Here is a 72,089-nt window from a genome sequence, read left to right on the forward strand (position 1 = left end):
TGGGAAATAATAGCCTTATACAGACTTGAGAGAGTTGAAATTCATTGTCGCCTTGCCTCCAGTTCTTTAACCTCTCATCTGTTTTCAGCTTAATATAATATTGTTGATTTATCTGTGATATATTTGGAGCTGCGGGCATTTCTCTGCTCCATACTCTGAAATGAATAGATGGTCTTGGAGGGTATGGACGGGTGTTTCATTATTCTAGTTGGCTTGCCTGTGAATTGTGGCGAGAACATGGCGGTCACTCCATCAAAAGGAATTATGTTCAGTTTCCAACAAAGGCATTTGTCATACGGGACAGGAGGTATTAGAGCAATGAAAGACTCTTAACTCCTGTTAAAATCAGCACCTTTGACTTCTTGCGACAGGAGCCGAGGGAAAACAGCCACTTGGTCTCCTGCGTTCCTGGTGGCATTTCCAACGCAGATCCTCATAACTTGATGCTGAAAGTTGATTAATAGTACATTTAGCGCAACTCACAGCCTTCTTCTCGGTAATAAATTAGGGTCATTAATCAATAAAGAGCACAGCAATTCCAGGAGACAGGGGACACGCTGGTTCCTAATAGAAAAAGAGAGGAGTGACGCTCAGGCCTTTCCCACCATTGACCACCCTGGCTGAGGTGTTCATTGTGCACCTGCCTAAATCCAATTAAATGACATAATTAATGAACATCTTTCTCAACAATAATGGGCTTTGCCTCTCCGCCAGACTATTGATTTTTTTAGTGACAAACCAGTTAGGATAGCCTGTCACTGTCAAGTTGAAGATTAACTAGGTTCACGGCTTCAAAGTTCGACTGAAACTAATATTTCGGGTATTTTTTTAGGGCTGTCAAAGTTAACGTGATAATAAAGTGTTAACGCAAATTAATTTTAACGCCACTCATTTTTTTAACCCCTTAACACAAATTGCGATTTTTCGGTTGTAGCGGTCTCAGTTTTAAACCTAGAGTGAATATACTGGTATCATATGAAACTAAAAGGAATCCATCGGTACCAATGCATGTCATACTAGCTTGTCGGGAAGGAGGCTGAATAACTCTCCACAATTACGCTAAATTTTGGCGAGGAAAAACTGTCATAGTCATTTTTAAAGGGGTCCATTGACCTCTGACCTCAAGATATGTGAATGTATATGGGTTCCATGAGTCTCTCCTTTACAGACATGCCCACTTTATGATAATCACATGCAGTTTTGGGGCAAGTCATAGTCAAGTCAGCACACTGACACACTGACAGCTGTTGTTGCCGGTTGGGCTGCAGTTTGCCATGTTATGATATGAGCATATTTTGTTATGCTAAATGCAGTACCTGTGAGGGTTTCTGGACAATATTTGTTATTGTTTTGTGTTGTTTATTGATTTCCAATAATAAATATATACATACATTTGCATAAAGCAAGCATTTTTGCTCACTCCCATGTTGATAAGAGTATTAAATACTTGACAAATCTCCCTTTAAGGTACATTTTGAGCACATAAAAAAATGTGTGAATAATTTGCGATTAATCTGGGAATTCCTCATAAGAAAAGAACAGATTTTGAGGCTCAGCAGTCAGATGGTACCAAATGGTCGCGAACGACACAAACCAGTCCAACAATGGACCCAAAAGGGACTCAATTAATTTGTCCTTTGCTAATTGAAAGACAGCATACATTCGTTCTCCATAACATCCAGTAAAATTGTGAGTAAAACTACACAATCAATTAACGATAATAAGCAAAGTCGTACGCTAGCAGAAACCAGTTACGTGCTTGAGTAGTGGATGAATGACTCTCAGGTTCGCCCAGCTACCTGAAAAAGCGCCTTCCCCATCCGACGCCGTTCAGAGCTGTCACATTGCCTCTGCTTCATTCAGCTTGATTAATGATGAGCTGTGGGGCACAGCTAGAAGGTCTAGTCTCAATTATGAAAAAGGCAGTAACTAGTCCATTGTGCTGATGCCTTTATTCCACTGACAACGCTGAAAAATAGCAATATTTCTAATCAGAGTTGAATCATTTATCACCCATTTATTGGCGTTCTTTGACTCCCTGCCTCATCCATCCAGCCCTGACCTATCCTTTAACGCCACGGAGCTGCATGCTGCACCCTATTCATCCTTTATTCCTGTGTTGAAACTGTTTTCCTAGGCGCTGCTTTCTAAGCAGAAATAAAATACTATGTTGTGACAGTCTCCTAAATGGCTATTTGCATCTCTAAAGCATTTGCCAGTGTCAATTTTGTATTGTAAATAAATTTGCCTGGAAAGAAAAGAAGCAACTTTCCCTATTTCACCATTAAATTCACAACGCCTAGAGTTTATAGGGGAAGATAAGTGAGTTTAATATGCACTGGAGGGTAAAGAAAATATTCTATTACTGCATGTAGTATGGAAATTACCCCATAAAGAAACTAATATGGCAATTTGGGGGGCAATTTTTAATATGATTTTTATGATGCACAGTTCTACTTATGGTAATGAAGTTGTCATTGTACTTGTTCACTGCTGCTAACGCAGAGCCCATCTTTCAATTTGTAGGAATTAGAGTAAACTGTTACGAATGAACTTCATTAATGCTGGAATGAGAAAAAACATGTTATTGCATTTCTGGACCACTGGCTCTGGGATTGTGTGTTTTATATTGTTTTGATCTAATTTTGGAGTTTGAGAGAAAACACTCTCTTAGGTATATAGGACCGCTCTGAAATACAAACAAACAGCAGGGGATCGTTATCTATTCCGAAATGGATACCACACCAAAGTCTCATTGAGAAGAGGGATGGTGCGCTTTACGACTGGTACTGAACCAACAGTTTATCTATTCTAATTCTAGTATATTTAGTGTCACATGGGCATCAATTGGGTATAACAAGGTGTCGCGATCATAATTTCTTATGGGTCTAACTTTAATGTGGTAGTTTCTTATCATTATAAAGGAAAGCAAAGCTGAAATCTGAAATGAAAAGCACATCAAAGGATCCATTCAGGACCAGTGTTCCCTCTGGTGATCTGTGTTTTCTATTCTTTTATTGATCAAATGATAATATCTGGTCTGTCATCAGTAATTGCTCCACTTGTCCTCAGAAATTCAGTCGATGTCCATGAAAGCTTTCCTGGAAAATAATTTTAGATGCAGGGACCTTGTCTGCCCAGATGTTCTATCATATTGATTGGTTTAGCTGCTGAGTTGTACATAGGGAGGCACTTTTTCAGTCCCAAAAAACATTGTTTTCCTATCTTTGTAAAACAAAATGTAACAACTAATTCGTAGATATAAATTGTTATTTTAATCGTACACCAATAACTTGGTAAAGCATCTTCAAAATTAACAGGAATTACAGTTCAAGTATAAACCTTTTTAGTCCAACATTAAATTGGTCAAAACTTAAAAAGGAATTAAAGTTCCAGTCTATATAAACATTGAATTGAATTGAATAGATCGGCCCCATTGTCACCAATATCCGATCCAACTATTTAAGTCAGTATCGCCCCGATAGCTGATATCTGTGTCCAGCTCAGTCGCACTGCAGCCCGAAATCAATTTGTAATCCATATAACTGGGTATACAAAAACACCAGACTTTCGCCCAGGACACCGGCGTTCATGTCCCACAAGTCAAAGTTGATTTATTTGTCACGTAACTTCCGTACTTAAGTTACGCCACTTCGGTGTTATTTAAATTTTTAATTTAGGTTTCCTAAACCTAACCAAGTCGATCTATTCCTAAACCTAACTAAGTAGCTTTATTTTGAAAAGACTAAGTCACGTTTTGCTGGACAAACGCACGTAAAAATATGTTGTTGAAAGTCGTGCGTCACGAAAAAAAAAAGGGGGGAATTTGTGTCTATGCACACAAATCATATTGATTAAATTTAGTAGTAGTATATGTAACTTGGTGTAAAATGAGGTCATTAAGAGGTAAATGCATAATGTCAATATTTACACCACAGTTTGATTAGTATGTCAAGGTCATTATGTAATCACTCTACCCCCTCCAGATACCTCTGGACCTGCTGGACAAACATAAAATCCATACATTAAAAATGCATTATTCTTCAGGAGTTTATTTTAATATATTAATTTTGGATATTGATAACAGCCTCAGAGTGAATACCTTCAATGTTCCTAAATACAAATCAGAGAAAACTCAGTTATCCTCCTCCAGTCTGGCGAGTGGAAAAATCAATGTCCGGTGTCAATACCAGGTGGAGTAATTACCTGTTGAGTCTTCATTCATTTCAAAGTGAACACTGAGCTTGGCTCAATGAGTACAATCCCTTAATCTCATTCCGTCCGCTGATTAGGAAACCCGGAAACGTTCAAATGTGACTGGACAGATGTTGGGAATCACGTTTGATTCTTTTAATTGCTTTGTATTATTGAGGCCCGTTTCTCTCTCTTCTCCTTTCATTTGATTTAACAAACGGATAATTCTGAAATGGTCTAGTCGAAGATTCTGGCAGACGGTGGTGCACTTCATTGTTTTCCTTGAAAAATAGCAACAACTAAAGAGTGTTGGTGTGAGGTTGAGCGAGCAGCAATCAGGCACAAAAGGGCATCTGAAGCTATTTAGCCGTCTGAGTGTTTTTATTTTTACAGCAGCATATTTACAGTGAGTCTGGCCAGAGAGGGAAAGAAAAAATATGTGTTTTGCTTCTAGTTACCTCACTTGGATGTTTGACCTTCACTGTGCAGAATGATGTATGTGCAGAGTTTGAAACGGGAAGGCTGTTTTCACATTTATCTGCTGTAGAGGCATGCTTGTGCGCACAAGCATGTTTTTATGACATTACAACTATATTGGAAGCCAATCGTAGGACTATATGTCATTTTAAGGGTTTTTTAACGAGGTAATTGGCTACTTTGGCAACTTTTTTGTGGGAAAAATCTAATCGAATGCAAACAATTTTTTCAAAGCAGGGTCATTTTATACATCTTAACATGTCTGGAGGGGGATCTTTAATAAAGGAAAAGAAACAAGGGAAAACAAAACAACTTTGTACATGGCTGTTGTACTCCCCCAATTTAGCATCACACTACAATAACTAAATAAATAAATTATCGAACTCATAATGGACAGTTGTCTTTTTTTATTCCTTGCAGTGTCTCTTACTTTGGAGGGCGCAGGGTAACTGTTTCCTCCTAACTCTCTTTCTTGACTTCTCTGTCTTTATCTGACACTTGTGAAATAAGGGTATTCCAACTTGTCTGCGAATGCTGTGACATCTGCTATTACGCATTTCAGAGGTTGTCTTTGCCGATTTATTTGCAGGTTTGGAAAATGAATTTAACATCACGGGATTAGAAAGCCTGGGATTTATTATATCCATCACCATAGCACTGAGTGACACTAAGCTGTCTTTCAAGCATCCAAATGATACTCTCAAATTTAATGAGATCTTAAGCCCTGCCAACATATAATTAAAAACGTTGACACAGAGAAATAAGAATGCAAAAATGTCTCACAGGACTCTGCAGTGAACTTCAAGCCACGGTGCTTAGCAAGTACTATTCATTAAATACATAAATGGTGGAAGTGCAGTATGAGGCTGTCTGTTAGTCACTGCTGTCGTGCAACTGTTTAGAGATGTCTTTATTTCTCTTCTGTTCTCATCAGTAGAAATGCCTTTTATTTCACCCCCCGCCTCCTCTCTGTTGTCAGAGTCAACTGCTGTTGTTAATAGATCCCTGTGCTGTGATTTCATCATTAATTGGCAGTCTGTCACTGTGTAAACTCAACAAGGCCTTATTCTGAAGGGCAGTAACTGACTGAAGTGTTAGATACAGGATGGCAACCAATTTGTTATTTGGTCCTACGGCGCGATCGACTGCTGCTTTGAGTTTTCATTTTTCTTTCCAGGACTGAATTAGATTTCAAAACTTACATGAGAAAATTATTATAAACAGTCCCTTAAATTTGATCTTTTGAACCACACAATCTGCTGGCCTTTAGTGTTAAAGCGAGCAAGTCAATTGTTACCACAATGTACAAATAACTGCTTATTGTTTATGTGATGTGTCCCTTTTAAAAAATACAATTTGTTTATTAATTTAAAGGTGCTCTGTGGAGTTTTCTTGTAAACAAGCAAAAGTTATGATTACATTCCACGTTTCTCACCAATATGCATTGTGAGGTCAAACTAATTTGCTGAATGTATTTCCATCCTGATAAAACACCCCAAAGCCGACTTTTCTAATATTTTCAGCCCTGTCTCCTAAAATTTATGTTCTCATACAACGAAACTGCATCTTGAATTACATTTCAGGGGGAACGTATTTTGTTGCGGGTTACGTTTATTTTTGACGTATCACAAATATGTTTCTAATGACAGTGCGTGGAAGTTCGTCCGCGCAACAACAACCTTCACTTATTTTAATTTACGTAGCCATTTTAAGCCAAACATGATATTTTTTACTAAACCTAACAAGGTTATTTTGTTGCATTTTTTGTTTTACTTTGTTTCAATTTACAACGTTAACCACATGTTTAAAACAGTTCAAAACTGCGACCGAAATCCGGGAGAAAATACATTTCCCTCGAAACATAATTGAGATTGCAGTCTAGTTGTATGGGAAAGTAATTTAGTGGGAAACAATGTTAGTCCTGCATTGTTTACATCCATGTTAAGTTGCTAACAGACTTCTTCCTTGCATTTGTTGGAACATTGTTTCGCGTCTTTGCGCATTAGCGCCACCAACTGTTGATCAGCAGAATAGCATTAAACTGACAGCTGGTCATGCCTGTGTGTCACGCCATCTGCATGCTCGCACACATGTGTGATGCAAACAAAATGGGAAAAAAACATTGCTCCATAGTGCTACTAGTGGTCAAACACTCCACAGGGTACCTTTAAGGAAAAAAGTTCCCACCATCAAACCTAAGAAGTTGTTATCACTCACTTGTTTTGATACAATAATACTAGACAAATATTATTTTAAAAAGTAGATATTAGTTATTGGAAGTTATTTATGCTTTCTGATGCTGTTAAAACTTTGTTTACAGCTGTACTGTTTGCAAATTACAGTCAAACAAGCCTATATTTTCAATTATGACCAGATAACAAACTCAGAAAATGCTCATTTCCATTAATAAGACAAACTCAGCTCACATTGATATGGTCAAGAAAAGATAATGGATGAATCTTCTAACTTGCACCAGTAGAATGACATATAAATGCAAGTTATTGAGCACATTTCACAGGCTGTTATTGTTGAAATCTGAGGTTTTTTTTTAAAACACACAACACTAATATGATCTCTAAGCTAGTTTTTCTCCAACATCCTCACCATATATCCTTCAAACAGTTTATTCTCCTGCTTCTGTCAGAATATCTCAAGCAGTGTCCTGGTCCTTGTTTCCCGGTTCAGGACTCCAGCTCGTGGATTTTAATAGTTGCATGCCGCCTTCTGCTCCCAGCAGGTGAGGGTGATGACAGGGTCTGGTGGCAGGCCAAAGCCTGGCTGGCACGTGTTGTGCCTTCGCCCAGTCGCTTCCTGCCATCGCGAGCATATGGGTGGAGACATTGTTATCCACTGGCTCTTTACCAACAATCTATCACCTTTGCCCACAAACTGAGCAGGACCACACTTGACCGGAGACTAAATCCATCTATCAGTGTTTTGTTTGAGTGACACCATAGAAAACAAGCTCTGATGCATACTCGAGATATGATTCTTGTTTGTTTCATGTCTGTCTAGATCATTTTTAAAAACTTTTTTGGCTTTCATTGAAGTTACACTGCGCGTTCATGTTGTGCTTAAACTTCAGCACGTTGTCTGACTTGTGAAGTTGCCCTCAGAAATGATTAATTAGAGTCCTTGAACTTGGACGATGATCATGCAAACAGATCTTTCCGTTCTCCAAATGCCATGTTTTCTCACTTACTTTGCAGCGAGGAAGCAACGATACACCAGAGCTGGCTCGGTGTCTTCGCAACTGTCGACCTGAATATTTGTTATGGCGCAGGCTGCAAAAGCAGCATATGGTGTAGGCATTCACGCAGCATTTTCCATTCAAGGTGGAAGCGATGCTTTTTGGAGCTTTGGTAGCTTTGCCGCAGCGTTCGCTTGTGCAAAGCCTTTTCACCTTCGCGTTGTAGCTGATTAAACCCAGATAATAATAGAGGCAAGAAGTGGAAAAAGCAACCCCCACCCCAGACGCCCTTTGCTGGACTTGCGGTCTCGCTTACACTTTCAGGAGCTGTCGCTTTGAATCGGCAGAAGGCAGCCAGGCTGAAGATTTCCCACTGACTGGAGAGGAGTCGTTGGCCAGGCTTTCCTTGTCACTGGGAGTTAAGGCAGTCACTGATCCTAATGCTTACACTGTTGTTGCAGCATTCCAATTTTTAATCACTGCGTGACTTGTCAGACTTAATGAGGGCAGTCGGGTAAGAATGATCAACATACCAATAATGAGAACATCACGGGCTGACGACGACTTCCTGTTTTAAATATATACCCAGGAAGGTGTGCAGCCAGAAAATACAAGATGCTGTAAAGAGCGGTGCAGCATGTTTCCTTCAGATTGATTGGTTGCTAAGGTGACCGCTAACACTGTGGCCATCTTATGCAATCACAGCTCCAATACAAACTCTAGTGGGCTCACCTTTTCTACAAATCATGCAGACATGTTTAAGACAGAAGGGGGGGAAAAAAACAGCATCTGTGGCATTGATTTGTCAAACGTGAGCCGAATGGATTTATTATCCGCAGGAGTAAATGAGATGTAGGCTTTGTCCATATTGTGGACATCTGCAGGAATACAAAGTTTATCCTCTGTGTGCAATGTGTGTGTGTGTAGGCACCTCTGTGTGTGTGTGTATATGTAAAGAAATCCAAGCCAAGGCTGAGTGTGGCTGGCGTGTGTTCTGTCAGATGTCTCTCCCCTCTTTAATCCTTTGTGTGTAAGAGGGTCAAGAGGCAGGCAGACTCCTACAGTACTGTAGTGGCTGGCTGAACACTGGAGGCCAACGACTCTCCAGCTCTCTCCACCTTAAGTCGTGCGTCTGTAACACAGAACTTGTCTTTGAAAAGCCTCCAGCTGGAACTCCAACATCAGAGAGGACGCTGTCAGGTTTAGGTTGACAAAATAAACTGAGATCTCCCAGTTTTTAGGCGCTTTATTGATGCTTTTGTTAATGTTTATATGCCAAACTTTTTTTTGTAATGTAAGATGTGCAAAGTTGGAAAGGAATGGAAACATTTTATTAGAAGATTTATTAAAAAAAATAATAAGCTGTTTTCTTGATTTGGACAATCAAATGATGTAGGGCTGTCAAAGTTAACGTGCTAATAACGCAAATTTGTTTTAAAGCCACTAATTTCTTAAATGCATTTACACTACACGTCATACTAGCTTGTCACTAAGGAGGTTAAATAACGCTCCAAACTTGGCTATATTTTGGCCAGGAAAAACTGGCATGGCCATTTTCAAAGGCTTCCTGTGACCTCTGACCTCTAGATATGTGAATGAAAATGGGTTATATGAGTACCCACGAGTCTCCTCTTTATAGACATGCCCACTTTATGATAATCACATGCAATTTTGGGCAAGTCAAGCACACTGACACACTGACAGCTGTTGTTGCCTGTTGGGCTTCAGTTTGCCATGTTATGATTTAAGCCTATTTTTTATATTAAATTAATTGCAGACTACTCTGATAATTGATTAATCAGTTTGAGTCATTTTTAAAGGAAAAAAAAGGAAAAATGCTCTGATTCCAGCTTCTTAAATGTGAAGATTTTCTGGTTTCTTTACTCCTACATGACAGTAAACTGAATATCTTTGAGTTGTGGACAAAACAAGACATTTGAGGACGTCATCTTGGGCTTTGGAAAAACACTGATCAACATTCTCACCGTTTTCTGACATTTTACAGACCAAACAGCTAATCGATTAATAAAGAAAATAATCAACAGATTAATGGACAATTAAAATAATCGTTAGTTGCAGCCCTACCTAATTGTGACGATATTTTAAATATAGAAGTCCTCCAACATTCATAAAGATATATATTTATTGAGAGAGTGAGTTCTTTACAGTATTTATATTGTGTTGATGTATAATGTTTATTTGCTTTGTAAGCATTGGCTGCATGAGCCAAACGTTAACCCCTCAGAGAGTAAAAAGGCAAATACTAGTAATAATAATAACAATTTTCGGGGACACAGTAGGGGTTAAAGGTCGACTAGGGGCGCCAGTGTGTTGCTGTCTCTTTTATTAATAAACAACATTCATTAAAGGAGGACTGGGGAGCACCGTAACTGAATATTACCACATCTCTCCCTTCCTTTGTGTGATAAGAAGAACCCTGGTGATTCCTCACACGGCTCCAAAGGCTACGGGGGAATTTCTCTCAGAAGCTGCCCCTTCAGCTCAATTCCTCCCCACATTTCCGAGAAGCTTTTCATTCGTATCCCCTGGAAACCGCTCCACATTCTTTAAACTCTCCTTCAAGAAAAAAAAAAAGAAGAAGAAGAAGAAGAGGAGGAGGAGGAGGAGGAGGCGAGGAAAAAAAAGGCCCTTACACGTTTTGTTATGCCCTTTGATCACACGTTTATCTTTAAAACAGATGGCTGACCACCGTCCTGTTTGTATCAACACATGCTTATTTGAAAGAGGGGTCCACAGATTGGGTTCTTGAAATCCATGAATCACAAATCATAGAAATAAAAGGCTCACCAAAGCTGTTAAAAGAAAGCTTAACTACCTCCCATCCCCCATAATATCCATGTCTACAGCCAAGTGCTTCACCGACAGTTTTCATTCCTTACAAAAGATAATCCACTAATATGATTACTGTTCAATACTGTTGTATAAATCAGACAGAATCATATATACACAGTAGCTGACATCGTTTGCGCTTGGTTGCAGGTACTGAAGAGCTTTATTTAGCAGCGAATGTAAGATGTAATTGTATTTTAATAATGCAGCAAAGCGAAGTGCAACGTGAGGATTTCAAATGATGTTTAATCTTTCAATCCATATTTATCTGAGGAGTCTTTGCGAGGAGGATACCGTACATCAAAAGGCTGTCAGATGTCCCTTAGAGGCTTTCAAGTGAACTGACGTGCTCTTTTATGCTCTATAAAGTGGTCATTTTTTAAAAATTGTATTAGCTTTTGGTGTGATTTAAGCTAACAATTAGTGTCAGTGCCTGGTAAACGCATTGTTTTGTTTCATTTTAACAACTTTCTGTTCAGTTTTATTACATGTTCTTCTCCATTAGTTATTGAAATGATCTCGGGTCACCTTGGAAACTATCTTTTTCCTCTTTAACTCCTGGAATCTGACACTGCAGTCAGTAACAACAGGTTAGCAACCTCTCATTAGTCGATGAGCCGGATGCATTTACGAGGTCATTTCTGCGGGACAGGAGGTTATGATGATGAATGGTAGCAAACCTCTGCCGCGACACTCTTTTTTCCCATGTCGCCGTGCGGTTGCTATGGTGGACGCAAGGGCAATTTAAGCGTCACCATATCCACCAGGGGGGCGCCCTCTCGGGTAAGTGGCTTTGCGATGGAAAGCTGACGCCTGCCACTGCCATCAAGGTTGTTGTCAGAGGCGGCTCTTTAAGCACCATGTTAAGAGATGGGAAGTTGCGGTGAGAGAGTGACGGCGAGGACAAGAATTACAGGGGGATAGGCGCGTGGAAATGAGTTCTCAGAATGTTGCTTACACGAGAACATGCAGGAATATTACCTAATCAGTCAAATCCTCCCAAGCTGACACCTCTTGTGAGACGCCCGATGATGAACCCCTGTGCCCCCCACCCGTGGCTCAGCCCTGAGGGCGCCCCCAAGAGAGAATCTGTGGTTCGGAGGTTCTTCTTGACAGACATTCTCAAAATTACTCAAATGGTTTTGCATACAGTGCAGTATCTATCTACCGGGGGCACTTTACCCTCAATTAAAAGTGTACCGGTGAAGCTGCATATTTTGCATTTCGTAACAATGTGTGTGTTAAACTGAAGGTGATCTTAATAGGATTTTCTGCGGTTGGGAACCAGAGATTAGGGGCTTTATATTGCGGAGCTTGAGCATTTGAACAGGGAGAGTGTTTTAATCTGAACTGGATTAAAAATGCCAGACTGAAAAGTTAAAGGACAAGACATCAAAAAGAAAAATGGCCATTACCTCTTGGTTGTAAAAGGTGTGAGCTTGCACATTACATGTTAATATCTGCTGGAGCTCAGATTGTGTGTGCAGGATCGGGGAAGTGAGCTTTTTTTCGCCCCAAAATGGATGTGAACTGAAGCTTTAACTTTAAAACCACAATCAGCATTCAGTCACTTAGTTTTGTCACTATTTACTTGATTGCTGTAGCTCTTAGATTGTATATATTTTATATTTTATAACTAGAACTGTCAATCGATTAAAGTATTTAATCGTGATTAATCGCATGATTGTCCATAGTTAATCGCAATTAATCTCAAATTAATCACAGGTCTTAAAGTACCTTAAAGGGAGATTTTTCAAGTATTTAATAGTGTTATCAGCATGGGAGTGGACAATATGCTTGCTTTATGCAAATATAGGCTATAATAATAATAATAAATGTATACGTATTTATTATTGGAAATCAGTTAAAAACACAAAACAATGACAAATATTGTCCAGAAACCTTCACAGGTTTATGCATTTAGCATAAAACTTAATACTTGAACATGACTTTCCCCAAACTGTATGTGATTATCATAAAGTGGGCATGTCTGTAAAGAGGAGACTCGTGGGTTCCCATAGAACCCATTTTCATCACATATCTTGAGGTCAGAGGTCAAGGGACCCCAAAATTTAGGATAAGTTTGGGAGTTATTTAGCCATCTTTGTGAGAAGCTAGCATGACATGGTTGGTACCAATGGATTCCTTCCCTCGTTTTTTTAGTTTCATATGATGTCAGTATCTTCACTCTAGCTTTAAAACTGAATCCGCTATAACCTAAAATTGCAAGTTGCATTATTGTGTTAAAACTAACCTTTTTAACCAACTCATTTGACACTATCATCAATCCTACTTAAAAGTTATTTCAGTCCATACGTTAATTCCAACATGTTCTCATCCCAACTCATCATATACTGACGCTTTGTCACACCCTCGGCGTCACTTTTCGGTTGCAGTAAACATGTGCTTAATGTTGTGAATTAAACAAAAACACTTACTTAGGATTAGGCAATAAAACTAGTTAGATTTAGGAAAAAAATACGACGTTTGTACAGTAAAAATGACACTGAACGATGTGAAAAGGGGACATGAACGAACAGCTGATTGTAACATGACGCACGGGACACGAACAGCGGTCTCCTGGATGTGTGTTCATTGGACTCATCCATCTCCCCTCTCACCCGTCCTGTGTTTTTGCTCTTAAAACTATGTCACCACACTCCCGGAGTACTTTCCCTGAGTGTTTAATATTGACGCGAATGGGTTTACATTGTAGACAATGGAAAAACCCGGTACGTCTCATAACGGTGCTAAAGGATGCCTTGTGCGTTAGTATCTAACGCCAACGGCCGTGACAAAGCATCAGTATCTGACACTCTGGGAATGAGAACGGGCTGGTAACTCAGCTTAACTGTGTATTATACACACACACAGACGACAGGCACACACACAAGCCATACATACGCTTGCAAATTGTATGCTAATGACTGACCAGAAAACATAAAAGGCAAGCACCGGGATGTGGTCTACCTACAGCTGTTAAATATATAATCCATCTGTAATCAAATTTGACAGTTAATCAAGTGAGGCATTTGTAATGCAGACGTTTGGACAGACATAACTAACTCCATCAGCGTCTGCATAATAAATGTATGATTTTAATGATGTTTCTATTAAGCATCCTCCGCTCACTTTACAAATGATTTGAGGCGTCTGCTGTTTATTTGTTTTACGGGGAGCTATATGTTGTTGCTAGGAGCAATAATTATGACGGTGGGTGTGGTGCGAGGTGGAGGGGGTCAGCGGAGAGGGAGTTTAAGAAAAAAAAATGTAATTACTTATAGATTGGATGAATTAATTTCTAATGGTATTCACTGGTTTTGCATGACAGCTGCCAAAGACCCATTCAAGAATGGCGGAGAGTAAAGGAGTCCTTTTGATGGCAGACAAAGAGGACTATCATTTACAGAAAGTGGGTTTCACCACACCGAGAAGGGGAGAGGGTGCAAGTGACACATCAACAAAACGCGGTGGGCTTCCTGTATGGGCTCCTGACATCCACAAAGCCTGGGACATGTGTTCCATCTCTTCACGCTCAAAGACCGGAGACCCTGCCTGCAAAGTGGCAATTGTTTCCTCCCACGTCTGCATCTGAGTGTGTGTGACTGACTGAATACAAATATGGTCCATGTGGGTGTTTGAATGTGCATGTACATGTGTGTTGATGATATGTGTAAACATGTGCTGTGGATGTGTATACACATACTACAGTAGGGGCATACGAGAGTGTGATTTACAAGTGCACACACAGAAAATAGAGGTTGGTATATATACAGTATAATAATGCAGCCCGGTCGCACAAAAAGGCGTCTAAATGACACAATAATGCGCAAAGCAAAAGCATTCAATGAGAACACCATTCCTGCTTTTGCTGTGTCATTTGTACACCATGTAGTCTGACTGCAATGTGAATGCATCTGCGTAAATATGCTATGTTCAGAGCTAGTGATGTAGAATAAAAAAGTGAGAAAGACCGCTTATGGTGGGCGGGACGGGCGGGTGGATGGGTCCAACAAACACATGACTTTCAACCAGGAGACTGCTATTTGAGACCAGTGTTTTGTTTTGTACGTTTTTCAATTTTCCGTACTTATGTTATGTTGTTTCCGTACGTATTTTACTTATTTTACCTACTTATCTTAAGGCCAACCGTGACGTTTTTTCCTAAACCTAACTAAGTGGTTTTGCTGCCCCCTGCTGATACTGCACCTTCATACAGGCGTGTATTGATCACGCCTTGGTGACACAAACAACACGCTATCTTCTGGTGGACAGGCGGGTCTACTACATGCTTTGGCGAGATACCAGGTTGAATAATGACTAAATAGCTAAATGTTTTATTTAGATTTCTTAAGAACATGTTTATACTCAATAATATGAATGAAGCAAAACTATAACTACTGGACATCATCTAAGATTTCCTAAAAGGTTACTCTAAAGAGATCATAGTTTGTGTTAAAATAATAACGTAACAAGGTAACGTGACAAGGTAACGTGACAAGGGAATGTGACAACGTAACGTGACAACGTAACGTGACAACGTAACGTGACAATGTAACAATGTGACAATGTAACAACGTGACAATGTAACAATGTGACGTAACAACGTGACAATGTAACAACGTGACAATGTAACAACGTGACATAACATCCATTAGATAACAACGTAAAGCAACAACGTATCATAACAATGTAACATAACAACATAACATAGTATAACAACGTAACGTAACAACAGTAACAACAGAACTACTGTCAATAAACAACATTGTACGAAGCGTACAGTCAGCGTTTCCTTTTGGTTTCACATGGGACACAAACAGCGGTCTCCTGGGTGAAAGTCCTGACCCATCCAACACATCTCCCACCCACCCTAAGTGGACTTTCTTGCTTATTATAGTCATTATCATACCACGTAACTTTCCATAACGGTCACTCAGTATGCTATCACTTTCTCAGTTTGCAGAAACGTACAATGCCAACATTTTTTGCGGCTTACTTTCTTTTCTTTTTCTTTTTCTTTGGCCTTTACAGACAATAATTTCCTTGTTCTTTGGAGGAGCAAAATGAAGCGTTGAAACATATCTCTACAGAGAGCCATTGTTTTAAAAGGTTCAGTTACAAACATTCATTGAAAACCATAAACTGTTTTTAATATAACTTCCTGTGGCTGCCACATAAAACAAACATTTTATCTCGTTAAATAAAAGCCACTCACTAACATATAACAGGACACAAAAGGTAGGCTGGCACAATTTCGTCTCTTGTCTCTAATCTCGACTCTTGTGAATCGCTGACAAGCCAATCTGCGTTGCTCTCAAACCGTTAAACTCCCAGTACCTGGAGTTGACATTACATCTTGTTGTGTTTGTTCTGAGGATTAAACCCTAAGCATATCCACACAGTCCTTCCAGACATGGATCACAGACTATTACACACTCCTTCTTCCGGATGGATGTTCCTGTATCTGCCTGAATAGGAGCAGTGCCACAAAAGGTTGGCCGATTTAATTACATGTACACACAATTGTCCCCTCCTCTCAAGGCCTAACACCTAATCATGATACTGGATGTGCGTCTGCGTTTCCACCGCGTCTCCCTTGCTTTCCAGGAGGGTCAGGGGCTTCACCGGTTAGCCGCTTTGACGAGGTACCCTATATTGTCTCTTGCCTGGGAGAAAGAACCCTTCATCTCGTCTCAGCGTCAAACTTTAACCTTTCTCAACTTTAATTACACTAAGTAAGTTCGGAGTGTGCCGCGGTGCTGTCTGGCCGACTCAGCTCCATCGCCGCGCTGATGGGATGCCTGCATGGGTGCCACGGCCCCCGCTGCCTCTGACACACTGACGCTACACAGCACTGACGCTGATGCTGACGCTTGCTTTGGCCTGCTTCCTGACCATGCAAACACAGGCACATAAACACACACCACTAACAGTCTGTTAGGAGCTGTAGAGGTTTTCCTGCTTCTGTGTTTATTTTGCAGTTCAACAAATTCATAAAGTGTGTTTATCTACATCATGGGATACCACTCAGTTTGATGTATATGTAAGTTTAAGCTCTTAGAAAGGCACTTCTAGACAACAACTTAATAAAGTCAGACTTTAGCCGACCTGAAACAGATGAAGAGAACACTCCTTCATCATAGCGTAGATGACCTTTTTATACAGTGGATCTGCACTGTGCCAATAACACCATTTGGTTTGTGAGTGTGAGAAAGAGAGGGAGAGATGAAGAGAGAAATTGGGTGTGTTTGCTCATTACTCATTCCTCTGCAGGGGTGAAATAGCTGTTTTTTTCCTGTTATGTCATCAAAACTTCCACTTGTAATAAAGCAGATTTTCTTGTGGAAGTGTCATTGCATAAAAAAAAACCCACACATATTGTAGTTATGTTTTCTCTTTTCTTGCACGAATAGTTCAGTGATATGATCTGCATCTGCATGTGAAACTGCCCATTCATCACTGGACTAAAAACTATTCTAAGCAAGCAATCCATAATCCTATAAAATGACAGAATTGACCTAAAAGTAAGAAACCACATTCAGCAGCAGCGGCGGCTGTAAAAGAGCAATATAACACAAAGCAACAAAGCAAAGTCAAATACGATACTATATCTGAAAATCCGGCGTATTCTCCTCACACTCCGGCCTTGTTTTTAAACACACGCGTTGAGTGCTTGACTCAGACGGTTCGATCGATTCACAGGTAGTCGATTGCGCCACTCACATGCGCACCCTTATGATAATAGGCCCCTTTTAGAGTCATCTAATTCTGATGATGAATTGGACTTCCATAGAAAGCCAAAAAGGAGTTACTGTGGTAACCGCATGGCCTGTCAATCACTCGCAATCAGCCTTTTTTCTCTGTTCATTGCTTGATGCGTCGAGATTAGGACCTTCACCGCGGGGGGCTTCAAAACACTCAGAGGAAATGAAGAAGCGTGTGGAAGTTCGGCGGCTGATGTTTGGAAACTTTGCAGAATGTGACCCTTTGGCTTTGACTTACAAAACTTGACTTTCTAGCGGCGCGGAGATGCTTTACTCCAATTTAAGAGGCAGAAAAAAAACTGCAGTAAAATAAATTGTCAAAATCACGACTGCATGCTGACCTCTTGTTCTAAACAGCGTCTTGTGCTCTTCATCTACGTCAGCTACAGAGACAGCATGTGTTTCTGACCACAGAGGCTTTTAATGAAATGCCCACATTAAGAATAGAAGCCCATTTAAATGCTAATGCTTTCCATGTATAAGTGTTAGGTGAGGGTTGGAAATGTCTTACTGCCATGCCTGTATTTACAGATAATGACACAATCTTTAATGCAAAAATATTAGAAGCCGCTTTTGATGAAAAATAACATAACGGTTTATGTTTGTGTTGGATGGGTTGCTTTGTTTTCTCATCTTTTGTGGCCTTTTTTTCTGGAATAACTGTGGTCTTAAGCGAGCACATGTTCTTTTAATTAGGTTACATTTTACCATAGCACACTGGCAGCAGTTAAACATTTAGGGGAAGTGCAACTAATTCGCTGGGCAGGACTGCGAACTGTGGCATTACATCCTCGAAGAAAAGGGGAAAAGCCATATAACAGAAGCACACAGACTCTAAAGATCTTAATTCCCCATTAGTTCCTTATTCTCTCCAGTGACAAAGACGGGGCCCTTTCAGTCTTGTGTTCCCTCGCATACCAAAGTCATTCAACAGAGGAGACCTTTACCAAGAGCAATGCTCTATTCAAGCCATGTTAATTACAATTTTAAACCATTATTTGTTTCAACACCTGGTTAACCTATTCAGACCTGTTTAAATCCTCTTTATTATCCCAGGTGTGATGGGAAGGCACTAAGGAGTGAAAGGGTCCTGTGTGTACCAGGAACATAATCAAGCCAACGCTACATAGTGCTGAATAGCTTTCGGGGGATAAGATCAGATGTTACACACTCCAGTCCTCAAGTAAAATGGTGCTAGGTGGATTATGTCTGAAAAGAGGATTTTGTCAAGGATGTGTCCTCAACTTTTCTTTTTCGGCGGTAAAGCATCATGAATGGCACACGGCTTCTTCAGCAGCTGTATTAGGACTAGAGGACTCAATTGCGGGCTTAAAAGCAATTGGCTTTGTTGTGCATTTCTGTGCATATATTTGTGTTGCAGTTAGAGGCTTTGAGACCGAGAGGCCACGCTGCGTCACGAGGATGGATGGCGTTTCGATTAGGGGATGTGGTCATAGAGAAGTCTCCTCATCTTCTAAGCTTCTTTTCCCTCTCCGTCTCTCACCTACTTTGAAGTTGTAGTGAGTAGTTAGACCATATCCCTCACTCCATTATGATGTCATTAACAAGGCTTTATACACAGGAACTTGACCCCTGTGGAGCCTTTGTTGCCGTGGCCACTCACGGCTTACCTGTCTTAGGTACTTGTTTGAGGATGATCCCATTTCAATAGGAAATATCAACAGAGTGGTATAATAGGACAACATGATGGAAAATGGGGGGAAACACATGAAAAAAGAGAATATTACACCATTTCTTTTCTGACTCCACAATGCCTTTTTCTAATTTCCTGGCCCAGCACCTACATCCACAATGGCTGGAGGCTGTTTGTATACACCACCCGCTGCGTGGTTCAAATATAGTGCCGACTTCAGTGTAGTAAAGGATAGCCACACAAAGTTCTGATTAACGAATTAACACCCTCTAATAGCCCTTCACCATCCTCCCTTAAATGGATTAAGGCTCCTCTCTAACACTTTCTTTTGCACAAAATTTAATTAAGATTTAGATTTGGTTGGAACATGCCAGGACAGATTCGCACTGCATTCATGATGTACTTCAATTAAGGAGCAAAGCAACTTAAGCTGCTTCACCAATAATTAGACTATCTTCTTTTTTTAAATGCTATCTAATTATGCTTTATCCCTGTGTAATTCAATTTCTTTGTAGGTTACAGCGCGGATACTGGCGCCATCTATTTACATTTTAAAGGTCATCTTCTCCAATTTTAGGGTTGTATTGAGTGCCATCCCTTTAGCTTTTTATAGCTTTGTATTGCACATTGCGCATTACAGCAACAGCAAATATTCAATTAGACGCCACTTTAATCCGCCGCCATCCCTGACAACATGCTCTCAGTTAGCATCCAATCAACAGCTCCTCAGGAAAATATGTAGAATAAATAAAGCTGCATGGCTGGTGTTTACATACATGATGGGTTCCCAAACACTTTTTGTCTGTGTTGACATTTGGCCTCCCGAGGTGGTTGCCCATGTATTTGTATAGTGATTTAAAACAACAGAGAATGTCCTGCCCAGTGTTAATTTACTCAAAGCAGCAGGGGTCACTGGCCCGGCCACTGACCATTACACAGTAGGACAGGGGTGTCCAGCTGACTGTCCTTTTAATCGACAACAGCAGGCCTAAGGAATTTAACAGCATGGGATTCACCATTTTTTTTCCCAAACAAATAACGTTTATGGAAGATTTACGAGTTACCGGAATTGTCTGGGCTTTCCTTTCCTTTCACTTCATTCAATTAGTGGCTGTGAATGTCTCGGTTAAAGGGGGTGACGAGACAATTGAAGGTGTCATCTAATTATTTTAGCCCAGCGCTACGCAAAACCACTCCCGCGCTGGAATCCCCGGCCTTGGCTTGGCGATATGAAGTAAATGGGTTAAAGCAGCGGGGGTGATGCAATATGTGGCTCTCCTGGAGATGTTCCCCAACCTCTAGCATCTTTAAAGTGAATCAAGGACCTGCAGGACTGCAATTTTGATTAGATAGAAAATATAAGGTAAATCAAATCACCCACTTTATATGCACGTTTATGACTGTATCTTGTAAGGTCAGATACTGTACAGGATTCGCTCAGTGTGCTCTGCTCTTAAGAGTGGGCCAAAGCACACAGGGCTGTGGTAAAGAAATAAGTGATCCCTGTCTCAACCCATATGGAAGTTTCAAACGCTTTATTTTACCCCAAGCCGGCCAAGAGAAACTAGGATAGAGAAGTCATGTGAACAGCGCGGAGCGGTAGCAGGAGGCCACAAGCCGAAGTCTGTCCTGCAGCCAGGTTTCCCCCTTGTTTGTAAATTAGCTGTGAGTAATGAATTCTGGGAAGCTGCCCTGCTGCAAGGGTTTGCTCCCTCGCTGCCGGACCCTCCCATGCTCCCCCGTCGACATTGCCTTCCCAAATCTGTCCTGATGTTCCTAGTCTGTCAGGAGCCGCCCCGGGGGGCAGCGCGATAGCCCGCTCGGCCTGCCCCCCGTCCCCTCTCTGGGCCCAAGCCAGCTGAACCGTGTAAGTCCCTGCCATTGCAAACATGGTGACCCCAAACCAGATTGACAGATCGCAGACCGTGGATGCTAGGCCACCAGTCCGGTGACATCAGTTTCTACTGGTGGTGAGAAAACAGCTAGCGTGAAGTGGTCACATTGACACATTTAGGGGTTTGCTTTGATAATCAGCGACAGGAACACCAGGAGGACATACAGAAAATCCACCCCGTGATGGCGTTCCTTATGTGTAAACAACTGTTTAGCTTAAGAAAATGCTTGTTTGCATGAGATTTGCACAAAGAACACACTGTGTTTCCTCTGTACTGCTATACACTTATCCTTGTGTCTGTAAAAAGCCTTGGCTATGACTACCACATGGGTCCCCAAGCGCACATTAGAGAGCCTGGGGGGTCCCTAAGTGTCACCCATGAAATCAGGATGTTAGGGTATGAAAAACGGGGGAGGGACCGCTAGTAATTCTCATTATTGTTAAATGTTCATCGTCCCTGGTGTTGACTTTGCCTTAGTCTGGCTCCGCTGCCAAGAAACAACATGACTGCTACACCCGCAGTTTTAAAAGCTACAGATATGGGGAAAATCTTCTTAAGTCTGAGTGTGACCCTAAATTAATTACAACAAGATCTGACCATTAAGGGTTGCACATTTTCCTCACCACTGCTCGCCTTATAATTGCCAAAAAAAATCATCTCTTGTGAAACATGAATAATTATATGGTGATAAATGCTAAATTTTCTAATTCTAATTCCAAAGGTCAACAGCAATTTGTCCGCAATTAATGTAAAGGAGGAACTGCAGGGTATCCACATCATTTACACTGTGGCCCTGTGCAACCCATTCTGCCGCTTTGACTGGCAGAGAGAAAAGAACTTCTCAATGGCAGATTTTTGACGTCCATAATGGCTTAATGTCTGCGTTTGACAGAGATATTGGGGGAAGAAGAGTGACTCTTTGCGCGTTGGCGTGGCCCAGAGGCTTTTGCTGTCACAGCTGATGACAGTAACTTTCTCCATGCAGATTAAATTGGTGTTTACAGATTTGCCCTGGGTGTACATTTTTCCCCCTGCTGGGCTCCACTGGCTGATGATGAGTCGCAGATGAGACCAACCGTTCTCGACACTGATGCTTATGCTTCCATCACACAGAGCTTACCAGGCATCCGGCACTGCACTGCCACACAGTGCTTCCCACTTTGCCACAGTATACAGTATTACCAGCTATTTACAGTCGCAGAAAAATGTGAGCGCTGCTGCTGCCACTTCTGTCAGGCTGTACTCGCCGGAGTTGCTCGGCGTAGGAAGATGAAATGCTGTTGGGAAAATTAAACATATCAGTCACGATGTTGATAGTAGACTCCAACCAAAGGTCCCATAGTGTTACAATAGATATCAATGACTTCCTAGTGTTGTTGTACTGCTGGAGTTGTTACAGCTGGTCAGTAAGAATGTGCTCAAAGTTTAAAGACACAGTGGGTTGTTTTCACAGATGCCTTTTTCTTTTCTTGGGACCCCACTTCAAAAAGAAATGGCTCATCGCAGAGCAAAGTTTGACTTTATGTATGTGAATCACTTCAGAACTGAATATAGAGACGTACATGTTTTCTCACAACAGCGTATTGCTGCCACACCAGGAAAACATAACGGAGCAGTATCATATTATAACATGAAAAGTTTGTTATCGCAAGATGTTTTTCACGTTATAACAAGATATTTTCACGTTATTACGACATACAAACTTATTACGTTATAACCAGAAACTTTTCTGGTCACATGATCACATTATAAAATAAAAATATGTAAATTATAACAGTAAGTTAGTAGAAGTTTCATGTTATAAAAAGATAAATACTTATATTGTTAAAACACAAACATTTTGTTTTTAAAACCTGAAGTTTGTATGTCGTCATAACGTGAAAATATGTTATAACAATATACTATTTATCTTGGTATAACATGACATTTTCATGTCAAAATGTGATAACTAATTGTTATAACGTGAAACGTTACACGTTATAACAACACAAGTGGTAATCACGTTTTAACATGAAAAGTTTCACGTTATAACCTGATAAGTTTCTATGTTGTAATAATGTAAAAATATCTTGTTATAATATGAAAAACATCTTTTTATAACAATAAACTTTTCACGTTATAAGGTAATCCTGATCCGTGGCAGCAATACGCTTCCGTACACAAGAGTACAGTATTTAATTTGCAATTTATTTTCAAAGGGGCTGAGTAAACAGTAGTGTGGTCACGTGGCCTTCCACTGTACAAAACGGTAAGAGTGATAAGCTTCGACAGCTATTGTCCCAATGGTGCAATGCAAAATATTAAGTGTGTGTAATTTGCATTGATTAAACTTTAAGTGTACAATTGTGGGGCCGAGTGTGCTGATTGCCTCGAGTGTTGGATGCAGAATATTTACTCCGAAGGGCACTTTGTTAGTGCAAATTAACTGCACTGAAAAATCAATGAACAGAATAGTTTTCACTAACCTGGTCGTAGCAGCAGAGGTGAATATATTGTACAAATATCCATGTTTTATTTCATATTTAGGTATTTTTATGCAGCTCTTTTCATTTAAAATAACACAACTGCACATGGGTGAGGTCAGTTTCAAGTAAAGTTATTCTTAAAATAGAATTAACACTTATTAAAACTTTTAAGCCACTGCTCATCTATCGACACCTTTTTTTACGTCTGAAGATGAATATACAGAGCAGCATCTATGTGTGTATTCATTTCAGGTTGTAAACAGTAGTCTCTGACACTGGGTTGTTATCGAGTTGTGGCCCCCGGCGCAGGATTGATCCACTTCAGTCCAGCAGCAGGGGGGCGGGGAGCTCTGGAGGGGCTCAGCGGGACTCCAAATCAATAAGGTTAATAGATGTGGGGGCCACGCAGTCAGAGGTGTGCAGCCTGGCATTTTCGGTGCCAATGAGGAAAATTCCTGATGACGAGGTGTCTCTTTTGGAGCCTGCATTAATGTCAGTCTGATTACCTGCAGCCAGGATGTCAGATTCAGTGGGTTAGTGGAGCCTTGTTCCCTGGCCATTAACTGGAATTAGCTTTACAAGGAGACCCTTCAGATTGGAGACTTTAACTTGCCACCTCTTCATCCGCTGTCCATTGAGAACAAATTGCCAGCCCCCTCCTTCCTTTCCTCCCTGACTCTATTCTTTCACTCTGATTTCTATAATGCCAACAGTTTCATAATCACTTGATGAGTAATTTCCTCTCATTTGGGATTTGCAGAGAGAGAGAGGTTTCATTTAGAAGTTCTTTTTTTTTTTTCTCCCGCTCTCATTTTTACGGCATTTCTCACATCACATTTACAAGATGAGAGGGTTTCGGAGGAGGGGAGTACAAAAATTAAACGTTAAAAAGAGCAAAGACGAAAAGTAAAATCTTGTTTAACCGACAAAATGGAAAGCTTTCCATTGTAGGATTTGCTCTTCCACATTTGCTGCCGGACTCCGCCGTATCACAGCGTCTCGTTCAGGAGCTGAACTGAATCTCCCCATTATTTATTTCAGAGGACAATAAGCTAACAGTTCACAGTAAGCCTTTTGTAAATTTCCCCTCACACAGAAAGTTTGTGCTTAGCTTTCCCACACTGTGATATCCACTAGACTATTAAGATTTCTGAATAGGGCCCTTCAGTTTCTCGCAGACTTACAGCAGAGTTTGAATGGACGAAATGCAAATGAGGCGCTTGCTGATCTATTCTCTCAGTACCTGGCTAATGTCTATACAGAAAGCCAAGTGTCTGAGTGCATGTGTGTGTGTGGGTGTGTGTGTGTGTGGATGAGGATACACAGAGAGGTGGAGGCCGGCCAGTGCCACACCTGCAATTAGCCATGCACCTGCATCAGCTGAATTAAAGTGTGCGAGCAGAAGTCATGCTGGCTTCGCTCCCCTCAGCCCCCCTAAACAAAACACTGAAGTCATTTGCAATAAAAGAATCAGTTGTCTCCTTTCCCCACCCTTTCAAAAGGTCCCTTTGCATAGGAAATCAGTTGTCTCTGCCTTCATGGACACCATGCCGTGTGGGCTCCCATGGAAATGAGTTTTGGCATTGTTGTGCCGAGGCACTCCCCCTCTAATAAATTGAGGAGGATTAAGGGAGAAGAATGTAATAAAGGATAGTCATTTCATCATGACAGCCATTTTTAGAGGGGGTTGGGGCAGCCGGAGATTTAAAGGATAATCAGCCCCGGGTTTATTTCCATAACATGCATTACAATCTGCTTCTTTGAACTTTGCTGCCACTTAGGTTACTAGATTTGTAGGGAGGAAAAAGAAAAAAAAGCATTATTATCAAATGTTTAGTGTTTGAGGCTTGAGTGACATATTAGAGACATCTGAGTGAGTTATTAAACCGTTATGGCTCTTGGAGATTATTACGCATTAATCTAAGCACTTTGAAGTGTGTGTGTGTGTGTGTGTGTGTTTCTAGTGGAATTATCAGCATACATTTTGGCTTGTTGCTGTAAATTATATTTAAGAAAGAGTGTTTGAAATCTACTGCCGCTCCTTCCCTTGACTCAAATGCAAAGAAATATGAACCTCGAGTGGCTAAAACATTTTTGTTTAGTCTGATCATGCTGCCAAATTTCTCCACGCATGGTATTAGTTTTTATTGATCATGAAGTCCCACCCCTGCCCCTCCTGGCTGTTTGTTTAGTCTCCGTACGTGATTGGAAACACTTCAGAAATGGTGACCAGCAGCAGGTGAGGGGTGCCGGAGCTTTGAAGTCTGTGCTCCTTATTGATCCTGTGCATATTCTAAAAATCAAAGAGGGCATCAAAGGCATAGCTAAACTCTTAAAGACTCTGCACGCACCAAAAAAAGGGCACCAGTGACAGCGTGAACAAGCAAAGCAGGTGGTGGCTGCTGGTCGGAGCAATCACCCCTCCAACCCCCGTCACGCCCCAGACAGACTGCTGAAGGCTTCTATTTTCATGTTGGACGGCAGTATGGCTCCCACTTTGACTGGCACTTGTCTCTCATTAGAGGAAGGAAAAGCAGCTTGGGGAAATCTTCAGTTCAAATTAATTAGTCTGCTAAGCCAACACGCTGTAGTGTAGACACTTGGCTGCGGAGGATAAATTATTGGAATATAACATTTGGAGCAATTAGTAGATACTTTTGACAACATGATTTGTGTCACCATACTAATGCTATAAATTGCTAATAAAAGGTTCTAATCTTTATTGTGTAACATTTTGGGAGTTGGTGTGCTGGACATTATTAGAGCCTGACCAATATATTTTATAGCAGATAACGCTGCATTAGTGTATGTTGGGCGATAAATAATAAGAAACTGCTGAGGTAACAGAGTGTTTCTAAGGAGGATGAAACTCTTCACAGTAACTGATTTTAATAATTAAGCATTAATTTGGACAGCCTTATTGCAAAGTAGAATTTACAAGACATTGTCATGTTTCTGGGTGCGAACCAGTGGGGAACTCCAGGTCTGAAAAGTGAAGCCAATGCGGAAGTACCTTAAACTTGCATTCTTTCTAACAGCCAGCAGGGGGCGACTCCTCTGGTTGCAAAGAGAAGTCTGATTGTATAGAAGTCAATGAGAAAATGAGCCTACTTCTCACTTGATTTATTACCTCAGTAAACATTGTAAACATGAGTTTATGGTCTCAATCAATAGTTTGAAGTCTTCTATAATACAGCATGATGTTCATTTAGTAAATTATGGTCCCATTTAGAGTCAAATAGACCATAAAGCAGGGGATGCTTTAGGGCGTGGTTACCTTGTAACTGACAGGTCGCTACCATGGCGTTGTCCGGTCTGGGAGTTGTCAGTGTTTTCGTCTTAGAACTTTAACCCTTTCACAGTGTGTTTTCAGTTCATGAATGTTAATTATAATCCTTTTGGTTGCCTAAAAATGTCTTATTCAGCATGTGTTTGTACTTAGCTCCACCCTCTAGTGTCGCTTCTGGTTGCAGAAAACCAAGACGGCGACGTCCAACCCATGTGGTGCGAACATGCTACATACACACAACACAGTTAAAGCTAGGGTTGGTAATCTTGAGACACTAGCAAGAGTATGCTTCATTTTAACAAACATCCAACCGAAAAACCCAATCCAGTGTTGACAACTCTTTTCCGATGAAAGTAGCTAGCAGCACTAGCTCCAAAAGTCCCAAATCTAGCAAAAAAGTCGCCAAGTCTGCAACACTGACAGCCCGTCCCTTCAGGCTTCCCTCCAAATCCCCCAAAATTATGATTATGAACATAAATGTATCATAATATTATGGCTGAATGAAATGATTGGCTTATTACAGTCCTGTGACAGCCACAGATACCATATTTTGTTTGTCCTTTTTTGTAGAGCATTTGATTTATTGATTGCTGTCTGGATGTAAAGAGAATTTCATCAAATATAATAAAACATGTTTTTGAAGAACACTACCAACCCTACCTTTAAAAATCAGTCTTTAGTTCAAAATTGTGTAACAGAGTGTGAGCTAGACTATAGCTTTACAGTAACCAATCTTGTCTGACAGCAGACAGTACACAGAGCCATCACCTCAACAGTCAATGACTCCACTATTGGCACAATTGATGACACTAAAGCAACTAGGTGGAGGCTGCAATTGGAACATCTCTCTGAAAGTCCGGGATAAATCCACACTCCTTCAACCTCCAGCTCCCCCTCTGATGTATGCCTGTCCTCCGCTCTCCTTGGGTGCACATGGGAGTTATTTGAGCCTTTCTGGGACCAGCGGGAAGCAGCGCTGCCACACCGGCTCACTGTTGGATTACCCTCATTGCGTGAGTCTTTGGCCTCTTTCCTCTCGTGACGACACAGGGTCGAGTTCACAAGGGGCTGATTTAACTCATTCACCGCAGTCCACTGCCACTAGCCACATGCCTGCCAGCCCAGTGATTCTAACACAACACTAAGTGTTCCTGAAACGAGGAGACAAAATGCCTCTTTGACTCGATTCACAAAGATTGAATTTTGTAGGGGGGATGATGGGTTGATTTACGCCTAACGCTCTCCAGGGAGTTAAAGAAATTTAGCTCGGAGCACTTTGAGGTCTTATTTGTTGCTACTGTAAATGTGTCTTTTACACTTTCTGTCTTATTTGCTTTCTTTCAAATGAGATTTGGCTGTCTATTGGGAAATACATTTGTAGTGCTTTTTTATTTATTTGTTTATCTGATAGGGACAGAACATGTTAATGGACATCAGTATAAAAATACATGATGTAGGCTAAACATACTACTGATACAAACATACAAATAACACGTAGAAAAGACAAAATACATGCTAGATGTCAAGTTAAAAGTGATTACAGTTCTGGTTTAAAGTTGAAACTATTAGGTGACCAGTCGATTCACAAAATAATAATAATCTGCAACTACTGTATTTTGATCATTAATAAATGTTTGGTAGAAGTAGGGCTGATCAATATGACGATACATACCGTCACAACGATATAAAAATGTCTATTGTATATATTTTTCTATATCGTTTCTATTGCGATATAGGCTTGGCCTATATTTATTTATTTTTTCTCTATAATTTCATTCAAAATTTTGCACTCAAGTTCTTAAAATGAGAAAATACTCAGTACTTTTCATTTGTATTTAATTCACACAGGAGTATACTAAAATAGGCTTTATCATGTGGTTATTTCAAATATACTATTTATTTATTGAATTATCAGAAAACATGCTATATTGTGATATATATCGTTATCAAGATATGAAATGACCTATATTGTGATAGAAGATTGTGGCCATATCACCCAGCCCTAGTTTGAAGTAATTTTTCAAGCAAAAGCGTCAAACATTACAGCGTTCCAACTTGTCCACATCCAAATACAGGTGGGTAAGTTCAAACAAGTACTGTAAAAAGTTAAATATAATGATGCACCTCAAGAAACCCGCCAAAATATGTGTTTTCCTACAATGGATTTAAGACCACAAAGTCATGTTTTCCAGGTAGATTCAGATTAAATAATTTACCTTGTCAATGAAACATTGATTGGAATTTGTCTTGGTGTGTGCATGGGTAGACAAAAACAGTACAACAAATACACATCAATAATACAATACAAATACACATCAGTACAGACATATCAAAAATACTCTAACAAGATAAATAAAACATCAGCATAAACATATGAAAAAACTCTTATTGAGTAAATATAACACACCAGTGTTCGATGCATTAAGAGACCCACTACGGGACTAGTTTCTGCTAATGTGCTTTGTAGATCTAGTGTTGCCAACTCAGCAGCAATGGAGCTTACAAGAGCACACTACATCATCAGTCTGCACAAACTTTCCTCACGTTCTAAAAAACTTTTTAGTACATTGTTTCTGGCGCAATGATATGCATGTGTATGGCTCAGCGTTTCATCACCTGCAGCATAAACGCGATCCATAATGCAGCTTTGCAATTATGACAAACATGCATCAGCGTTGACTTAATCAGAAGTAGCACACTGCTGTGATTATATGAATGAATAAGGTACTTATACAACATACGCTGCGTTGTTAGACATTGTTTAAGTCTGGAGTAATCAATCTGCTCATTTGAATTTGAACGTCTAGAAATAAAATCCAGATTTAGAAATGTATATCTAGACTTCATTTATTGTAAAACATTACAAAAAATAAACTTTTCATTAAGTAAATAAAATAATTTTCCCCTTCTAATTGCACTTAGATTAAGATGGCTGATCTATTTAGTTTCTCGGGATGTTGTCACTGAGCTCAAGATAAGAAAACAACAAAAAGCTTATCCTGCCTTTTCCCAAGAGACTTAACAATAATACTTACAATGAACCTACTAACCCTTGAAACCCTTCTTTTTAGTCGGTGTGAGGATGTCGTGTTTTTATTGGCTGTGTTTCCTAAGTGCTCCGATTGCTGTAAGTAGCCTGTACAGCAAATGTCTTTGGCCTCCCTAACTGAGGCATCCCGTCATCTGAACAGAAGCATCCCACTGACGTCCCAGGAGACACAACTTGAGTAATGTTCTCACATTAACAGGGCAAACAAGGGATACTCTTTACATCGGGACTATTAATTCAAGATCCTGCGGCGTTCTGGCTGCACATTATGAAGCATCTCGTGGTGATATTCATTTCTAAAACATCAGGCCTAGTGGTTGGGTCCAATCTTGGAGGTTCAGAAGAGGCGTCACTAATTCATTAGCGGGGACAAGTGAACATCGGCTGTGGGTGTGGTTGGATGTTTCCTCTGCTTTGGTGTTTGTGATCCGTGTCATGTCATTAAAGCCCAAACACACCAAGTCCAATCTTCTGCAGGGAGGATAACACATTAATTGACATCTTTTCAGAAAATTTACATCAAGTCAGAAAAAGTTCCAAGTGAGCTGCGGATTTCAACTTTGTTTGACATTAACATATTTGTACTTCTTAACTTAGTTCGTGCACAGTGTTTCATGCGAGCTGGGAACAATCGGGGCGTTTAGAAAAGGGGTGTGAAAAAGTCCGCTGGCTGTAGCCAAAAGAATGAACTATGGCAGACTGGAGATTGTGAATAGGCCTTTTACAGGTCACAGAATCCATTCAGCCCGCTGACATTGTTATTATCTGACCGTCATAGATGGGCCTAATTAATATTCTAATCATAGGCCTCCGGAACATTGTAAACAAAATTATCCGCTGAGTACCATTTGCTTATTCAGTCGCTCGTTGACTCTGTTAGTGAGAAACAAGCACTCTGGAGAAAATGAACACCAAGTAAAGGCTAACTTAGAGACAAGCACAATCTCTTTTCATAGTCGAAATTACTCTTTTCATCTCCGCTGCTGTGTTTCTGACAGGAGTAGAAAGTGCATCAAAAGTAAGGAAATAAATATTTAACACTAAATGGAAAAATACTTTTTTTGGCTTGATTTAAGAACTCTACAGTTTGTTTTTAACAATATGGCATAACAGAAATCTTAAAGGAACAGTATGTACCATTTAGGGGGATCTATGGGCAGAAATGGAATATAATATTCATAAGTATGTTTTCTTTAGTGTATAATCACCTGAAAATACAAATCCTTGTATTTTTTTCATTACCTTAGCCACCATGTTTCTACATTAGCCCAGAAATGACAAACCAAACACTGGCTCTAGATAGGGCCATTCACATTTTCAGGTTTTCACATCAGTCACCGTAGTTCTGCTACATGCTTGGCACACAGGAGAAGTTTCAGTTGCAATCTGCAACCACACCATTAGATGCCGCCAAATCCTACACACTGCACCTTTAAGTAGGTAAATAAATAAGTCATATCCCACCTAATCAAGCTCAAATGAACATTGATAAGCAAAACTTCTGTTACTACAACCAATTATAACTAAGGCCATCAAAGTTAACGTAATAATAACGCAAATTTGTTTTAACGCCACTAATTTCGTTAACGCATTAACGCAACTTGCGATTTTAAGGTTGAAGCTAAATACGCAAAATTTTGACAAGTAATAACTGGCATGGCCATTTTCAAAGGGGTCCTTTGACCTCTGACCTCAAGATATGTGAATGAAAATGGCTTTTATGGGTACCCACGAGTCTCCCCTTTACAGACATGCCCACTTTATGATAATCGCATGCAGTTTGGGGCAGCTGACAGCTGTTGTTGCCTGTTGGGCTTGAGTTTGTCATGTTATGATTTTAGCATATTTTTTTATGCTAAATGCAGACAATATATGTCATTGTCTTGATTTCTAGTAATAAATGCATACATATATTTGCATAAAACAAGCCTATTTTCGCACTCCCGTGTTGATAAGTATATTAAATACTTGACAAATCTCCCTTTAAGGTACACTTTTTCACTGATAAAAAATGTGCAATTAATCGCGATTAACTATGGAAAATCATTTTAATCGATTGACAGTTATAACTTTAAGATATCTCATTAAATCAAGATTTGAAGTGTCTTACAAGTCTTCAAACCTTCTTGCAGGAATGCTAAATATGCATAACAGCCTCCTTTGAGCTGATGGATGACTTGAATGAAGCTTTTCATATATTCTCATCCTTTTAGAGATGTCTTATGGTATGAAAAAGAGCGAGTGATATACGTAGATCAACCAAATTTAAATATCATCTTTATCTTGGTGACCAATATTGGAATTTTAATAGTCTGTTTTTTTATGAGGTACCTACAAAAGCTATGCCGCAAATCTCCATCATTATTGTTCCCTGTCAACTTAGAGATGTCTTTCTCCGTGGGGCATTATTGAGAGTTATGGAGCGTCGTGACGAGGGGAGACCTGAAGTTGACAGACATCTTTTCGGGGCACACACGGTCTCATGACGGAGCTCCTTCAGATGGGAAAGTGAACAGACTGAAATGCAAATTTCACACACGATGATAAATCTGCAGTATGAAATTGTCGGTACGGAGCTCTCGCCCCGAGGCTGTGCGTTATTGCTTTATTCTATTAGTCAGTTATTACCAGCAATCACAGTCAACCCCCACTGCCCCCCGCACACAAAGCCCCTTTTACATTACATTTATCAGGCGTTGTACAAACGTTGAAAACATATGATGGCGGAGCTGTGTTTCCTCCGGGGCTCGGGGGGCCTCTGCTGAGGGAGAGGGGACCTCCAGCTGGCCCATAGTGCATCTGTTCGCTGGGCTGGGCGGCAGTGACACCATGAGGGCCACTTCTTCTCCATCACACATCCTCCTATAGATTCCACTTTTTAACTCATGTTTATGTACATTTGAGGATCTCTTGAACACTGTTTAAGACTCAGAGTCAAGTGTTCACAGTGAAGTGTGAATGTCAGATGTATGTTTCTGTTAACGCCTGGCTGATGGAGCTAATCACCTGACTATACACTTGTAATCGCGCTTGCTCTTCGCCCAGATGTTCAGCCCCGTGCCCTCTCTCCACTTCCTCTTATGGGAGCAGCAGCCTGAGGCTATTTACATCACTATCTGTGGAGTAATTACCATACTGTTTTATATAATGCCAAGGCAATCATAGGGTGATAACATGCAATTAAGCAGTGTTCTCTGATTTGTACGCAGGCAATCTTGCATCACTCCAGCCCTGAAGATAAAGTGCCCATCTCAAAATGTCACATTCTAGTGGCTTAATCTGATTATTTTCAATTAATATGCATGTCTCTCTATCCTGGGATTGCCGCCGTTATTGACATTGATAAATTGAGCTCATTTCGATCCGAATTTGGTACAGAGACACTCACCTGTTCTACTTTTTTCTCCACTCGCTTCTTTCTTTGTTTCGCCTCTATCTTCAGGCGATAGGGCTGAAATCTTCTACATCATTTTAGGGATTAGGGAAGTCTTGAAAGGAGCAACATCGAGAGGGTGTTGGGATATAATTGTTTGTCATGTCATTTCTCCACCTTGCGAATTCCCCGCGAGTCCTGTTGGAAGGGAGCAGGCAGCCGTGGATGACAGGTGCCAGGGGGGCTAGGTGTTTATAGTGTCGCCCAGGAGAGTAGCGCCGGCCCGGGCCTCGAGAGGCGGCGCCGTCTGCCTGTCTTACCCAAGGAGCTCTATAATGTTACAGCTTCACAATCTCAGCTACACACTTGTGAATGTCATGGAGGCTTGAGGGAAAAAAAGAGTTAAAATTCTTAAAGATATATGTTTGCAGTTGAGTATTGGGAAGACATCTAATTTTCTGAACATTTAAAAAAAGTGTAGTGAGCGGGCTGCTCAAACGGGCAGGCAGCTCCGTCACATTTGAGCAGATTCTCCCATCTAGCCTGAGGGAGCGTGGTGCTCACCGTTTGAAGATTAAAACATCCACTGTCATTTCCTGCTCCAGTGGTTGCTTTCCCAAGAAGAGTGCAGATATGAATTGTATTTTCCACCCCCTTCAGAGCTGATTATCGAGAGCCAGCCTTTCAGTGGCCTCCAACGTTTCATGGTGGTCTCAGGAACAAGCCACCAAAGAGGCGGAATCGGAGGGGTGCAGATCAGCTGTGTGTTGTATTTGTGTAAGCCATTGTTCCAACCAAATACAAAAGGTGAAGCATGGCTAAATCCTTTCTACTTCCTTGTGTGGCTCTTGTGTGTGTGTGCGCACAGCCGCGTCCACGTGTCTTCCTCAACACGCATGTGCCCGGGTGTGTTTTTATGTGTGTTGTCTATTGGCGCATCTCTGAATGTGGTTGTTGGCGTGTTTAGACCCTCCATTTAGTCTTCCCCCTTAGCCCATCAGTGCGTTGTCAGCAGCACGTCCAGTCCGGAGAAAGTCCCGGGATAGGACTAGGTGCCGTGGTGGGGGGCTCTAATAGAGCCATCAGTCAAGTGCCTGTCCAGCCGACCATACCACAGGGCGTTAGCGTTAATGCTGAGGCACATGGCGTAAGCGCTGAGGAGCAGGGCTGTTTGTCAAAGTGCATCCAATGTGAAGGAAGTTGTTAGTTAAGTGTGTTTGCCCTGTCACACGGCTGCATGGCCATCCCACTGGAACATGTTTTGACTGTGGCTGCTTTTTTCTTCTTTTCAAATGCTAGCGGTATTTCAGTGGTTATTTTTTATAGTGTGGCATTTTACAAGATATCACAACCACAACTGTAATTGTTTGATTGTTAAAGGGCCAGTGTGTAACATTTAGTGGGATCTAATAGCAGAAATGTAATATAATAAGTATGTTTTCTTTAGTATAGCTTAATCACCTGAAAATAAGAATCTGTGTATTTTCTTCGACAACTTAGAATGAGCCGTTTATATATACATAGGGAGCAGGTTCTCTTCACGGAGCCGACCGCCGTGTTTCTACAGTAGCCCAGAATGGACAAACCAAACACTGGATCTAGATACACCAGTGACGTTTTTGTGTCGGCCACCTTAGTTCTTCTACACGCTTGGAACATCTGTCATCTCATCGCTGGATGTCGCCAAACCCTACACACCTACGCACCTTTAAAACACAATAGCTATTGAAAAAGTGAATCTTTAAATCAGTTTGTTAATTGACAACAACGTGGGCATTGATTATCAGGACAAAGTGTGAAACATATCCTGGTTCCAACAAAGTTTTCTTCTTTTCTCTCTATTTTGAATATTGTTTTAGACAAAATGAGCAGTTTGAAGACTTGGCTTCTGGAAAACTGATGACCTTTTTCATTAGTATCTGACATTTCATAGACTCAGTAGAGCTAGAATGGCATATCGACCAATATGAGCGTTATATATTCATGTTAAAAACATTACTATTGGCTGATATAACATTATCCGATTTAAAAAAAAAACTAAATGTGTATAAAATGATGCACAATAGCTTGAATATTTTGCTTAGCGTTAAAAATCATATTTCTTCAACTAGGACTGTCACAATATCAGGTTTTCACTACACGATTATTGTGGACAAAATAATTCACAATGATGATATTATCGCAATATCTATAGAAAGTTTGAAAAAACAAATGTAATAAATTAGTCAAATTCGTCTTCAGCTTTGTTTATTGTGCATTTTGTCTCTCTTTTGACAAATTGATTACACTCAAAGAACGAGTTACGTTATTGCCAATACCGGTATATCGCGACAACCCTACCTTCAACAAGTCAAACATATCCGTATTTGATAGCGTCAGACAGTGTAGAATAAGATGTTTTTTACAACCTAAAGGTGAAACTGGGTTTAATCAATGAAAAGAATCATTATTTCCGAGCTAGTTTACTGTGTAGCTGATATGTATTTGCTGTATGAGCGGCCTGAGCCTACAGTAAGACCTCTATGGCTATTTTAAGACGTTGGCCCAAACTGTGTGTGCGTGTTCGTGTGTGTGCATGTGTGCAAGCCACTTCCTGTGTGACCTTCTGGAGTGTGAGAGGAGCCACAGTGAGACACACACCGACTCTGCATGGAGCAACAGCCATCACTGCCCACTCTGCATCAGCAGATCAGCAGATCACTCCACTTCTGCTGCATCACACATCATCCCTCAACACATTATCGGGCCATTTCTGCGTCCTATTTATCCCCTAATACTGCTCCTTTTCCCCTCTCTATTAAGCTAATCATTTATATGTAAATGATCAGTAGCAGCACATTTTGTCACTATAGTGCTGAAAGCACAGGAGTTCATTACTTTTATTTTAGAGCTGAACATAGTGATAAAACCCAGAGCATCACTGTATCATTTTCACCTCTTATAGTTGTTTTTCTACAAATAGTTTCTCAGTAATTAGTGTGTGAACCATGTGTTGTTGAGCGTGAAAAATGTACCGTATACATATTTATACTTGTTTCGTAACCTCCGCTGAGACACCTTTTTTGACACCATTTGCAAAAATACACATTTCTATTGTTTACTCTGCAGATTTCGTAGTTTAAATACATATCTGAGCTAATTAACATAAAAACATGTCTTCCGAAACATAGCACATTTGCACCTGGGGAAGCTAAAAAGAAGATTCAGACTTTATGGGAAATATGTCTGACGTTCTGTAGGGTGCATCTCGACACTTCTCCGAGAGGAGAATGTTGCCTCGGGGCTGAAATTGAAATGGTTCAGCTGTTTCCAATACAGCGGCTCTCTTTTAGCAAAAACAGAAGTGGAGATGTAAAGATAGCACATGTTGGAGCATATAGATCTTGTGTTCACATGGGACTTGCTGCTTGTTTAGAGAATCTCTGATCAAAGCCGCCCCTCCTGAGGATGGCTTTATTAGATTTCACACCTTCTCCCTAGGAGCCGGGGAAAAACACAAAGCATACTTTTCTACATCAATAAATATTCATTTTTTTTCTCTCAGATCAAATCCCTTTTCAAGTTTGCTATTACATTGCAACACATTAACGTTTATTAGTTGACACAAATATTTAATACATAAGCCCTAAAATCATCCCACATGTTCTGCAACCTCAAAAACAAACGCTCTACCTTCTTCCTGGTGATGAACTGCGGTCTCATCAGTGTAACGACGGAGGAGGAAAAAGCAACACCATCTTTTAATTGGCTGGGATTAAGTTTGGATTGAGAAGACTTTTTGGTTGAATGAGATCCGGGCATGCTGCCAAATGAATAGAAAATGGTGTTCTCTTCCTCTCGACTGGCCGTGGCACTCCCTCGTCATTAGGAGGGGAGTGCATGTGAGCCATTCCAGATTTGATTTTGATAATGCCAATGTCTTCATTTTGCCTCCCAGCCTCTTTAAATTGGGGATTTTGGGTAAATGTAATACGACCCCTTTTTTCCCCCATTTAGGGAACTTAGATAAAAACACCTCTCAGTTCTTTTGATTCCACGCTGGAGGAGTATCAGGTGTGTCTGAAATTGAGGAATTGTATTATCTGCCATGAAATAGTTTGCTTTCACTGAGGGGTGTTGAAATAGAGCGAACCTCTCTCTGCCCTGTGATGATGTCTTGTGATAAAAGCTCTTCAGTGTTTTGGTTTTTAATAAAAATCTACTTAAACCTGCAGTAGGCTGAATGTTTTTGGTATCATTGGACAAAAATTCCATAACAACCTATCAGCATATTGTAATTCAAGTACTGTGAGAGAAAACTAGACTTTCTGCACCTCATCATGGCTCTGTTTTCAGGCTTTAAAAAATGTACCCCGTGACTGGAGACTTTGGCTAATCGCAGGTCATTTCAGAGAGAGAGCGTTCCTATTGGCTGTTCGTTCAATGGAGGCAGCTGTTAATCACTCGCAAACTCAGACCAAACAGTTGGTCAACTGTAATGCCTATTTCTCTCCTCAAATGTGTTCAGAAACATCTTGTAGTGTACTGTTTAGCTGTGAAATGAGAAAGTGTGCTCCGGCTGGTTCGACGGTGCTTGGTATTTCCTCAACTGTTCTCAACATGGCTGCCGGGTCACAAACTTTCTCATTTTACAGCTAAACAGTACACTACAAGATGATTCTGAAAACATTTTATGTGATAAATAGGCATTACAGTAACAGACTATTGATTAATATTTGATCAGCGCTGCCTAGTTTGAACGTTTGATCAGAGTTTGATCAGTGATTGACAGCTGCTCAGAGACAGCAGACTCCAGCTCGGCTCTGATTGGTTGTTTTCCTCCGGTTGGTGAAATCTTGCAGATGCCATTAGGAGCACCGGAGGACACAGAGGCACATGATTTTTTTCAGATTACCTGTCTCATGCCCTACTGTTAGGATACAGTGACCGTTTTATAAAAATATTTTTTAATCATATTTGCTCCATTTCTACCTAAAGCTGCATAAATGATTCCACATCGTCCTCATTGCCATTTACTGTATCCCATATGGCCTCATGAATGCTATATGGCATTTGACAGATAGCGCCACAATGTCCCCGTTTCACCTCTTCAAGTGCCGGCATTATCAGCATACAAACAAACAGGCAGTTTCCTCTGAACCGTCTGGCCTGGGAGCCAGCCTAAAGCCAGAGGTTAGAGCTCCCATTTTCCTCCCTCCTCGCCACATCGCCATGACAACGGATATAGAAATCACACTGTCTCCTGGGAAAGAAAGCCCGGGTGACACCACACAGTGGCACTTTTGTGGTGCACGAGGAGAGCAGGGTTCATTTAGGCGAGCCGGTCAAGGATGAGTATTCAGCTTTCTGAAGAGGAAAGATCAGGCTGGACAGAGAGAGAGAGAGAGAGAGAGAGAGAGAGAGGGAGAAAGAAAAGGAGGCCTTGGTCAAAGAACTGTGATGCGGCTCCAACCGCTGAATTCACCAGCCGGAAAGAGAAAGGTGACTGATTCATTTATTCCGAAAATAGCCAGCAAGCCTGCCAAGAGCTGGGGTTTGTCTGAGGGTCTTTAAAAACACAAAAATATACCTCCTTTTTCAAAATATTTGTGATCTCTGCTCTGCAACTTGTATTATATCATTCAAAAATGTCTATTTACTCATGCAACTCTAACTTCTACCAAGGGTTGTATAAGACATGAGAGGCCTCTACTGGCTGCTGAGGTCCTAACATCTGTCGCATTAGTAAGGAACAAGCCACATCCTACACAAGGGACTATGACATAAGAGGCATTCGGAGGAAGTAGCTGTAAAATAAGCAGAATCTGAAATCCGAGCGCAGCTGTGTGCAGCGTGGCTTACAGTCGCGAGGCTTATTAAAATTCAATGCACACATTGTTTGATGGATTAAATCTAAGAACTGAAAAGTCTTCTTCCTTTCTGTGTTTAAGAGCATGTGTCTAAATCCGTTCAATAAAACAGTCAAAGGGTTCACACTGTTCAGTGAACAATAAAAATCGATACCATTAAACACTTCTTTAAGAAACCTTAAGTGTTTCCCCAGAGGCCTTGTCGGTTTCTATGTATCATATCTTTTTACGCTCTCCTGTCAATAAAACATTCGGAGGATCTTAAATTCTTCATTACATCTCTGAGGCCGAGGTCTCCACGCGTCTTTCTTCTCCCCCCGCTCCGGCGTTTTGAAGATTCAGGTAACTGATAGATCAATAGACAATATTCTTAGAGGAGCGAGCTTACCTTTCATGCAGCGCTAACTTGTTTCTTCCTGCGCCCCAGGTGTCTGGGGCGTCCGTCCAATCAGGGCATCCCATAAGAAGCGGCCCGACCGACCGCGAGCCTGATCATTTGCTTCCTGAATGCATTCCAATTCCTTCACAGGCGTATAAGCAATTTTTACAGTAGTTAAGCAGAGGTGGAACTGCTTCACATAATCTCGCTCAGACCGTCTCCACTGTCGGCCCAGTGACAAATCATGTTAAATCCCAGGCTGAGCTCAAGCACAAAGTGGAATAAGCTTTCTTGTGGCAATAAATATGTGAGTACGGACGGCGAAAACACTCCCGCGATCAGTGTTATCCATCCTCTCAGAGCTCCAAAACATCCTCCACCCAGCAAGTCACAGCTTGTGGTGATGGATGTTGGACTTATTGGGCCTTTTTCAAATGTAACTACACTATAATTCAGAGCTAAAGCAGCATGTTCTGACAACATTTACAGTATGTTCTGCTGGATTTGATCGGTTACGTTGTAGTCTCAAGCTATCAGGGGTCATGTTTGGTGTGATGCCCGAGGGTGTCAGCAGGTCAGTTAACTATTAACCAGGACGGGTAATTTCCCCCCCTCCTCTTTTACTAACTTCTAACCACTAGTGGTTTCCATGCCTAACTTGACACTAACTTGACACTAGGGAGCAGCTCCAATTGTTTAACCTTAAGCTGACCATGACGAAGTAGTCCTTTCAAACTAGCAAACAGGCTTACTTCCACTACAGATAACAATGTTGTGGCGAGAATAGCATTCAAGCCCAGAAAACCAACACAAATATAGTGTGACGGTGACGGGACACAACGGCACATATTATGACTTTAGTGGAGAATGAAAAAGGTTCATGTTCATGTTTGATAATTTATGGTTTATTGTTCATTGTGTACATCTCGTAGTATAATTAATTCATCTTTATATTCATCTATTTGCGCTTTTGGTTAGATGCTGTACTGCATTTTGTTGTACTAGTACTTACTCGGTGCAATGACAGTTCCGTTAAATCCAATCAAGACATTCTCCTCTAATCTATCCATTATTTTTGTTGGAAACATCAGAAAAGTGTGTGCAAATTGCTAGTTTTGTCCAACCAACAGACCTTTACACACCAGGGGCGTCACAAATAAACAACACGAAAATGTGAAATACTCACCTGTGAGTATTATGTAGAGGCCAAAACAGTGATCCTATTGACCCAGAGCAGCGACTGGCAGTCTGTCTGAGGTAAATTGTTGTATAACTTAAACAACTGTAAGCTGTGTTAGTTTCCTTTTAGTGAAATGTGAATTTGCCTCAGTGTATATATCCAGGGGCTTTTATTGTGAAAAGTAAGAATGGAAGGAGTGGATCTGGTAGGCGCTGCCTTTGTCAAGGTTGGAAGAGTAATGAAGGTTCAAGTTTGTTAAGTCTTGGTTCAGACTACAGAGCCTCCGTGTTGTTGTACACAGTAATGTACGGTTGTGTCTAAAAGGTAACCCGCAAATTGCGAAATCTGGAAAAAACTCTTGCAAGACTGGCTGCCTGACGACCGATCCTAACCTTAACTATTCGAGATAATGCCTAACCTTAACCATCTCGCGAGTTTCCCAACTCATGGGTTACCTTCTAGTCAGGACCATAGTGTACGTATTGGATATATCCATCCGGCAAGACATAATTGGTTGATGCCTTTATTCGTGATTTTGAAAGCTAAGAAAAATTTACCTTGTTCTGGAAAAAATTACGTTGCTTTTTCGTCGCATAATATTCGCGTACTGTGTGAAAGTAGGCTGCTCATGACAAAAACAACAGTTCGAAAAAATACATTGATGTGCAAATGAATTGCCCAAAAAAGTGTGTAAAGGCCTTAAACCCCTAAGATATTCAATATTGAATTATATAACAAACTAAGAAAGCGTTTCAGCTCTAATCTTTAAGACTGTCATTTGCCATATATTATATAGAAATAGTAATATGAAGTATAACTGAGAAATACCCTAATAAGCAGGATAACTAACCCTACTAGGACTAACCCTTAAAGGGCAACTGCAAATAATGTTTGTGTTATTAATGCTTTGTGTACCCACAAACTTCGTTTTTTCACTGAGACTGACTCTTGACGCTTCTTGGTCTTGTGGGCCTCTGAAGACCGTGGCATGCATCCCACCCCCTGCCTCATCACCCGTCCGTCCTCCCCCCCTTCACCCCGTCCTGTTTGAGCTTCATCAAAGCAAAAGTAGCTCAAGGATTGCTAATGCTTCAGATGGTAGCACTAGTCCTAACAACCCTGAGGTTGAGGAATTCTTTGCAGCACACTAAGGTCATTTTTTTTTTCTCTCCCTCACTTTCTCTCTCCATCTAACCCCCTTCTCTCCCCCAAAATGCTTTTCTCTATTAATCAGAGCTCACAGCTCAAACTGGTCTTCAACTTCCTCCCCAATCCTCGCTAAGCCTGTCATTTCTGGCTATTATTTACTTTAATGGGCTTTGGCTGATCCCTGGCGAAGCCTTGGATCTGAGAATAATGCGGCTGAGGGTAGCGGGCCCAGACGCAAGCGCGGGGCTGCCTGTAGATTAGCTATGGCAGATGGGCTTTACAGGGGCTTCCTGTGAGCAGGAGTGTTGATTGAGAGGGCATAATGAGAGAGGTGGTGTCCTCACAATGGACCCAGCCACCTCGCTGCACCTCTTGCGTCCAAACAACCTCCGAGCCCCTCTGCGCTCTCTCTCTCCCTCTCTCTCTCCCTCCCGTCCTCTCTCTCTCTCCTCTGTGTGGAAGTCGGAGTGCAGAAACAAGCACAAAAGCAACTGTAAATAACCATGAATGTTAATCCAGCATTAATTGGTTCCCTCTTAAACTGGGTGTGCACTTTCACAGGCTGGGCTCCTCCGCGGGTCATTAAAGGCATGGACCCCCTTTCATTGTTTACTTAACTAGCTTCTTCTATATTTCAAGAGACGGACTAATAAAATCAACCATGGCCACAGTATCGAGATGACCTCACTTGATAGAGGCTGTAAAATCGGAGCTACACAGCACCCAAAATGTCCTCAGCCCCCTCTATTTTAACACTTTCTCTGCACTTCAGAGTAAAACTGAAGCACTGTCATTGTTGTCATTGCTGCCTCACCTGTTTCTCTACACACAGCGGCGGTGTTGACACTGGGCCCCGGGCCACACTGGGGCAAACACTCTGTGCAAAAAACCCCGCAGTAGTCCCGGGGTCAAGTTTGTATACAAGAGTTTAAATTTTGTTGCGTCCGACTCTCTCTGTCTCCGGCTCTGGAAGTTTCCACACAAGGGCCACTACACAATCCACAGACTCCAATTATCCCCTTCCTCTGAGCGCCTTAAGCAAGTTTTTCTAAACTCCCTTTCACTTCGCTCTTGTCAAGCAATGAAAGAAAAACTAACCACCATGTCAAGAGAACTCAGCTGCCTAGCAACAGGGCCACAGTTTAATTCTGATTTGCTTCAGGTTTTTGAGTAATGGGAATTGACAACGTTAAGCCAGTCACAAGTGTTGTTTGTCACCTCTGAAATGCAAACAAAAATGTATTGTTTTTCCAAAGTATTGAGCATGATTGATGTTTAGAAGCCACAATGGTATCATTCATTTCTCCCTTGTGTTTTTTGGCCGGGATTGATGTCATATCTTTTCATGGCGAGTTAAAGGTTTTGAAGGAGCATGAAAACGCGCAGCTTTTCATCTCGCAGCAGACGGCAGCGCGGCGCATGCATTCCTATAACTGGTGAAGTTTAATGATTCTATTCAGCCGCCGTTCATCTCACCCAGAAATAATTTAATAAGAAACTTTGGCCTTTAGAAGTCTCTGTGTCGTGTCACAATAGTCGCGGGACGGACAAAAGACGAGCTCAATACAACAAAGAGAATGTCCTGAATGTGAGAGCCTTTGATACCCTTCATTTATTTGTTCTGGGACTTTTTTGTTGAGATTTAAGTTTTTCATGGCAGACTTTGATGCTTAAATATTTGGATTTTGCAGCTTGGTTATGAAGTGAAATGATATATATTTGGTTTAGAGCAGGAAAAAAGTTAAGATCAGAAATGTTAAATTTGACTGAAAAGTTATTTCCATTGCATTTTGTGTACACGCTGTACTATTTATATCATTATGCACATTTATTATTTATCACATATTCTACTGTACTTACAGTATACAGTATGTGACAATATACAGATTTCTGACAGATGATTACTTTGTGACTGAGCAGTTCAACTATATAAAATCCACAAAAATCTTATTGTGTCATTGATTGATGTGTTATAATAGAAAACAAATCCAACATTTGTGCATTCAAATTGCCATTTAAATCCATCTTTCAAAATATATTGACCTACAGCTGCTCTGAAGTCATTTATTTTCACAGATTTCTTTTATTTAAAGCAATAAAAGTATTTTTTTTAATCCAACAGTAACATTTTTTCTGTAATTTAACCATTTTTGGATCGTCTTCTGTGTCCTACACACACACACACACACACACACACACACACACACACACACACGCTTTTATTTCCAGAGAACTGTGCTTGATTGTATGATTTGGAAGCTGGTAATTTCTTCTGCTCCAAGGAGCATTTTTCAAAAGGCACAAATGACACAATAAGAAAGCCATCCATCACAAAGGAAAATTAGTGTAGAAATAAATGGCGGTCTTTTGCTTCTCTCTCTCTCTCTCTCTGTCTCTCTCTCTCTCGCTCTCTCTCATCTGTGTCCCACGTGAAGCTCAGATGAATATGGAGGCAGGCAGGCAGACAGCAGAGACTAGTCAACAATAACCTCAGTGACATCAAAGGGCCAGACAGTGGTACTGGGGAAGCCCACAGAGGGCCAGAGACAAAATAAACAGTGGCTATGTCAGAGCCCACATATCTCCACCTACAACTCCCCCTTCTTCTTACAGTTTCTCCTGACATCTGCGGTAGATTGTAAAGCTTAATCTTTGCTGCAAATAATTCTCTCCCACCCGCGGATAACACTGGCCTCGGTGATAGTGCACCATCTTATCTTTACCAGACAATAAAAAAAGACGTAATTTTCTTAATTGTGAAAAACCCCACTGTTCACTATGTGTGTCTCGCACGTTTCAAACAACGTTTCCTGTAATCTCTCGCAAGCGTTTCCTTTGTATGCAGTTCAATTCACGTTGTATGAAGAGTGACAATGACATGCATGTAATATCGGTGCAGAAGTCATACATATGGTGCGTGTAATCTCACGAGCTTACATCCCAACTGCTTCTACATGCCAGCGATTTTATCTTATCCATATTTAACGTACAGCTACTTTGATCAAACACGAATCATTTTATTAAAGGACTCGCAGTAATCAATATCATTTGACACAACGGTAAAGATAATGACGTCTATCACTTAAATAAAAATGTATATTCCGACAAACGCATATCTATACGCCAAATTAAGAAGTAGCTCATTTATAATCATCAACGCGCGGAAATAATCAAGAACCACAGCACCACAACAAATAGTGCTTGGTGCGAAAAACATATCTGACGTCTCTCAGGTTCTGACATTGTCTGAAATGTCTTCCTGCATCCATAACAAATGGCTCTCCGCACTCATGCCATCTGTCCTTAATGAGTCCATTTTCTCTCCGAGCCATTTCCATACTGTATTGTGCATTGCCTTACACGCATTTGCATAATTGTTCAAAGATTTTGCGCCAAAATAGATATCCATGCTGTGAGCGAGTGTGAGAGGATGAAGCCGGAGAAGAAAAGAAAAGGGAGAGAGTGAAGATGTTTGTGAAATAATGTGCAGGGAAAATCCATTTTTCCCCCTCTAAGCCCCACAGTAACCTAATCAGGAGTTGCTTTATCTGCTAATCCACATTTAAACTTTAACCTGTAGGGGGGCTCTTTGTGTTAGTTAATGTAAGCATAAAAGCAGAGGCCGGCCTGAATGACTAATCAGATCCATCATACATTGTAAAAAACTAAATAGCTTTTCCAAAAAGGAAATCAGAATTAGCGTGACTTCCATCTAAGGAGAACTTTAAATGAAACAATGGGCATATAACAAAATGGTGGAGAGGAATAAATTAGTGTTCAAAAGGCAACTTCTTAATCAGCTCAGCTGTCTTAAGCCAGACAGGGATGTTGGGTCATTTGGTGAATGAAGGCGTGGAAGGGCAAAACCTCGAGATGCAGATAGGCAGCTGCTAATGGAGCCAAAATGAAATGCGAGGACAGGCGTATAAACAGGAACAAACGCTGGCAATTTAATAAAAAGTAATTTGAGGGAAATCTTTACAGGCCCACAGGACACGCTGCAGCTAAGATGATAAATGACAGCCGTGACAGATGACATATTAGGCTTTTAATATTTCAGTGTGTAAAGAGAATTAGAAGTTTGAGCTCAAAGCAGGACGCAAATGAGATCATCCAACAACAATGGTTAATTCATTGCAGTAGTTAAAACGCATCAGCAGCTGAAGTCGACTTTGTATTGAACAGCTGAACAGAAAGGGGATGTTGACATTTTGTTTTTGTGCTTCTTTTTTTAATAGGATTTATCTCGTAACCGGTAGAAAAACAAACTTAAACATATACATGTAAAAGTATTTGTTTAATGTCTCTCCATCAACATAAACTATGAATATTCATAAAGGCTGTGAAACAATGCATTATTTACCATGACACAAATACTCCTCACTGGATCCTGAAGTCAATTACCTGTCACAACTGCTACATGCTAAATGGTGCAATTCACGTGAGAGATCAAGAGCAATGGGGATTTTTTTTTCCCATTTTCACAGCATTAAACATCTGTTGACAGAGTTCACGTTGACTCCTGTGGGACTAGCACTTAAATTTGTTTTCCTTCAATCCGGCATTACGTTGTGTCAAGACACTGAGCACAACAGTGACATATGGAGCTACAGAGAAATGTAGATAAATGTAGAGATGCTATAAGAGGTTTCTTTGTACCTAAACCGATATGCTGTTTATTTTAAATTATTTTATTTTTCTTTTAGAGCAGGCTGTACTGTACTATATATATCTGTGTAAAAACTGGACTGGTAATGCTCTACAATTACAATAAATTTTCTGCTTTTATCCACCATTAACACTAAACACTACTCTTGGATTCAAAGCAGAGAGAGAGGATTAAAAAAAAAAAAAGAGAGAGAGAAAGAAAGAATGGCATGTCACTTTATCGATGTATCTAACTATATAATTTTCTCTCCATTAGAGACTGGGGCATGCTTCTGTATCAGCATTATCATATCACACAGTAAGGCATGCCGTCAGCCCATTTCATGATGCATTTGATTCCTTTTTTTTTTTTTTGGCTCTCTGCCCCTCCCCAAAAAAAGAAAAAAAAATCACCTGAATCGTGATAATGATCGACCTTGAGATTCATCTCACAAAAAAAATGTAAAATTAAGTTACAAATTAAGAGCTTTGTGAAGGATTTTACACCTTCTGTTAAAACTTCAAATCTGGAAGGAGTTAAGATGTTTTTCAGCAGTTTGACACGTAAAAAGGAAACTACGCAGGTGTAAAAACGCAGGTGGTCGCTGTTCTTTTTCTAAAATTACAGTAAGAAAACACAAAATCCTGTTCTAGTCACACTACTTTCATATAATACATATATCTAAATGGATAATCCAAACACTAACATAGGCAATTAGCTCACTGTATGAGAGAGGGTGAAAGCTGGGGGATGCACTCGAGGTGATTATCATTTTCATTTTAATAAAAGGTAGCTGCTCCCATGGTATGGAAGTGTATAGTCTATTTATGAACCATGTGTGCTCGTAGGATACTAAATAAGAGCAGGCCACTGGAAGATTGTGCTGTGGTCTCTGTGCAGGAAACTATGCATCCTCGCCTCCCAAGGTCTGAGCACATGAAGGGGCTACGTGTCCTCTGCTTCACGTCTGCTGTTATTGTCTTGTTTCTGCCGAGGTCCCAAAGCTCTTCTGTAGGATCTAACTCCATCTAGTGGCCCTGTGTGCTCTCTTCAGCATGCACCACTCAACCTATAGCTGTGTACTTCACCTCTAAACAATTAATACAAATATATTCAATATATACATACATATCTATACATGTACAATCAATTGTTCTTTGTATTTTCATATCATTTTTATATAAAATATTTAGTTTTTTCTTTCTTCCAGTAGCTGGGGCCACTGCGGTCATGCTTGCAGGACCACTCCGCCAGAGGCTCGGGGTAATAAAACAATTTTTCGGAGCCTAATAATAAAAGAAGCCATCTCAAGGGACATGTAATCTTTGCACATCCTCTAAAGCTCATTATTACCATAATACCACAATAAAGTTGTCTCTGTCATATTAATGTTACCCACTTTTTTTTTTTTTTTTTTTTTTTGAATTCTAATGAAGTTGTCCAGTCCATTTTCATTTAGCAGATTACGATATGTAAAGAAACAATAAGGGAGGCCAAGGCTTTGCGACTGTAATCACGCAATTTACCACCACTCTCAGGTCTTATATGACAGGCCAATTTCCACACTTATTAAGCCTCTGACACACTTGAAATAATCGTATTAGCGCTTTTTTTGTGAAATTAGCCCAATTTCTGGGAGACATTCTTGAATCGACGTAATAGACTCTTCTGCATAACTTGTGATGTCTCTATTGGCGCTCAGCACCAGGCAGGGGGTGGAAAGGCCGGGCCTTAGTCAGAGCTATCAGTCAAACCGTGCTCTCTGCTTGGCCTGCTATATACTGCACTTTAACTTCCTTTCTTTAAATTTCTAATCAGGGATGTGGTGTTAAATGATTTCATTAGCTCTGCTCTGAAAGATGTAGAATATTTTAACACGTCTGGCGACTCCCCGTGGAGAAGGTCAGAGGCAAGTCTGAGACCTCTACTCCAGCGAAGACCCAAAACAACTTCCCCACTTGTTTTTCACCCGCTATGTTTAACATGGCTGACATGTAGCCCCGGTGCCGTTGGTAAACATTGCCAAAGTAGCGAGCACGAAGGTTGTGGTGTCATAATTCACCACCGCAAAATGAGGCCGCTCACTGGGAGCGGTGGAAAGAAGAAACACAAGGCACTCTGCTCATCGCCCCCCTCCAGTGAGGAATGCGCACACTGCAAACCGGTTTCTAGTTGGGGTACGCCACATCCTGGTACTTTTATCTTTAACCTCTGACCCCTGGCACATCTGGAAACATAATTGGACTCGAACATGAGGAAGTTTTCTTTTCTCTTCGCTCAAAGCGATTATGGAAGCTTGACTGCAACGCAGTAAACATGGCTTTCTTTGCACTGCAACGCTGCATTGGCTATGAACTCTGGGATATTGACCATTTGAGCAGTACAGTGAGCGAGCATGGGACACTGAGATGGTGAGAAAACACTATTGTTCTTCTTGGCTGGGTGGCCTCAAGACTTGGACGCAGATAAACATCTCAGCAGGAGTTGGACGTCTTTGATGTTGGACGCCAATGCAAACATGCACAGGCAGGATATAAGACACCTTTTTTCCTTTGGATCAACTGTTTCCAATCAGCTCTTTATTAGTTATTTTTATTACAGAGCCTCAACATTGTTTTTGCTAAGTGGTATAAGGTGGAACATTCTGATCTTTCTCGCTAAGCATTTCATGGTTTCTTGGAGACAGACTTCATTTGTGCATCATCTGCATACATACAGTACATATTGTCATTTATTGGGTCTCCTTATCAGCCTGAGGGTGTCTCAGGGATACTGCTAAACTTCTCTGAATCAAAAAAAACAATTAAATGGAGTACAATTAGTAGAATATATGCAGGAATTTATTAGCTTTTTATTATCTGTACAAAAAGGGTGTGTTAGAAATGTTAGACAATACTAACTAAAGTAAGTAGAAGAAATCATTTCATTCCATGAATCTGTCTTTTGGGAATCATCCGTGAGGTTATGATTCGATCATCTAAGTCTTTCGCCATTGGAGATTTGGTAACCTCTTCCAGTTTTATGACCTTTGTTATTCCAATATTACTGGGGGGGTAATCCTGGCCATTTAGTAGCGCTGACATTTACTGGAGCAACGGTTTTATGCCACCGCCTTCTACTCCTCGTCCCGACACAGCTGCTTTTTTATATCATATAAACGACAATTTCAGAGATAACAGCGGATCTCACAGTGATATGGAGAGACAAAGTGGAAAAGAAAGGGCTATAATAAAGAGTACTGACAGAAATAGTGTCTGTCTCGATGTGTTTTCTCATATGAACTCTCATACAGTATGTGTGAAAGGGCAATTACGGACAATCGCGTTCTGGGAATACTCTGTTTGGTTTAGGCGAGGGGTGGCGCCTGGGTAGATAGTGTAGGAGGCCGGACATGACGCAGATAACACCACGGTCATGTAGCTGGTTTGCAATTTGGTCATAAACAAGCGAGTCTCTTGCCGTTCTTTGAGTTTGTCTGACGACATCGGTGTCGGCCCTTACCAACAGAAGTTCCCAAATCTGAATCATCTCTCTCCTTTTGAATCAAAGATCTGAAACGCATCCTTCTACTGAGTTTTTGTTATCTTTAACCAAAGAAGTATTGAAAAAGAATTATTTTTTTCTTTCAAGAAAAGGGCTCATCAGTGGCTCCAAAGTATACCAATTTATTTAAATTTGAGTTCATTCACATTTTTGTTGGCATCTTTGTGTAAATGACCCCTTCTTCTTACCCTCGGATGTTTGTATTCTTAGGGTTTTGCGCGTTCAGCCGCATGATAGAAACATCATCAAAACGCCTACTCGCTCGCCGTGAATTCTCCGGGCGATGACCAGCTCTGTTCACACATGGGCTCAATAGGACACTACATGGACTTTTTACTGGGACGTTGGCAGGGTAAAGTCTGTTTAATGTCCGGTTCAACTGATTTAGACGTTTGCGTTGTCACATTCAATTTCTCCAGTTAATATCTAGATAATTTCGGGATTGCATTGCATGTGTGAAAGGGGCTTCAGAGGAAATTCGTGAATTTTAGATTCCCCAAAGAAGCATTTTATAACCTACTGATCTTTCTCAAGAGAATAAATGTGAACAATATGTGTCTGTAAATGCCTGGATCATTTACCTCTTTTTAAAAATGTCCACTAATCTTCCACAACTTTGAACGTGACTCCAAAAAACAAGTGCGACGTTTAAATTATCAATCAGTCAAGTTTCAAAGAAAATAAACTTTGAAAGCAAGAACACCATTCCTCGTAAGATAAATAAATGTATTTAATGAGATATGAAATGCTTATAAATGTCTTCTCGCTCCACGGTTAATTGCAGCTTGTCACCCTAAAGCATTCAGTGATATATTGCACACACACAGCCAAGAGTTTTTGTTTTCAGTGTGTGACTTTTATATCACATTTATGCTTCGCGCAGTGCTTTCAAATGTATATACAGTGTCACTATTGTCTGTTTGTGCATTTAAAGATGTATTAATCATTTGAAGTTTAATAGGTAGGCTTACATCATTTAGCATCGCAGACACCGAGTCATGCCCAGGGTTGTAGTTTTGCAGAAAATCAAAGCGAGCGACAGCATAAATAAAAGCTTTTTTTTCTTCGACAAAAAGAGAGCAAGTTCCAAGTAAGGCAATCGCCGCCGCCATTTACATCAAAAATTCACCAATAAAGTCAGTGTGCTGTAAAAACAGGCCGTATTTTTACATCTGCGGCCCTTGCTGAGCGAGGCTGCGCAGGGAAGACCATTTCACACATCTTACCACCCCGTGGTTTCCTGGCTTACAGTCCATGTTCTCCACATTTTCCTGTACGCTCTGCCTCGTTAACTCTTACTCAGACCTGATAGTGTGAAAATACATTTTTGTTGTTCTTGATTGTTATCTGTCCAACTTTGTTTCCCAATTTACTTCTTTAGTAACTTTAGAAGCTACAGAGCCAAAGTTGCCTCCACCAACTGATGTCTGAACTTACTGACACTTCGTGGGAACAAAAAGAAATGATCTCCGAGCTGATTTCGGAAAGCAATTGTGAAGCATTTGATCGCCCATGCATGTGTTGGCTGTCAAGTATTTACTATAAAAGAACATGTCAAATTCTGACCTCCCTCTTTCTGCAGATAAGAGTCCCAGAATATGATGAGATTGAATGTGGCACAAAATAAAAAAGATGACAGAAGTGGTGACTTCACAGCCATCAGAGGCCGGTTCACCAGGCAAGACGAGAAATCCAGTAAAGAGTCTGGGAGGCAACAGATTAGAGGAGGTCACATCATGCTAATGAGAGTCATTACTATCACATGATGGCCAAATAAACTAATTGCCAGCTTATTTACGAGACGGAGTGTCCTAAATCAAAAGGTTAATTACATCTGAGACAGAGTCCTTCACTGGAAATTGACCTTTAGATTTTCTGTTTTCTGTACCAGATACAAAAAGGCCATATCCAGATAGAGTTGCCTGCTTGTTTCTTGATAAGCTTCAGGCGCAGACCCTTGCCTATTACTTTTTTGTGTTTTCCCAGGAAGTGCCTGGCTGCATAATTAGCAAACATCATCAGACAAGACTTGGTGCCACCAAGGACTTTATTTTTCCTGAAGTTTCTGCGCCCCGAAGCTTTCCCCCAGCCACCAAAGAATGTTTGTTCTTCTTGAAATTAGATGGGTTTAATTGCTGTGGAACAACAGCAAAACACTCACCCCCCCTCCAAACACACACACACACATACCCACTCTCATACATAAAAAGTCTAAGATCAGGCTGGCTAATTATGCTAATAGCCAATTGTTCAACCGTGGTGATATGTTTACTGAGGGAGTTGATGTGTTTCCTTTTGCTTCGTCATAAGCAGCCTGTCTACGGGTCCTCTGTGAGATCGCTGCACCTGAAGGCAAGAGGACTGTGCCCTCATCCATCCTGCCTAACCCATTACCCTTGGACAGGGAAGAAGATAAATATTGTTGCAGATGCCTAACTCTCTGCAAATGAGATTTTTCAAGCCAGATTTATCAAGCCTTGGCGGGGTGTTTAAGGCTCCAAAACTTGGCCCTCGGCATGATAAAATGGCAGCACATGTTTCTGAATCACCCACCACAGTGTTGTTGCCAAAGGGTTATGATGATATAGTCGACTGCTTTTTTCCTGTTGTGCATCACAGCCTTTGAGATCCTCGTTTTTCTGTCTTCTCGAAATGCCTAAAATCTTAAATATTTTGGAGAGAGCGGAAATCTCTTTTTGCAAATGTGTTGCTACTTTCATAACGCAATCTTTCTTCTATATAGCACGCACTGAGCGACAGTCAGAGATTTTTCTTTGTACCCGTCTGCTGTCAATATATATCCATTAGTTACAGGGTTTTTAAAAAGGCTTGATTCATCATCATAATGCAATAGCTTTATATCCTTAATTTGACTCCGTTTTTTACGCAGCTCTCTCTATGTACTTACACAGAATAGAAATAACAGAATAAAAAATGCAATAATAAGAATAAAATAAAAGAAAATGTATATATACGAGTCAAGTGTTCAAACAAGCCAAGTGTAAACAATACAAATAGTGCAGAGAAATAAATACTGAATGGATATACATGGGTTGGATGATTATGTAAAGCATGTACATGTGAGAGATGTCTCTATACTGTATGTACACTGAGTAGGATTTATATTTACAGTGACAGGCACGTACATATTATAATATTTGCATAAAGTGACGGATGATATGTACATATTAAAGAAAAATGTGCATTAAAGACTGTAAATTTTAATCTAAATATGACTTTTGAGTGTTCAGAAAGGGAGAGCAAAAAACAGAATAAACAAACACAAACAGAAAAAGCACGTGAGAGCGCATCATCACTCGCGGCGCCGTATTGGATCAACTTAGAGTCGAAGAAAAAAACTCTTCTCAATCATGTGTAGTCTGTATGCACGGGATATTGTTTAAAGTTGAATGGAGAAATTAGGTTTCTCCGGGTTGAATCCAGAATCACTCCAATGTCTCGAGCACATCTGTTCTAATGGTGTGAATTACACTGTTAAAGTTTTAAATATACAGAAATCCAGATACACAGAAAAGAGTGCGCATTCTCCCCCCGTGTTAAAGCTCTAAATCATCTCACATCAGCATTGGAAACCCAGATCCTTTTTAAACGTTACACAGTATGCGGCCTCTGCTCACACCCAAACATGCCGGGAAGGCATCGATGGGAAAAATTCATAGGGCCCGCAGTAAAAGTTGTGTATCCGAACCTGTTGCTGCCGAGCCTACGGCCTTAACGACCCTCCGCGGAGCGTCCCACGGTGAAGTGCCGTATTTATGTTGGCAATATATGCGAAAGAATTAGGATCATAAAGTTCTACGGCCACACAAAAGCTCTTAAGGACCGCTGTTTTGTAAGGCCGGCTTTATTTATGCAACTGCAGGCTGAAGTCCAGTTGTCCACTTTTTCATACGTTCAAAACAATATTTCCTTTCTTGCTTACCTTTGTAGCCGACCGCAATGACTGGAAAAGATTTACGACTTCAAAACATTGCTTCACTGTTACCGTCATCACTGAGTAATGCTCGTGTTTTGTTTTCCCTACTTTTCCGTGAGTGTACTGTTTATTTTTTGGACCACTGGTAGGAATCCAGCCACACGACACGACACAGCAAGCGTGCGCAACGTGGCATGTCTTCTGCAGGCCATCATGCCTGGAGGACGCAATGAGCTGAAAAACATACAGACAAAATGTGCCTTTTCTCCTTTTTAACTAATTTATTTCTCTTTGACAGCAAAAACATTAATATTGGTCATTGTAGAACTGAAGGTCAACCTCTTCTGTATGTGAGCAATGGAAAAAATTACCACTGAATAATGATCTCAACACTCAGATTCCACCGGTCACCCCTCAGCCTCTTGGGTGACATGTGGCACATAGGTGTTGAAAATGACAAAGTTCACGAGCAGCTAAACCATATATCATATTCACTTTATGCAGAGGCGCTTGGAAATTCAAACAAGCTACAGTATACGGTACATTTCTATTTGTGTTTGAGCGTGCATTCCTGTAATGTCACTCATTTGGAGAACGCAGCATCAATCAAACGTGGTTGAAGATTATAAAAAGTGAAGCATGTTTTTTTAATTATCATTTTTTTCCAAGGGAGTCTGGTTATAAGTGTGTCGCTGCACGATAACATGACAGCGCAGGAGGGCGGAATCTCAGCAGAAAACTAAGAGACCAAGAATACTGTAACTCTATACTGGAAAACACTCCCTGCCCACCCACCCCATCATCTCCACCTCCAGGGGTAGCTCCAACCAGCAGCAGCAGCAGCGGGGGTCTCTCGTAAAATAAACACAAAATTCAGGCTGAAGACTTTACCTGCCCTTAGAGCCGGGAGAGGAAATGCAGACAGGAAAGGCTGCTTATTTTACCTCTTTTTCCCATCTTCGCCACGGGTAGGGGAACCAATACCATAAAAAGAATATTATAATGTCAAAACCTGAAATGAAATCGCAAAATAAAAACTTTTTACGCACTGGAGATACCCCAGGACGGACACTCAATTAAAGGATGGCGCTGTGTCTCCATAAAGGTGACCTTTGACACTGCATCTCCACTCCAAATCAACACTCTCCTCACACACTCTGCTCAAGCCAACAGGGAGCCTGGAGTTTCTGCAAATGAACGATCTGTCAGGAGGCTGTTTATATCCCCTCTCCCGCTCCTTTATTTAACACTCTCGCATTAAAAGGGAAGAGCTTTTTAATTAGCTACGGACTCTCCTATTTTAATCAACTCACAAGCGGAGTCCAGCTGTGACAGCCTTGACAGGCGAAGACTGGTGACGTTCCGACTGCTGACTTTTCCTCCCACCCCCCCCCAAAAAAAAGAGAGAGAAGACCACTGAATTTGCAATCTCGAGCAGAAAACAGTTTAGCGAGATAGATGGGTTTTGAATTAAAGTGTAACAGCCTGTCTCTTTCCAGCTAGAAGACTGTTTGTAGTCATTTTTAATTGAGTTTTTTTAGTTCTTAAATATACACAACTTGTCATAATGTGTTGGTCCTCTGCTGTCTGTGTGGGAATGTAAAGGTTTGCCTCTGCAAAAGGACTCTGCGTTGATCAGGTTAACACATTCTCACTCCAAACTCGTCAAATACGGCAGCTTGGTCAGTGGCCCTACGTGTCAAACTATGACGCTCTAGGTTCCCCTCTAGTGCCAGTTTTGCACGTGTCAATTTCCGCTCGTTACATGCATCATTCATGCAACATCATGCACGACTCGCGACTCACTACCCAGGGAGTTCTATATAGAGGACTATATAGTGAGATCATCAGCAAAATGAATAACCACTTCTCGGGTCATTTTTCTCTGCACCGTTAATTACATCATTGCTGTCACACAATTAAAACGTGCCAGATCGACGTCTGCATTTTTTGTGATAAATACATATTGTAAGATATTTTGTTGAGTTGCTACTTAGCAAAATGCTCTGAATTTAAGTTCCCCCTGGTAAGCAGTGATGCATTGTATATTATATCTAGGGATTTTATTGTGAAAGACAACGGAAGGAGTAAAGAGGTGATGCGTTTCCGTTGTAACAATAAGCGTATTTTCCCAAATTATTAAATGCAAAGTACTTTGTGGCCATTTGGGTTGTGATGCGCTGCTCTGCTCACATTAAATATATTATTTTTGCGCCGCATCTTGTCTCAATCGTGCAGCTCTCTCTCCTCTCGTCCATCTGCCATTTTTTCCTTCAGCGCAATGCAAATAGTGCCTGTTTAGTGAACATCGACCACCAACACTGGTCTCCTGGGTGAAGGTCCTTTGTTTTTGGACCCAACCAAACCCTCCACCCCAACCACCTCCCTGCGCAGACTTTGTTGCTCTTTATACTATGTCACCTGACTTCCTCCTTTACTCCCGCCATAACTAGGACCACGTAGAGCATTATAGTTTGACGCCTAGGGCCACTGACCAAGCTGCCGTATTTGACAAGTTTGGAGAGAGAACGGGCTGACCAGGTACGAGAGGACCAGTTCTGTATATCCCACTCTTGCCTGCTGTCAGTCACATCCCATATCAGTGCATTAAAGCCTTCGAAAACACGTGATTATACTGGACATTGTGCCAAAATGTGCAGAATGCTGCGCATTTAATAAGCTTGCTTCATCAACATCATTTGCTTAATCTTCCTTCAAATCGACCACTGACTTCTCCTGAACTGTCTTTTATCCCCGGAGTGGCTTCAAGCTCTTAAGCAAAACACAACAACAATGAAAGTATAACAGAGGTTCTTGTTCCAGCCATTTGATGTAGCTGCCAGGCAGCCAGTGGGATACTTTGAATTGAATTTCCTCTATTCAAGATGCAGCTTTTATTTACATGACAAGACTGAACAGATTGCGTCGGCCTTGGAGAAGATAAATGAAAGGAGACAAAAAAAACAAACTTGGACAAATTAAAGCAGATATTTGCCAAACGATGTAATGCAATTAAAACGGAGAGAGTACGTAATGCGAGTCCACTCACTTCAACCGTCAGTGACTTTTTGATCTTTTATTACACATAGGAGAGTAGCCTACTGCTAGACTGTGATGTGCAATCTGCTCGCCTCTCATACTGTCATGCAAATACATTAGCTTAGGAGATGGGTCCCTCCGCAGTACTCTCAGTGGACAACACTCATTAAACTAATTACACATCCAACCTAAACTGAGTGGAGCGTAATGAGCTATGTGATATTCACAAGGAACTTATGCCACTGGGAGCAAGCCAATGGAAATTTGTGATGCCACCATTCCACACCTGCCTGAAACCACACATACAGTGAAAACATAATGTGCTTTTTCAGAACTATTTGAGTAATTGGTAATTTGGGCTATCTGGACTGCTGGAGGGGGGAGTGAGGCTGAATCACTCTGAATCCAAGGCCTCACGGATTTTCTGTATAAAAGTTTAGGACTAATTTATGGGGATTATGAGTACTGCAACCCTTTTTGATTTTAAAGGAAAAGTTCAGCCTCTTCAGGGTCCTAAGGGTTGGATGAGAAGATCGATACTACTCGCATATTTGTAGGCTAAATATGAAGATACATCCAGCAGCTGATTAGCTCAGCATAGCATAAAGACTGCAAACAGTTAGCCTGGCCCTTGGTAAACTTGACTGAACTTTTTATGAGCAGAACATAAAAACAATGTAATTAAATTTTACTTTATTTCTAATTGAATTAAAGCTTAATATTTGTGTATAGGCCTGTCCTTCCTGTGTCCAAGAGAACAGTCCAAGTAGGCTATAGTTGAGCACTGTGTGTGTCCCGGTCAGAGGTCAAAGGAAACACCAGAGAGCTGCAACTTGATAAATGCCTTAAATACAGTCCTCCCATAACACAGATACACAAATTAATCTCGATATACATGTTGTTTTGTCTGGATTGAATACACTATGCCTCCAGACTAATTGTATGCAAATGTAGTAATCCCTAAAACATAGATGATAATGAAGGATGGAGCCTGCTCTACCCTACAGGCCTACATAATCACAACTGAATATTCCTTAATTCTCTCACATTGATTTTCCTATAGAAACGACCTAGCTTCTGCAACTTTTCGAAACAATATGGCACGCAATGAAACAGGAATAACAGCAGGCTCCTGCAAAGTCAAACTCTTTTACAATCGCACCCAGGCAGGCTGCCATTTAGAGAGTAAATGCTGTGGGAAAAGGACATGCAAGCAGAGTCTAGACCAAAAGCAAACAACACATAAAAAGATGAGGAATCATCGAAAAATGGGAAGTTACTCAGAGAGTCGACAGTGCTAAACCAGTCACCTGGACAAAAAAGTTACTGTATCTTCTCCAAAGACAGCAAATGGGGTGGAACATATAGCAATTCAGTGCTCAGTGGGCAAAAGTAGAAACCCTCTAAATAAACTCCCGAGCAGGCTTTCCAAAATGTCATGGAATGAACTCTTTTACACCAGCAAAACTGGTATACAGTAACTGGACCAAGTTGTAGTGTGTGATTCCCATTCTTGATACAACTTTGTGAAGGACTTAGAGAAGTGAAGTAAACTCTTGCTTCTTCGCTCATCACCACCGTCAGCATGCCGTACTAGATAGTGTGGGGATTCAATCTCCAAGAGATAACTCCCTCCCACCAGCTTCCCAGCAGGCAGGTTCTGGTCCAGTGCCGTCTCAGGTAGTACAGGCAGAGTGAGGGTCCTGTGCTCGTTGTCATGCTGCTTCATCATCCCACAAATGCTTGCTCTCAGTATACAACTTGAGCTGCTGCTGGTCAGGAAGCAGTCATCTGTACCAGGTTAGGTGCCATTCTAGACAGACCACTGTGATTCTTCCATGCAACATGATCTCATCCTTACTCATCATATTTGCCGCTTGGTATAAAGCCTTTTGCGTAGTATCTTGACTGTTGCGTTAACGTTGTGAAACGGTGGCGGTTAGGTTTTGGCATCAAAACTACTTGGTTAGGGTTAGAAAAAACATCATGGTTTGGCATAAAATAACTATGCTTGCAATGTAATTTAGGATATGGATGTAGCGTTGCATGACTTTATGTCACGTGACATAAAGTCGTCAGTAAAATTACTCAACTGTTGGTTTCACATGCGACACGGACAGCGGCCCCTTGAGTAAAAGACCTATGTTTGTTCAGGCTGGTGTCATACACTGTTCGTAGCTTTACCTACGAAAAGTAATGCAAAATGACACGTGTGGCTGGACATTTGTAGGAAAACAAACAAAAAAGGAGGAATAACTTTTTCATTAGATATCATACGAACCGTTGTATGAGAATACGTTGGTTTGTTTGACCCATCCACCACCCTTCCCACCTGACGTTAGCGCAATTTCTCACTCTTAATACTAGGTCCATTGCTCTGAGCGTATAATGACACGGATGGGTTTACATTGAAGTTAGTACGGACGCTAAATGGTGTCTTGTGCGTTGGTATCAACACGCTAAGGGCCACTGCCCAAGCGCCGCTATTTGACACCCTGGGAGTGAGACCATGCTGTTCCCAAGACCTCAGAGTGGAGATTATCCAGTGGCCAAATCCTTGACCCTCTTCAAGGTAGTTGATTAACTACCGTAAACTCAATCTCTTTGGCTAGAGTGGCCGTCTAGTTTGTGTCACAACATAAAGGGACATGTTGTTATAGCTGTCAGGAGGACTATTATGTTTTAATATTCAACCGTATAGAGAAGCATGCTTCCTGCTCTCAGCTGGCAGAAGGAGAGACAAAGTGGGTGGCCGCACGGTCATCAAGTTGTGGGATACATGGATGCCAAAAGGCCAATTTTCACAATGCATCTGCTACTTTATGCTTTCAGCAGAAACTAGAAAATCTGATAAAGAAAACTTTATGAGAAACACTTTCTTTTCTCAACCTTTTTGTGAGCTTCATCCTTCTGACACCTCCACCATTTCTGTGTGTGTGTGTGTGTGTGTGTGTGTGTGTGTGTGTGCGTGTGTGTGCGTTGGGGTAGAAGAAGTAAAGCATTTAATTCTTTGTGCACTCCATGCAACCTTCTTAGAAGCAAGCAGAATTAATTCATTGCTACTTTTATACATCGCTAATAAATTTGCTCTGCTATGTTTATTACATCTCACACTGAGGAGAGGTTATCACATTTCGTTTGGCAGGACTGTTTGTTAAAATGTTTTATTTCACTACAAACTCTCTAATTCTCCGGCTTTCCGAGCCACCCTGCCTGCTTTCGTTCCCCTTTTATTTTTTCTTTCTCCTCACTTCACTAAATGTATCCAGACTGGCTGTGATGGTGTGTGCTGGAAGTTTTCCATGCATCATAATTGTTTCGCTAATTTACTATGCTAATTGAGCAATTAATTCGGGAACAGGAGATTAGAAGGGGGCAAAAATACAGAAATAAATAAACAAGTAAAGCGTTGAGTGTTACCGCCGGGGCTACCGCTTTGTTCCGACATTAGGGATGCAAACTGACTCAAATACTCCAGCATGTTTGCTTCCTTTGCCCAAGGCTAGCTGGTTGATGTGCTTGGTGTGCAGGCGCAGAGTTAGCATCCCTAACTTCTCACCATGGGACTTGCAAACATTCAGCCGCTAACTGCATGCTACAACACATCAATTGAACTCCAGTGGCGTGGTCAAACTTAATAGTTATCACTCCCAGTGATTTAGCTGCTATTTTATTGCTGAGCACCTTAAACTGAACGCATAAAGGAGGAGGTCATTTAAGTGTCACTGTAATTTCAACAATCACGGTTGCGGAGAGATTTCATGAAGCAGGAAAGTAGAAAGGAGTTTTATTGTGTTAAAGAAAAACTCAGCACAATGTGAAGAACATGAGGGAGAGAAAAAAACTCTCAGTCTATGACAAATAAAATGAAAGCCTGTGTTTCACTGCTGTGAAACTGTATGACAATTCTCAATAATATCAGTTATAAGACCATAAATAATGGTTATAACAAAAGGTCAACGAGAGACTTAACTACTAATGGCAATAACCTCAATTACACAACATTCAGGGGCCTTCCTTGCATGCATCTTGTACAACTACACACCATCAAATCAAAGCACAATTTAAGTAGCATTAACATTAAACAGGACAACAAATAATCTAACTACACTGTAGTTGAAGTGAAATAGATTCTGTTTCTTCATGTCATCAAATGACCTTTCACTGAAGGGATCTTTTTTTGTGTAATTCAGATTGGAAACCACAAGATGGCAGCCACCCAATTCACATCTTAAATTCATACACTGAGCCAAAAAGACTCCACTCCAAATTTCATGGTTACAATTATTAGTGCTAAATAGTGCTATATGGTTTTTTTTAAGTAAAATAAAGTTATTATTTTACTGTATGGTATATTTTAACGAAAAATAATGCCTCAATGATTACACTAAATTTACCTCTGAAAAACAACTGTGTCAAAAGACACATTTTTATTCATTTTCAAGGAAAATAAGAAGTACAAAAGATTACCACAGATGGAGGATTTTAAACTTGAATTAAAAAGAGTTATTGAGGAGAAAATAGTCAGACAAAGTAAGCAAAGAGAGGCTGTTAATTCATGCGTCCACCATGGGGCAGAGTTGAGACATGGGAAAGACTTCAAGTCGAACCGCTTCATTTAATACACCGTTAAACATCACTGTTTAACAATCAAAAACGAATCACTTAATACATCAACTTCATGTACATAAACTGGTAATACATTGTTTAAAGCTATGTAAGTTGTAAGTTTCAAATACTCCACACATGAAAAGGAAACATATAAGACCCTAAAGGTTACATATTTCCTCATAGTCGCAGAAAACATACAAAACATACGCACATAAAATTGGGCACATTGTGCAGAGCATGGAAAATTACAAATCTTATCAGTGGAAACAAGTACAATAGAGTGCCAGCTGTGACTGGAAGTGATGTAGTGGCCTACTACCAGCCTATCAAACAGTACAGAACCTGCTCTCTCTAGGAACAGTTGTTTTTGTGGCGATGAGTGTACTTCCTCTGCAGTGACCTCAGCACAGTTAACAACCTGCCTGGTGACGCTTCTGTCTGTGTGTGTTTCAGTGGACTCCAGATGAGTGGGCTTAATGGATGTAAAGCTGGTGAAAAATGGTCCAGTGGAGTACGGCCCTTTCATGTGCCTGACTTTGAAGGCCTTTAGATGACGTAAGCAGGGTCCTCTTTATTATTGTGTGCATGGTCTGAGCAGATGGCCTGCCTGCTGCTATATAAAATGGTATACATCATGGCAAAGGGGCGGTATTACAGTGTTTGACAGTGTTTGACACCGTCTTTTAAACATTTAGCCAAACCTAACTCCAAAATAGCACAAGAATGTATGACTACCTAATTCCGCGTACTGAAACAGCCCATTAGTCACCATGTGTGACACCCTTTTTTGACAATATGATATCAATGCAATGGCCTTTAAATCAAATAATAAAGAGGGAGAGGAGGATAATGAAGAGAGACGGGCTTGCATGCAATTTCTTTTTTTAATTCCTTCTTTCCCTAATTCCTCCTTTCCTTGATTTCTTCCTTTCTTGATTCCTTAATTCCTCCCCTTCATTTATTCCAACCTTCATTTTCATCTTAAAGGTGCTAAATGCAAGATTGGAAGCATTTCTATTGTCTCCGCACGGCTCTCAACGTGGCGACGGTTGAGCCAGCGGTTCGCAGCTAACGGTGCTAACAGTGAAAACAACGGCAACAGTGCTGACAGAGCCAGCATTACATCGGGGGAAACCGGAGGGTGGGTGATAGCTTCCGTGATGACGCCGTCGGTCGGGGCGGCGTTTTCAGCAGTAACCGCCATATGAGTGTGGCACGCTCACATGCACTAATATGCACTAAAAGGCTATGTCAACAAAGCACAGAGAAACTCGGATTACAACACACACACAAAGGGAGAGCGACCTAATTCTCTGCTCAGGTAGACATTACTCCTCTATATCTTTACATATATATAGTATGATGCTATATAAATGCTCTAGATATCGTAGAGCATCTTTAATTCCTTCTTTCCTTCATTCCTTTCTTACTTAATTCTTTCTTTCTTAATTTTCTTCCTCAATTCCTTCCTAAATACCTTCATTCCTTCCTTAACTCCTTCATTCCTCAATTACTTACTTAATTAATTAATTCTTCCCTCCCTTTCTTCATTCCTCGAGATTCCTACCTTAATTTCTTCATTACTTTCTTTCTTCCTTAAATGCTTTATTCCTTCCGTCCTTGAATCCTTTATCCCTTCCTTCCTCAATTCCTGCATTCCCCTGAGTTAATTCAAGCCTTGAACATACATGAGTCAGAAACTCTGACCGTCTCAAAAGCCTCAGGATCACACATATTTAAAGCAACCAACTAACTTTCGCAAATCAGACTTGTCTCTAGTTGAGGTTACACTCAGATCGATTGTTGTTTTACACTCCGTGGTGACCTTCCTCATTTTTACAGACCAATGCAGACTGGCTGGGATCTTGTAAATGAGTCATCATCTTGAATTTCTTCTTCTTTTCTGCAATCTACAGTTCGTCATGCAGCCTGTTGGAAGCATGAGAAGTACATCTCCAGAGTCCCACGTTTCATTTGTGCAAATTGTGTTGCACAACCTACATGGGAAACTGGCTCTTTCAAACAGGCTGAACCTTGCAAACCAGTGGCCGGGAAGCCCAACAACAGTTTCTCCTGAATAGTTAACATAATGTCCTCGACTAAGATCATGATAACAAAACCTAAAGGTCAGTTGCTGAGAGGAATATGGGAAGATGTCCCTCAAATGTCACTGGAACAGAGTTATTGAGGGTTCCCTCAAAGAACATTGCCCTGGGGAGTGTAGCGTATGCTTTACATAACATGAAACAGATGTACAGTAAAGGAAATGACCCAAGAGAGGAAGAATAACAGAATGTGTTTTAGGTTTGTTTGAATGAAGACAATCCATTGAGTTTTGATGTTCTGTAAAATGTGAATATGACGTTAATGGAGTCTGATAGCCCTATTTTGTCTCACACATATTTATTGAACTGATTAACTCTTGTCTCAGTCCAACCATAGACTGTATATAAGTGGATGTAGTCATCATAATGTCACTCAGTGGTCTGTGGACTTTTGTTTTGGAGCTTCGAGTTCGGCATTTTGGCCTCCTCCATCTTGTTTTTTTGCAACCAAAAGTGACATGAGTGGAGCTAAGTACAACCAAACGCTGAATAAAACATTTTTAGGCAATCAAAATGTTACAATTAACGTCCATGAACTGAAAACACACTGTGAAAGGGTTAACGTTGTAAGACGAAAACATGAACAACTCCCAGACCGCATATCGCCATGGTAGTGGCCTGTCAATCACAAGGTAGCCACTCCCTAAAGCATCCCCTGCTTTATGGTCTAATAATCTCTAAATGGGACCATAATTTACTAAATGAACATCATGCTGTATTGAAGAAGACTTGAAACTAGCGATTGAGACCATAAACTCATGTTTACAATGTTTACTGAGGTAATATATCAAGTGAGAAGTAGGCTCATTTTCTCATAGACTTCTGGACAATCAGACTTCTTTTTGCAACCAGAGGAGTCGCCCCCTGCTGGCTGTTAGAAAGAATGCATCGGCTTCACTTTTCAAACCCGGAGGTTGCCCACTGAGTCCAACAGCTTGCTTCTTAAAAAAGCAGATCATGAATAATGACAATGAGTAACGTTGTCCTACAAAGAATTATATAATGGTGTAAAATGGCTGAATACAATTCTGGAAAACTTGACTGAAACTCCTTGGCTGAAAATATAAAACCAGACCTTTGGGAAGTATACAATTACTGGTTGGAACTGGATGTAAATCCATGCCCATTAAAAAAATATTGGCTTTCTACCAGTACCCTAGAGCGGGGACTACAGAAATTAATAACATATTATACTGGAAAAACTACGCAAATGCTCATTCTGTTGTGTTCAGTCAATGTGTAATCAGCATGCTTTCTTCCACAATACCCAGACAAACCCCAGACAAAAACAATATCTTAACATTGTTAATGTGCGCAGTTATCACCGACCTTATGTTCCATTCTCTGCCTTGTTATAGCTTTAATGGGTCTGACTCATTGTAAATGATCATTATTAGCGCTGTTGTCCTTTTTGTGATGTAATTACGCAGGCGACGGAGACAAAAGGCTAATGAGCAGCGACAAAACTAAACCCTGATACGAGCGAGGAAGCGTGTGAAGGAGAATGGTGTGTGCGACGATCTGAACAGTAGGGCAGATGCACTTGGGGATTGATGTACCACGGTGTCTCATGTCCAAATCTATATGGCCCTTTTAATCCAATGAAAAATGAGAAGTGTGCTGTAACTTTGTTAGAAGTGGGTAATGCAGCCAGGGGAAATGGAACAGGGGCCAGATTTGCAGGCCTCCTCCACATTCAGTGTAAGAGCTAACCTGATTTTCACTGCTCTAGCTCTGAGACCAATATCTGCCTGCATCACCCAAAGCCCATCAGGAGTGATTAAATAAACATGATGGACAGTTTTCTGAGAACCCCCTAACTGTGACGTCTGTTTAGGACGTGCTTGTGTGTCGTATTAACATCACATTTGGCGTTTTACACTCCAAAGGTGTGACCCTCACTCACACCTTTACATAGTCTTAAAATATGAAATACAGATTCTGTTCCTGAGCTAAATCGTTTCAGATGAAGATTGATAGACTGCATATTTGATACTATATGAATATAAAGGAGGCTGGAAACGATGCACGAAAAGGTGTCTGAATGCCACGATAATGCAGAAGGCATTTAGCCTACAACACGAACGCCTTTCCTGCTTTTCACGTGTCATTTGTATGCCATGTAGTCTGTATTGAGTCCAATGTAAATGTATATGCGTGTATATTGTTTTGTAAGTTACAATAGTGATGTTTGTCACGTGTTTTTGGTACTTATGTTACGTTGTTTCCATACATATTATCTTAGTTTACATTCTTATTTTAAGCCTAACCATGATGTTTTTCCCAAACCTAACTAAGTGCTTTTGTTGCCTAAACTTAACTGCGGACGCTACCGTAGTTTTGTTGTGTGGCGCACAAATTACATGCGAAAAGGCCAACATGCGTCCTCGTGACACGCGGAATGTCCCTTTAATGTTGTTGCTATTTATATGCTTTCCTGTGAGTTGGAAAGTAAGATGAGCAGTTTCCTTCAGATATAATGAAGACCCACATGGTATCCATCTGTGGTTTGGCTTACCCCAAGTAACTGACAACTCAACATCATCTATCAGTATTACTGCCATCAGTAAGTAATGCTTTTCAAATAACCGGGATGACAGAAGAAGTTAAGTCTGCAAAAGTTTGGAAGAAATGCAGATTCAACAGTTTCCTCAGGATTACTTGCGCATTTCACCCGTCAAAGATGGATTACTTGTTGCTGGTGTGTGTATTCGTACGCTGTGCAGACATGAGTCAAAGTATATCAGTAACAAAGTCAGTATTATTTCAGTTAGATTTCATCTTTTGCAATAAAAATCTGGATGTACTGTGTTTCAGGGTGCAGTTTTGTAATGTTTCTCTTAGCTCTGCCACATCCCCTTCCACAGATCCATCTTTATTAAAGAAAACAGCACCTTCTTATAATAGAGAGTAGTATTTCCCCTATGTGTGGCTATCAGCAGCGTATTGCTGTGATAATTGTGGCTATTGAGACAATTAACTATTCTAAATGACTGTTTGGGAAAGAAACTAAAACAATATTTTCAATCTCAAAGCAGCATGTCCTTAATAAATAGTCACTGCAAGACATACAATAATGTGATTGGGTGTGAAACAGACACAGGATGAGAGACATGCGTATATATACACCATTCATGAGCAGGACTGCTTTATAGATATATTGGATGTACAGGTTTTTTATGTGTTAATGTGAGGATCATATGACTTTCCAGGTATTACATTTACTGGATTAACTAAAAAACAAACATTCCTTTCAGGTTATGGTATTTAAAACATTCGCAGTTGAATTTCCAGGAAATGTATGTATGACACCTCACTCTCAATCACAATATACGTATATTGACGTTGTGATATGAAGTTTTCTATACTGTAATAAGAGATTTTATCCATATTGCCCATCCAAAGTATCTGTTGAGAGGTATAAAGTTTTACTTTTATCACACATGTTGCTTGTATAGTGCAAAAGTGTCGAGATGAATGTTTCAGATTCCGACCATTACAGCAAATTTGAATTCACTACAAGGATTAAGCCATATATAGAGGTGTTTTCAGTTTGGACGTTGTTTAACTCAATGAATATGTAATCCATTAATATCTGATAAACACATTACTTTAATCAGCTGAAGCAACTGGCATACATAGCACGAGTTCCGAAAGGTGGAATTAAAGCTGCAACCAACATTTAATTTTCATTTATCAATGAATCTATCGTTATTTTTTTTATTAATCGTTTGTTCTATGAAATATCAGGAAAAATGTGCAACACAATTATATTTAAACCCCAAAGTTATGTCTTGTCCTATAAGGTCATCTCATCCCTGCTCGTCATATTTTGCCACTTGGGCAGAAGCCTTTTGCGTAGTATTTTGACTCAGAAGGTTCGCAAGTGTGAAACTCTCGCAGTTAATGTTGGAACATGTGGTTAACGTTGTGAAATGTGGCGGTTAGGTTTAGGCAACAAAACCTTTTTGTTAGTGTTAGTGGCTTAAAATAAGTATGTTTGTAATGTAAAGTATGGACGTAATGTTTGGTGACTCAGTGGCATAGCGTCACATCATCAGTAAAATAACTAAACTTTTGGTTTCACAGGGGGCACAAGTAAACGTCTTGTGTTTGTTTGCTCCGCGCCTTGTGTGTCGGTATCAAGACACCAAGGGCCACTGCCCAAGCGTCGGTATTTGGCGCCCTAGGAGTGGGACCAGGCTGCTTATCCAACCAACTGTCCAAAACCCAAATACATTCAGTTTACTATCACGTAAAAAAGCAGCAAATCCTCACAATTGGGAAGTTGGAACTAGGTCATGTCTGGTATTTTAACTTGAAAAAATACTTAAACAGATAACAGTGTGTAACATTTAGGGGGATCTATTAGCAGAAATGGAATTTGTTAATAATGTTAATGTTAATGTTAATAAGTATGTTTTCTTTAGTGTATATTCACCTGAAAATATGAATCGTTGTGTTTTCGTTACCTTAGAATGAGCCGTACATATCTGCATCCCAGAACGGGAAAAAAAACAACACTGGCTCTAAAGAGGGCCATTTGTGTTTTCATGTTTTTGCGTTGGCCTCCGTAGTTCTCCTACACGCTTGGCACACGGGAGTCAGTTGGTTGCAATCTGCAACCTCACCGCTAGATGCCGCCAGATCCTACACACTGCACCTTTAAATATTTTAATCGATTATCACCATCATCTTCTAATTAACTTCCTGTTTATTAATGCATTAATTGAGTAATTATTTCAGATCTAGATGAAATGTCTGCATCATATTTACAAAACAAAAGCCTTATTGTCACCAGAACTGTTGAATCCATATAAAAGGCTATTTTTAGCTGCCTGTGCACATGTGTGTTTATGTGATATGGGGACAGTATAGGGTTGCATACAGGGTGTTGATGTGGACAGTTTCCGACAGCAGCCTTTGTGACCACTTATCCAGTTACTCCCGTCTCAGTCTCTCTCCACTCCTCAGCGATTAATTAGTAAAGTGAGTGGAATTAGTCTATCAGCAGGCCTAGGGAGAGGATGAAAATATTTACAAAGCTCCCAGGAAGGGATTTCATTAGGAGTTGCCTTGTGGTGAGTCGCCTCCTCTCTCTTCGGGCAGCCGCAGAGTGGGAGTACTCTGAAACTTGACCCTTAATGTCAAGTCATGTGGCAGCCGAGCTAAATGCCACAATGACGGCGACAATGCAGACGGAAAATAAGATGCTCATTCGCTTATAGATTTAATCCTGACAAATATAAAAAGGAGTCAAACAAAGCAGTAATGGGAATTAAACTGCCTCAGAACACGAGAGGCTAAACTTATGGCATAAAATATCCAAGGAACCAAAGCGTAACCCCACTGAGACAACATGATTTAAGCTATGGTAGGCACATTAACCACTCTATCCTCTCAAGGGTAAAAACATCAACCCACACAGTCTAGGGAAGTCGGTAAGCATCAGTCTTTTGGCTAATGTTTCTCACTTTGCTGTATGTTGATTGGCATGAGATACCCCGCTGCTGTGTTATTTCCTCTAGCTCTACTCCTCCTCCCATCCACTCCAGCTCTCTCAGCAGGGGTTAGCTGACCTCAGAAACACACAGTACGAGCACCCATGGGGCAGCTGAATGCCTCTGTGATTATCAGGGGAAAATAACAAAGTACATGCATCTTATGACCAATTTAGGAGCCTTGGACTCCAATCCATAATAATGGTATAAAAATATGAAAGCAAATATGTTTCTTTTTGAACTTGCATCTACAGTTATTAGCTACCTCCAAGTCAAATAATTTACACAGATAACAGCTTGATGAGATGATGTTTACTAAAGCCGGCCAACAAACCATTCAAGGTTAATGACAAACTGAAAGTGAAACACTGAAATGCGAAGATCTACAAGGACATCATCATTTTGGTTGTGTTTGTGTTGTAAACAATGACAAATATTTGGTATAATAATAGTTCTGTGATGTCTGTTGCCATGATGTATTTGTCATTGTTGCCAGTGAAAACATGCCGGGTCACTTTGGCTCCAGTTAGGGAATTCCTTGGCTTAGTTTCAAAGTTGTTCATTGAAAGAGGGGGGCAAAATACAATATGCTCTAAGTGGCTTTACTTGTGTGAAGTGTCATTTGGAGTCCATTATTTTATTCTACTGTCATGTGGTTGGATGTCAATTAGCACTGGCTGATGAGTGTGCATGGGTCATTATTACATTTAACAACCCAATCTCATGGGATGACATATGAATGACACGACACGACAAGCTTATTCCGCGTGTCATGAGGACACATTTTAGCCTTTTCGCTTGTCATTTGTACGTCAAGTATGGTAACGTCTGCACTTCGATTTAGGCAACAAAACCACACACTTAGGTTTAGGAAAAACGTCATATATGGGCTTAAAATAAGTACGTAAACTAAGTAAAATATGTATGGAAACAACGTAACATACTGTAAGTATAGAAATCATGTTACAAACGTCACTAAAAACACATCACAAACATAATGTAACTTACAAAACAAAATACCGATCTCCTCCTCCTGTGTTTGTTGGACCCATCCACCTAAAGTGGTCTCTCTCACTTTTTATTCTACGTCACTAGCTCTGAGCGTAGCATATTTACACGGATGCATTTACATTGCGGTCAGTACAGACTACATAACGTACAAATGGTACGCCAAAAGCAAGAACGGCGTTATTATTACACACTTTTGCCTTGCGCATTATTGTGTCATTCATACGCCTTTTCATGTGACCAGGCTGCATTTAAAGAAAGTAGTTCCTATTCTGTGTCCCTGCATTAATTATCCCGCTTTATCTTGGTACATCAAAAAACATTTTTGAGAATTTGTATTTAATATCAAAATTGTTGTCTTTTCCTGTGAAAATGTAAAAAATATTTTTGATGACTAATCCTACATTCGGGGATGTATACATAGATTTTATCCAATAAAATACAATTTAGGGCAACCAGCTAACCCCTTCCATTATATAAAACACACTTATTATCTAGCCGAGCAATATCATGGATTGTTGAAGTGCACATCCAGCCACGTCATGAGGCAAAAGTGTTTATAGCTGCTCTGAATTGTCACATTATAGGAGGAGGAGGAGTGAAAAACGCTCATAGAGAGGGTGAGACGTGAGGAATTTTACAAATGGCAATAACGGTGCACATTTTCTTACAGTCTCTCCTTTGTGAGAGATGTGTGGGTGGAGGCAAATAGAGGGTTAAGTATGAATCTCTGGTTCTCCAGAGACTCATGTTCTCTGTGTCACGCCAACATTCGAGCAATCAAATAAAATCCCTAAACGATATGCTTGTATCCCTCCTGAAATGATCCCATGCCCACATATTCTACTTCACTTGGAAAGACGTCACATTACAGAGCTGGCGATGCTCTAACTGTCATTTCTCTGTGTCTCCAAGTATCCAGATACAAACAACAGGACAGAAAACAAAATTAGAAACCAGTACGAGCTCCTCCTTCCCAGGGATTATGTGCTGATTACAAGACCTCGGTGCCATCTACTAACTGGCACTCCTTTAAAAACAGGGCCAAGACAAACTCCCTAAGCAAGGCCACCTCAGCAGAAAAGGCTGGGAATGGGCAGAAAACAGAAAATTCCTGGTATTCAGTATAAAAAGCAGGCAGACACACCAGGGAATCACACCCAATGCGTCTCCATCAAAGATTGACTTTGATGACTTTGACTTTAACGCAAGTACTGTATTTTCTAAAGTTCAGATCTGTGCACAAAACAGGACCGGAGGGATGGACAGTAGACGAGTCAAGATGGATGGAACGTTGTTGACCTGTTGCTTGCTTTAGGTCAAGTGAACTCAGTGTCCCAGAATATGCAGCAAACATGCAGGAACCTGATGACGAACAGGGAGACGACTGAAATATGCAAGTTGAGGCCATTTAGAGTCCGATTTTCAGATCATAAATTGTTGTTTGCACTAATGTCTGCAGTAGAGCTTGACTAAGAATCATGTTACCGCAATAGTATGTCCTTGTAAAAGGTTATTGCATCCATTTACTGAGCCATGGCCCTAATAACACACAGGGGATAAAGGTCTAAAGAGGAATTACAGGAAAATATAGCAGTTCTACAGAGTTTATTACTGTGCAGAGTACTGCAGTAAAGCAAAGAAGAACACAGTTGAGTCATAATCTTTAGGTTTCCTTTTAAGGCAATAATCATATGGCCCCTTGTTTGTGCATTTGAGATATTTCAAAGCTTCCCATCCTCTCTTCTCCCAGGTTTCCATCACAGTCCATCACTCGATGTTAATAACAGACATTTAAGATACTTCTCATTGTCTCATGAGGCTGCTTCTTCCCTCTTTTTGTCTGTAAAACTTGACCACGATGAGTCCTCAATAAACCGACTTTGCAGTTAGCAGCAGTGTGACAGTAAGTCAGTCGAACATGCCACAATGCCACG

The 72,089-nt window shown here is 40.6% G+C and overlaps 1 long non-coding RNA gene across 1 annotated transcript; it reads right to left on the bottom strand.

Moving 5' to 3' along the window:
* Positions 1 to 34,702: 34,702 nt before the first annotated feature.
* On the bottom strand, positions 34,703 to 58,945 carry LOC119480737. Its single transcript, XR_005204990.1, has 4 exons — positions 58,934 to 58,945; positions 50,854 to 50,860; positions 37,563 to 37,568; positions 34,703 to 34,862 (listed from the first exon to the last, which is right to left on the bottom strand). It is a non-coding gene; the product is annotated as an uncharacterized LOC119480737 (long non-coding RNA).
* Between the last annotated feature and the right edge of the window lie 13,144 nt (positions 58,946 to 72,089).

The sequence above is a fragment of the Sebastes umbrosus genome, chromosome 21, assembly GCF_015220745.1.
Source record: "Sebastes umbrosus isolate fSebUmb1 chromosome 21, fSebUmb1.pri, whole genome shotgun sequence".
In the NCBI taxonomy this organism is placed as follows: domain Eukaryota; kingdom Metazoa; phylum Chordata; class Actinopteri; order Perciformes; family Sebastidae; genus Sebastes; species Sebastes umbrosus.